Raw genomic sequence first — 72,089 nt, 5'->3', positions numbered from 1 at the left:
TCAAGGCCTCATCCAAAATATCTACTGAAATGTTACCATTCTTTTTGGTTAAATTCTGAAGCTTTCAAATACTGCAACAGTGATATTTTTTTTACCGTACATAGGGGGATTAACGGTTTTTTTGGTAGTATAATAGTATTGTGATACCCAATAATTAGAATTTTTTCCTTTGGTGCGCAACGATGAGCTTTTTTCTAAAACCCCAAATACATTCATGCAAACAATGCTAACCGCACTTTGTATACCGAATAATGAGATTCCACAAAATATAAGACCAATAGCCAGAAAATTTAAAAAATCTTTAATATTCCTTACGAGTATATTTTTTCTTTAAGGTCAACATATTGGAGGGAAAAAAATGAAATCGATAAGTACTATTATTTATTTTCTTCTACGCATGAACCTTATCTGCATCATATCAAATACCATATATTTGTACGTAGTTGTAGCATTGTAGTTCAATCTAACACAAATATTATAATAATTTAAGGTGTGAGTATTTTAGGCTCTCATACATATGAAGGAGCAATATTAGACTATAATGCGGTTGCTTCTAGATATGGCACATTGGAGAATACAATTGTGTAGCTAGACGTTTTGGAAAATATACAAAGATAAATGTGGTATTAGAATGCAAGCTTCTTATCCTCTAAACAAACCAATTTTGATATAATCACTGGGCTATTCCTATGCATGTAGAACCATTATATTTGTTATATATATGTACTCATTATGGGTATGACAATTGCCAAACATATATGTTTTATATGTCAAATATAACATATATACAAACATATGCTATGGAATCGGGCGATAGAGACTCCATCGCTCGATGGTCTTTCCATCTCCGAGTAATTATATATATATATGATATATAATTTCTCTTTCTCTCATTCTTTTTAATTATTCAAATATACTTTTATATTTAACGGGTCCCACCTTTTATAAATACCCCACCATACAAACATAAATATATTTTTTATTAATTAGGGTCCCATCAAACATAATTAAATTTATATTTTTAATCAAAATTTGCCATATTTACCATATGGGGGAAACTTATTTTCCATGCCACGTGGCATTTCAAAGAAATTTTTTCGACATGGTGCATATGAATAGGCCTTATAAACAAACCACTGACCACACGTATGTACTAAGCGTCACTATCACGCTCAAAAAGTGGCTCATAAACTTAACCAAAATTGATGAATTTTCGGCGGGTTCATAGTCGTGACTCAAAAAATACACTTTATTTATTCAAATGGATGATAACTAGGAACAACACAAGGTTTAACCAATGCCTGATTATACTTGAGAGTAGAAGCTTTGATGAAAATGTAAATCTAACATACATTGGCATTTCAAATACATCGGATGGACCAACAAATTTGAAAATTTTCTTCATCAAGAAGAATAATTCACGGGATGTGCGTCAATACATAACTATATATATCTGATAATACCAGATTATATACCGTATTGTTCACCAACCAGTGGCCTACAGGAATGTGATCAGTGAATAAAAATCTATTATGATTTGGTTTTAAATTTGTTTCCTTTGGACTAATTATTTAGAGTTTCTCTATTATTCTTTTGTTGAACTTTAGGTTGTTTTTTCTTAAGAATAACTTTGTTTGATATTTTAGGAACTACAAGTATGCATGTATTGTTTTGGTAGTTGTTTTGATAGATTTTTTCTAAGTCACGAATTCATTAGTTCCAACTTCCAGCATTATGGAATGGTTTTTCCTGTCATATTATGGAGCGATTTTGCAGATCATATGGATGTTTTATGGAGTTAGCTAGAAATGATACCACTTGAAAAATCTTTGCAGGACAATCACCATAATTCTCATGGTGCAATTCACCCTTTGTCCCGGCACTCTGTAAATGCATTGATCTTGCTCGGACCTATCACTCTTACCAAATATGCATAAACGTACATGTTCCAAATAAGTCAAATTACATACTCATAAGAGTGTCCCAATTGTTTAAGATTTGTGTAGAGCTACCAAACTAAAGATTCATTTGTCATAACTCCAAAAAACTATAGTATGCTTGATTAATACAATGGTTAATCATCGTTACAAAGTGCAAGTAAGTGCGTTTTTTTTTTTGTTTTCTCTCCGCGCCGCAAATCCTAGCTCTAAAACTTCAAGGAAAGTGAACGTTCAAGAGATACCACATATATATAGAAGATTATATGTAATACCATACTACCGTAGTTTTACAGAAACTAGTTTGTCACCCGTGCTATGCACTGGTTTGTTTTTAGTTAAATTATATACTTATTAGAATTTATCCTAATAAAAAAAAGTTTAAAATAAATTTTAATGGGATAAATTTTTTATTAACAAAAATAAAATTAACTTATCCAATAATATTAACAAAAAAAAAAGTAAATTATTAATGGGATAGATTTTTTTTTTTTTTCTAAAGTCACTGTTTTACAATGCGGAGAATTACACTTTTACCCATTGGTAATCCCAATACATAGAACGATTTCATAAACCACCCGATTCCCTGTAGGGACATTTTTTTTTTACTCAAAAATGGCAAAATTTATTAAAAGCAAATACATCACTAAGAAAGTAATGGTATTGTTCAAAGCACTTTCCTGCGGTACAACAAAATTATGGATTTGCAGTCAATTATTGTCAGATCCTATAGTGCTTAATCCATTCCCATGAACGGATTAAAAGTGCGGCTCCCGTCTTTTCTCAAAATATTGATTTTCTTTGAATTTGTGGAGCTCATGCTTTTATTTTTTATATACTTTTGTCTCTCCAACATAGGGAGAACCTATAGGTTATATCTGGGACTAACAACCCTAAAATATAATATCCTTCTTATTATTATCAAAACAAATCAACTAAGGATGTGATTTAGTTCTGCCTCTCCCTGTGTTGTTCACCAAAGAATAACCTACAAGAGGAAAATGTCTTTAATGTATGCAATTCATTCTATTCTCAACAAATGTTATACAAACCTAGCTTGAAAAGATAAGCTAAACTGAGAGTCTCAAGCCATAATTCAAAGACTTACAAAAAAAAAACATAATTTAAAAAAAAGAGAGAGAGAGGCAAATAAATAAATCAGTAGGGGGATTAGAATTATTTACGATAATATTTCACACTCCCAGAACATGTCTCTGCAAATAGCAAGAAGACGCCCGATCCCAGATTAAATGTCATAATTGAAGCATGTGCAGTAATGACCTTTAGCCTATACATCAATTTTATGGATTATATCTCAGATTAGACTACTGAGAGCACTCTGATAAATTCCAAGGACATCAAAAAGAAAATGAAACACACTGAAAGCACTAATCATGATTTTGAATTTTAACTTTATATGGTTAAGTACGAAGTTAAGTACGAAAAGTTTCTCATGCACTTGGATTCTTTATTGAAAAGTTTTGATTGGCCTTTCAAAACGATGAGTACGCGTACGGAAGAAGACCCAATTTGGTGGCTGAACAGTATGGTTTATTTCTTCCCTTCCATGAATGCAAATGCAGTTCGATACGCTTCGATTTCGTGCAGATGCTGCAGAAGCTTAGATTACTACTATGTTTCTGTTTCGATCGCTTCGATCTCGCTGGTATACCAACCATCAACGTCGTCAATATTTTAGGTGGAGATGCTGCGGAAGCCGATGATGACCCATCTCACTTTAGGCATATCTGTTAAGAATGAGGAGGAAATACATCTCCTCTCTCTGGTACACATTGGATCAACATCATCAACAATGACCCGCTTTAGGCAATTTGGATATCCATCATCTATTAATGAGGCAAGGCAGGTCTATCTGTGATTCGATCGCAATGAGTATTTATACTATATGCACATACAAAAGAGTTTAGGTCTACAATACGTTGAACTTTAGCACAAACAAACCATTCAATAAAAGAATACCCTATTAGTTTCTGAATATCTACGATGTAAGTTGTGTCACCCAAAGCTAAAAAATGGATTTTGTTGGAACGTACAGACTCTGCAACACGCAGAAATGAAAAATAAAAATAAAAATATAAAGTAATAATAATCGGCTAATATATAAAATAACAACAAATCATGGTCTATGAAGAGGAAGATTGAAAGAAACCAACTCTTTTTGCATACTCTCGATGGCCTATGTCTTTTTGCTTATGATTCACAAAAGAATAATCAAGATCCTTGCTAAATATTTTTGCAATATGATATATATATACACCAAATTTATATTAGCAACAAAATAATTCCTAACTTTGTCGATCAGAAAAGATTATAGCTCGCTTTAATGTAAATTTCAAAAATATTGTCAAATACATGCAAATTTGTGTAAACAAAAGTTCATCTTAAGTTTCAGTAGTTAAAGAACAGATTTAAAGACTAATCAAATGGAAAGATATATAGAGAAGAAACATGCCATATTATTAGGAATACTGGCACTCATAGAACCAGACGAAAAAAAATAACAATGGAGATGTTGAATATCATATCAGTAACATTATTAGGAAAGAACGAATAATTAATGTCAACGCATAACTTCAGTAAGTGTACCCGAAGAGATAGAAAGGGCGACAACAACACCTATAAAATGAAAATGCCATGAAAATGTCTTCTGAAATCATTGAACTGAACAATCCCAACCTTGGTAGGTTGAGAAGTTTTCTTCTTCTTTTTTGCGTAGATGAGTAGCCTGCATTGACAAAAAAATGTGAGATATAACAGTCATAAATGTTAAGTTACAGTTTACAGTTTTCTTACCCGTATAGGTTGTATCAATGCATTTTCTTTTATTTTTTATAACTTTTCATGGGTTTGCGTTGAATGTTGTGCTTGTTGACCGACTAAAACTTTGTCTTGTCGATATACTTGTTCGGAATCTATGGCTTGTAGGTGGATTGTTTTTTGTTTTGCTTCTTTTAGTCTACGTGCTTGCTGTCCCAAGAACCTTGCCTGTAAATTTTGGTCATAAAATTGCCGTCTAGTGTTAGTAAATTTGTGTTTTAACAGGTTTTTTTATTTTCATTAGCAATGATTTGTCAGGCTCAGATGATCAGTTAGTCTGCATAAGGTATGGAGATAGCAAAGATTTGTATTAAAGCATTAAGATAACAGAAAAAACTCAGAAAATTGATTTTGTTGTCAAGAAAAATTAAGATATAGTTATAGAAAGAAGGGGACTACTGCCTACTTTCTTTCCCGTTAAGGAAATCGACTACATGAACTTGATGACCATTACTTCAAATCCTCCCCTGGCTAATACATATACATGTTTTGGTATTTATCAGTGAAAATAAAAATAAAAAAACTGAAATATTATTTAGGTTTAAGTTCTTATCAATTTCAGACTCAGGATCTCTCAAACCAATAAAATTGATTAGTCTACCAACAACAAAATTGTTAAAAGAGAAAATGAGTGAAGAACAATCATACAAACACGATCAGTAACAAAATTAAACAAACCTTTACTTTTCTGAATGAATAATAATTAGCAAAACGCGTTTGATGCATCAAAAGACCTGCAAAACAAAACATAAAAATTGTGTTTCATATCGGAATGACAACAATATTTGATATACCTTGATATTGCTTGACTATGGACGGCTACAAAAGCTACATACATGATCGAGGATCCCTATAAACAAACAATGACAATGGATCAGATAAAACCATATAAATTTCGGGAAGAAAAAAAATCTAGAAGAAAGAAGCACCGTCGAAACAACTCGGTTAGGCTTGTTCACGAATGCTTTATATAGAGAACCACTAAACCGACAAATTCCATAAAAAAATGTTTTGGAAATATAATATCAATTAATTATACCTGAAATATATTGAGTATCTTTTCAAATGGTTTTGGAATAGAATCAATGTTTTCATTATTTTGGAGATTTTGGAGATGAGTCGTATCGTGAGAAATAATAATCAGTATATCATGCACATTTTTTAAGGTAAAAATATTCATTAATCCTTTATTTATGGAATGAAATGTTACTTAAAATATTTATCACGATTTTGAATAGTTTTAACCAAAATATATTGAAACCCATTCATATTTTCTATTGCATTTTTTGTACTGATATTTTCTCCTTCTGAACGTTTGCTTGATATTGTTTAACACGAATTTGTTTTGAAATTTTCTTCACGATTTTCTACTAATAATTTTGTATTTTGGCTATTTGGCAGGATCATCAACTAATTTTTTCGTAGAAGAAAGTATACTTCAATCTACGGGTGCGTATCCACAACTTTATATAATTTGATTTTATAATTTATTGATTGATCTAAGTATGATTGATTTTTTTACTTTTTTATTAGTGGTTTGTAATTGTAATTAAAATCAACAATCAAAAGAAGTGTAATCGGGCATTAGATATTGAACTTTTTTGTTTATTTATTTCTTGTTTAATTATTTCGTGATTGATTTAAATTTTGATTTGATTAAATTAATATCTTGATTTGATTAAATTAATTATTGCCGATTTTTAATTATGGATTATTATGATTAAATTAATTATTGCCGATTTTTCATGTTTGGTAATTTTAAATTGTTATTAGATTTAGATATTTTAGGTAATATATTTCCTTGAATATCATTGGCCAAAAAGATATATTATGGGTCAAAAAATTCTCCTCATTTTCAATGTTAGATTAAATTAGGTGTAAATATATTTTTGATGATTTTTTTACATTTATTTAGTAATTGAATAATATTTTGCGAAAATTTTCTCTTTTTGATAATAACTTCTCATAAATGTGTATTTCCGGAAAATATATTATGGGACAAAAAAAATATTTTATTAGATTTCTTTTTTGATATTATTTAAAATTACCAAAATATATAAAATGGTGGGGCCAGAATCAACCAGAAGCTCCGATTAACCACGACGCTCGAAAAAACTCTATTTTTATATAGAGAAATTCATATATACCCCACGTAACAGTAAGGATGGTCATGGGGCGGGTATGGGGCGGGGATCTTGTATCTCAGTCACTGCCCCGTTCAAAAAAAAACCACACCCTCCCCATTACCCGCTTGATCTGGGACGGGGCGGGTTTTTTACGGGTTACCCATAACATTAAGCTCAAATATGATGAGTTAATTTAATAATCAATACCTAAGTTCAACCAATAATAATAATAATAATTTAAAATTTCAAACTCATAAATTCATCGTAAAACAAGCAAAGAAAAACAAATTGGTCTATAAACGAGCATCACTCATTTTAGTTCTTAATTATTTGTTATCAAGTATCTTTCTTATAATATAATATAATTTCTTAGTTTAAATATAATATAAATAATTAATGATATCTTATACTTTTACGTTTTCTTTTATAATATAATATAATTTCTTAGTTAAATATAATATAAATAATTAATGATATCTTATACTTTTACCTTTTCTTTTATAATATAATATAATATAATATCTTAGTTTAAATATAATATAAATAATTAATAAAAATATAAAATCCTAAAATGGGAACGTACGGGGCGGAAACCTAGAATCCCATCCCCGCCCCATCCCGCTTCACTAATTTCGGGTATTATCCATACCCAACCCCAACCCCATTTGTACAGATAAAACCCTACCCAATAGGGACGGGTACCCACGGAAATGGGTTTGGGTGGGGCAAATGGCCATCCTACGTAACAGGTGCCGATGTCCGACTTATTTTTAAAAGAACACGCAATACAATCTAAAACTCATTAGATCCCACCAATGGCATCCATCCAGTCCACTGATATAAGAGTCCCGCATCAACCAAAAAACACCATGGGCAGCTTCAGGAATTCCCATAGTCTACATACATTTTGGTTCTACAGTTCTAACCTGGTAGTCACCTGATTACTGCTTATTCTAGGAACTAATCTGGTTCTGCAGTTCTGATCATGTTTGATACCAGGAATTAACAGGATGGAAAGTAATGCGAGGAAAAACAGATTTAACGAATTAAACTGTTCAAACTAATAGTCAAATGTTGCGTCTGTACTCTTAACTCTTAAGTGCCCGCCAACATAAAACACTAAGATAATGATAATAATTGTATAAAAAAAAAAATGAACAAACTAGGTTAACTCAACAACTTCACCAAGGCTCCATTCCTCATTGACATTCTGTGACATTATAATTTATCCCCACCATCGTTTAACCGAGTTTGTTCATTTTCTACCCGTAACACGAAGAAGGCAAGAACATCGATCGACATCTGAGACTAGGGAAGATCATTGCGATAATGGCAACTGCAAGATGAAACTTAGCTTATATAAAGACAACTCTCTTTATTGATGTTTAGAAAATCTCTCAAAACTAAACACAAAGCTTAATCTTGCTCATATGATCAACCACAACTTTGGTGATCATATATATATAGAACTATGAATTCCTTTTCCTAGTCCTATTACCTTATTACATATCTTTCCTTTTCTTAGAACTAGATGACTTCTAATTCCCTTAGGATTACATCAATTTCCTAATCTTGTCCTAACCAGCTTGTTAGTGACTTCTATGTTGAAGTTTAACCAACATTCTCCCCGTTAAGCTTCAACCTTACCCTTGACATATCTTGTACTCCAATCAATTGTCTCATTTCTTCAAACTTGATCCGAGCTAATGCCTTTGTCAATATATCTGCTTTCTGCTCAGTTCCTGGTATGTGTTCAACGTTGATGATCTCCTTCTCGATACATTCTCGTATGAAATGATACCTTTTGTGAATGTGTTTTGTCTTCCCATGAAACACTGGATTTTTAGTGAGTGCAATTGCAGACTTATTATCAATCTTGATGAGAACTTTTTCAGGTTCTCTTCCTTTGATTTCACCCAACAGTTCTTGAAGCCATATTGATTGTTTAGCTGCTTCTGTTGCAGCCATAAACTCAGCTTCACAGGATGAGAGGGCTACAGTGTCTTGCTTCTGTGAACACCATGTAATAGGTGCTTCACCTAGATAAAATATATGACCAGTTGTACCTTTTCCATCATCTTGGTCAATATTATGACTGCTGTCACTATACCCAACAATTCCTTTTGATCCTCCTCGACTATACTTCAATCCACAACTGATTGTTCCTCTTAGATATCTCAATATCTGCTTTATTACATCACCATGAGACTTGTGTGGACTCTGCATATAACGGCTTGCTACTCCCACAGAGAAATCCAAATCTGGTCTTGTGTGTAATAAGTATCTTAGGCATCCAACATTTCTTCTATAACTCGTTGGATCAATCTCAGCTTCTTCTTGTGCCTTTGAAACTTTAAGTCCAAACTCCATTGGTATCTTAGTTGGATTACAATTTTCAAGTCCTGCTTCTTTCAGAATTCTCCTTGCATAAGCTTCTTGGTTTTCTTCTTCTTCTTCTTCTTTTTTCTCAGTGTTTTCAATATTCTCTTCTTCTTCTTGATTATCATAGTGATTCTCTTCAGTGTTGATGGTTATGGGTCCTTCTCCTTCATCAATTACTTGACCTCATATCATGTGAAACATACCTGGATCCCTACTTGGTCCATCATTAGTTTCTTTCCAGTTCCAATGTGCTGTCTCATCAAACACCACATCTCGACTCACTATTACTCTTTTCGTTGTTGGATTGAATAATCTGTAAGCTTTGGATCCAGGCTCAATTCCTTGATTCACAAGAGTCTGAGATCGATCATCCAGTTTCTTAAGATTTGCAGAATCAACTGTTGCGTATGCTTTGCAACCAAACACTCTTAAATGATCTATGTTTGGTTTTCTCTTTCGCAAACTTTCATATGGAGTCATGTCTTTCAGAGCTTTCGTAGGTATCCTGTTTATTAGGTATGTGGAGTGTCGTACAGCTTCTCCCCATAGATAATTAGGTACATGTATAGCCTTTAAGGAACTTCTTGTCATCTCCTTTAGAGTCCTGTTTCTCCTCTCCACCACTCCGTTTTGTTGTGGTAGCCCTCGAACCATCTTGTTCTGAGACATAGTTTTTAAGGTTCTGAAACTTATGTGTCCTAACCTTGCGTGCCACTTCCATGTCTGATCTTCCAGTCTCATATTCAGACACAATGGCCTTCCAATCATGAGACTTATCTTGTAGAGTCTATTCTGTGAGCGTGAGACTCTAACTAAAAGTCTTTCACTTGGGTCATGAACTGTTAGATAATCTTGTCGCATTCTAACATTACATCCAACTTCTGTAGCTTGTCCTAAACGTAGAATGTTGCTTTGTAAGTTTGGGATGAAGTAGATGTTTGTGACAAGCTTCTGTTCTCCGGTCTTGCTCTGAAATAGAATTGATCCTTTCCATTCAATTTCTACAGAAGATCCATCCCCAAACTTCACTTGTCCTTTGATTTTCTCATTGAGTTCAGAAAAATAGTGTCTCTTACCAGTCATCTGATTGCTGGCTCCATATCTAAATACCAGATTCCTTCTTCTTCGTCCTTTGATTCGTAGTTCTTTGGTATTAGTTTCCCTTCGTCTAAGAATACAACTTCGTGCATGAAAAGAGCTGTATCTGCTTCCCTTGTTTCATTCTTGTTTGTTTCTTCCATCTTTTGTATTCTTTCAGGGCATACAGAGGAGAATTGTCCTGGTTTATCACATCTGTAACAAATAATGTTTGATCTATCCTTCTTTTCTTTCCCTTGGTTTTGATCATTCTGACTTGTTGTTCTATCTTGTGAGTTAAACCTTCCTCCCCTTCCTCGGCCTCTGTTTCCTCTACCACCTCTTCCACGACCTCTTCCTCTTGTCGCAGAGTTTTGTTGGTAAGAGTTTGTGTACAAGAGTTTTCCTTGAGTTTCTCTATTGTTTTCTTCATCAAGGATTCATATGCTTTCAATCTTCCAATTATATCTTCATAGCTAGTCTTCTTTAAATGTAAGACTTGTTCGAGAGAAGCTATGATATGAATATACTTGGATCTTGGTAAACTATTGAGAAACTTCTTTACCAGTTTATCTTCATCAATGGATTGTCCAAGTGACGCATCTTTTGAGGCTATCTCTGATAGCTTTCCTGCAAAGCTATCAATAGTATCAGTGTCTTTCATCTTCACTCTTTCAAATTCAGACATTAAGGTTTGCAGACGGGCTTCTTCAACTCGATCAGCTCCGAGATTACGTGCCTTTATTGCATCCCAAATTTTCTTTGAAGTTTCCTGTTCACCAACTTGTAGAACAAGACATTCTGGTATTGCTTGAAAGAGTAATCCAATGGCAACATTGTTTTTGTCCGGGTCCAATGTACCAGGATCAATTGTTTCCCAAATTTTGTAGATTTTCATCAGTACCTTCATTCTCATGGCCCATACTGTGTAGTTTGTGGCGTTGAGGATTGGAACTTGTATTGATGGTGGCGTGAACTGTTTTGCACCCACAATGGTGGTTTCGTTTTCCATGGCTCAGAAAACAAGCTCTGATACCAATTAATGGCAACTGCAAGATGAAACTTAGCTTATATAAAGACAACTCTCTTTATTGATGTTTAGAAAATCTCTCAAAACTAAACACAAAGCTCTAATCTTGCTCATATGATCAACCACAACTTTGGTGATCATGTATATATAGAACTATGAATTCCTTTTCCTAGTCCTATTACCTTATTACATGTCTTTCCTTTTCTTAGAACTAGATGACTTCTAATTCCCTTAGGATTACATCAATTTCCTAATCTTGTCCTAACCAGCTTGTTAATGACTTCTATGTTGAAGTTTAACCAACATGCGACGTCTCCTCCCTTGTTGCCAAATGCACATAATATGCTTATGCCATCTCCGATGAGATGTTTTTGAATTCATTTTTCAAATAATATTCAAATCTTGTCTCTCAATTTAATCACCATGATGGCTTATGAAAACATGTTTCTAACACTCATATAAATAATGAGCATGCACCTCTAAACGATCAAAACATAAAACAACATATAAAGACAGTTATATATAACCAGTCAAACGAAATTTAATATCAGAGCATTAGATTATATTAGCTATCTTGAAGAAGAGTGATATCAGATTCAGTACAGTTACTCGCAATGTAACTCAATTCATGGTACATTGATCCATGGGGTTAACCGACAGAACCCGACAATTTCTGGAACCAACTCAAGTACTTGCACTTACAAATACGACTATGATTACACAATTCAAACAACCACCACCGGATCTTAAGCTCTCGATATAATCCCATCAGATCCGCTTCATTACAACAAAATAACAGCCCAACAAGAAAAATTTAAAAAGCCGGCGCAGAACAAATCGGGAAAAAAAACCTTAAATAAATCCTCTGTATAACGCGTATTCTCTTCTTCATTTTCTTCTGCTGAACAGATCCAGCTCAGAGCTTGCTTTTGCCCTAGTTTCTACAGCTCCGGTTTTCCCCGATCTGATCAATCAAAGGGTCTTCAATACAGATCCAGAGCTGTCAATCGGAGCGGTCGAGAACCGGAATCATCGGTAAAAGATCTGATTTTTTTGAATTTTCCTGGTTTTTTTAGGCTAATTTGAGCTGTTGAAGTCATAATCAGTGATAGAAAATGAATGGGTTATCTTGAATAATATAATTAAGAAGTGGGTGGTTGTTATTTAGATCTGAAATTAATAGTAGTGAGAATCACAGTAGTGAGAAAATGTCAATTAGGAAGGCACTTGGAGCTGTAAAAGATCAAACAAGTATTGGTATAGCAAAAGTAGCAAGTAATACAGCACCAGATCTAGAAGTAGCAATTGTCAAAGCAACAAGTCATGATGATGATCCAGCTTCTGAGAAATACATAAGAGAGATTTTGCATTTAACATCTTATTCAAGGGGTTATGTAAATGCTTGCGTAGCTACTGTATCTAAAAGATTAGGTAAAACTCGGGATTGGATCGTTGCGTTGAAAGCATTAACACTTGTTCATAGACTATTAAGTGAAGGTGATCCTGTTTTTCAGCAAGAGATATTGTATGCTACCAGGAAAGGGACTAGGTTGTTGAATATGTCGGATTTTAGGGATGAGGCGCATTCGAATTCGTGGGATCATTCCGCATTTGTTCGTACTTATGCACTTTATCTTGATCAGAAGCTTGAGTTTTTAATGTATGAGAAGAAACAAGGCGGTGGTGGTGGGGGGCGTGGGGAGGATGATAGGTTTGATCGAAGAGAGGATCGGTTCAGGTCACCACCGCCGAGGTCTTATCATGACTCTGGTTATGGTGATTTTAGAGATGATTCTGGTTATGGTGGTGGGTATGGGTCTGGGTCAAGACCGCCGCAGAGATCGAGGTCTTTTGGTGATGTAAATGAAGCTAGTCAGGGCAGAGGTGATAAGAAGCCAGTCACTCCACTTAGGGAAATGAAACCAGAAAGGGTTTTAGGTAAAATGAACCAGCTCCAAAGGCTTCTCGATCGCTTTTTAGCTTGTCGTCCTACTGGTACCGCCAAGAACAATAGAATGGTGTTGGTTGCAACTTACCAGATTGTTAAGGAAAGTTTTCAGCTTTATGCTGATATATGTGAGGTATTGGCTGCATTACTTGACAAATTCTTTGATATGGAGTACGCTGAATGTGTCAAAGCATTTGAATCTTATGCTAGTGCAGCAAAGCAGATTGACGAGCTTGTTTTGTTCTATGGTTGGTGTAAGGATACAGGTGTAGCTAGGTCTTCTGAGTATCCAGAAGTTCAGAGGATTACTGATAAACTCTTGGAGACTCTAGAAGAGTTCATGAGAGATAGAGCAAAGAGACCAAAGAGCCCTGAGAAACGAGAAGAAACTCCACCGCCTCCAGAGGAGGAACCTGTCCCTGACATGAATGAGATAAAGGCACTTCCAGCTCCGGAGACTTATACTCCGCCACCACCACCACCGCCTGAACCTAAACCAGAACCACCTCAGCCTAAAAAGCAGGACACAGGGGATCTGTTGAATTTAAGTGAGAATGCTGTTTCAGCCGATGATCAATCAAATAGCTTAGCCCTAGCATTGTTCTCCGGACCAGCCACTACTAATGGAAACGGTTCCTGGGAAGCATTCCCGTCAAATGGGCAATCTGAAGTAACCTCAGCGTGGCAAAACCCAGCAGCTGAGGCTGGTAAAGCAGATTGGGAATTAGCTCTTGTTGAAACAGCTAGTGGTTTATCTAGACAGAAGGCAGCATTAGGCGGAGGGTTAGACCCGTTACTTTTAAACGGAATGTATGATCAAGGAGCAGTGAGACAGCATGTGAGCACTTCCCAACTGACTGGAGGAAGTGCTAGTAGTGTGGCATTGCCGTTGCCTGCGAGGAATGGGACTCCTGTACTGGCTTTGCCTGCTCCAGATGGCACAGTGATGCCCGTTAACCAGGACCCGTTTGCAGCATCATTAGTTGTACCTCCACCATCATACGTGCAAATGGCAGATATAGAAAAGAAACAACACCTTCTACTGCAAGAACAGCAATTGTGGCAGAATTATGCGAACAATGGAATGCAAGGTCAAGCTAGTTTGGCCAGGATGAATCCCGGTGGTGCTCCTGGTATGAATCCATATGGGATGCCGCCCGCCAACGGAATGGGACAAGGTGGATACTACTACCCTCCATACTGATTTTTTTCCCCTTGTTTTTACATGTATGAATTATTAGTTGAAGATGATGCTGAAACTCTTTTACATTTTATTTTTTTTTGGTTTTCTTATGTTATATTTTTCTAAATCCCATTGTTCTTGATCTGTGCACTTCTTGTGTGTGAAATGTGAACTTTTGTAAGGGAAGGCATCTTTTCATATAAAGAATTAGAAAAGAAGAGGATGGTGAGTGAAGGGAGGAGGGGAGGATTTGTACTTTTGTTGTTTGTAATCTTAAAAATGTTTAGTTTTTTGGAATCATAATCTTCTACTGTATTTTTTTTTTACTTCTCCTGAATCTTCTTAGTTTGTTTTTGTTTCTTCTAAAATCTCTTTTAATTGATTTTGGATCATGATGAGACTTGGACAGGTAATTGGAGACTGTACTAGTGTGAGGTACTTGGTTTTCCTCCTCTAGCAAGTGAGAGTCTCACTTGTAGAATAGAAATGCACTGCCATATCCAACTCCAAACCATCCCTTCTGATATGCAACATCAAGCTTAATTGGTTAAAGCTCTAGCAAGTACCTAAAAGCGATTCGTCCAAGTTTTCATTTTGGATTCATTGGTTTCAAATTTTGTGGGTAAGAAAAGGACGTTAAGATAGGATATTGCTCCACGTCATTGAAAATACCATTTCAATGAAAGACGAAGGGAGTAGTTTTTTTATTTGTTCTACGAAATAAGGAAGCATCGAGACTTCAACTCACGGTGGACAAGATCGCGACTGCACGCAGGGACACTGACACGATGAGGGTATTTTTGGAAGTTAAGGACAAAAAGTTCCTGTGGCACAAATGCCACAAAATCTAAGAAAGATCTATGAAATGCTTGGACCGTTTCCTATTTAGTTTAGTTCATAACAGCTATTTATTTTGGCCTATATGAAATGGTTGGACCGTTTTGCGCTTTCCCACGAAAAACCCGAAAAATAATCTATTCTTTCAACTTTCCTTTTCTCCTACCCTAAATTCTTATCAATTTTTTTTTCATCGTATGAGCTTCTAATTAGCTTAATATAGGCCCTAGTGGATACTGGTTGCTGTTAATTTTTAATTAGATATGGATTTTCACAATTATTTATGGAGGCGGAGAAAATTAAGTTCTCTGCATCGAAATCTTTCCTTTCATCCAAATCAACTTCAACACGCTTAGTCTGGCAACTATAGGGATTCTTTTCATGGTTAATCCAGGTAATCATTAACCTAGTGTTGGGACTAAACTATGTAATTCACCCTATTAGATTTGATAGGATCTGGTGGTTTGTTTTAATGGAATTTCTTATTAGTAATTAGACATTTGGCGAATTTCTTCCAATAATTTTTACATATGTTGCTCATCTGGTTGTGTTCTCTATCGCTTTTTCTAATCTAGGGTTTTTTAATCCTGTCCCGTAATCATGATTTCTTTGGGAAACAAATTTCTTATTTTTCCTTTGATTTACTTGCGCCTCAATCAATCCTTTCCCTATTTAAACTCTGTATGATGGGTTGGTCCTTACCCATAGTTTTGTATCTCATGCTCTGTAAGTTTTGTATTTCCTTCATTAATTTTGTTTTGCTGAATTTTCGTTTTAAGTTTCTCTGCATACATTCCTGTGGCTTTAAGCTGTTTTTTTTACCAGTATCATCATGTGTGCTTGGCATGGTGATGTGTCGCAACTTTCTGATCAATTGCAAAACTCTCTGATTTTAAGCAATGGAAATGACTTTGTGCTGAGTCAAATTATCCCATATCGCTTTCAAAATAATAGGCGACTATGGACTAGCACTGCTCTAGGTAGGTTTATTGCTCCTATCCCTGCTAATAGAATTTTTTTTGATATCAGACAAGCTCTTTCTTTTCTTTGGAAAGTTAGAGGTAGGATTTCTGTTAGGAGAACTAGTAGAAGTAGATTTGTTGTTTTCCTTATTAGATTTGAAAATGAGCATGAGATGAATCGTGTTTTATCGTTAGATACTAGAAGAGTTTTTGGGGACCTTTTTTGTATCAAAAAACTAAAAATCACTGATGATATTAGAAACTGGTTTCCAACAATGGAGATGTTTTTTATCACAATTCAAAACCTCTTTCCTGAGCAAGTTACTAGTGAAAACCTAAGAAGATATTTTTTTGTCAATGGTCATATTACCTCCTTTGGTTTTCCTTATCGCCGTCATAATGGTAGGGTTTCTATCAATGTCAAAGCCTTAGTTAATATTAGAGCACCAATCCGTTTTTCGGTTAATGCTGAAAATGCTCTTGGATTTTACAATGGGGTGAGCTTTGAATTCCATAATTTCCTAACATTATTCTGTGGTTACTGTGATCGGATTGGCCATAAGATTAGTGAATGTGCAAGATTTGATATTGCACAACATCAAGCAGAACTACAACAAGCTGAAATGGAAGCTCACTGGGCAGCCATGCAACATCAACAAGAAGCTGAAATTCAGAATCATGATCCCTTTTCATATGATAATATGGAGGAAGTACACCCAGCCATGGTGCAAGAAGGTATGGATTGGTCTGAGGTCTCCTTATCCTCCTCTTCAACTAGTTCTCTAGCATCATAAGTAACATTTACCGATATTCAGCGAGAGTTAGATGAAGAGATAGCAAGTCAAGAACATAAAAGCTCACATCATGTAGCTTTTCAGCAAGTGTACAACACTTTGGACTTCTTAGACCCTCCAGCTACAAATAGTGTACCATCCTCATCACAACATCAATTTCTACAGCTGAACAAGACTACTGGAACAATTGGAATACAATGGAGAAGTATTTCAATGAAGACATCAATTTGCCAACATCTAAAAGAATAAGGGTAAATGAAGTTGAAAGAAATACTGCAACAGCTGAATCTAGAGATGTTATAGTTATTGAACCAACTGTCACCTTTACGGATCCTCCACACAAATGGTTCAAAGGTCAGTCAAGCTCAGGCGCAGTACAAGGAAATGACAACTCCCACAAATCCAACTCAAAGTGAATATCCATATCTTGAAATACAGCATCAGGAAACCATTACGGCTTATATGTTTTTTTTTTGTGATATGTTACTAGCTTCATGTCTTGTATATTATTCTATCTTTAGTTTTTTGGTTTGCTTTTTTAGTAGTTTGCTTGTAATATAGCTTTAGTTCAGTCCCTTGTAATATAGTTTTCTTTTATCATATAGCTTTCTATTTTCCTACCCTGTAATATAGCATATAGCTTTTCCCTTGGTTTGTATTTTCTTCTATGTAACTTCTTTTGCTAGTCCCCTGTAATATAGCTTTCTATTTTCCTACACTGGTTAATTGAAGTTCTGATCTTTTAGTTTAACACTGGCCAGAGTTAGTTTTGTTGATATAGTTTTCCTGGTAAAGAAAGAGTTTAATTCTTTTTAATTTCTCCTGAATAAGTGATCATTCCTGTGAAGTTGGTTTTAATTCTCTAACTGTCACATGTATTATTTTAGTTTTTGAATTACTCTTTTCAGTACAGGTTTTTGTTTTCTTTAACCTTCCAGACTGGGAATCTCTTAACCCATCTCTGGTTTCTCCTAGTCTTTGAACTATTCCTTTATTTACCCTGGGGCGCTTTTCTACCAGTCCAATTTTTTTTCGAACTCGTCTTTTCTCCTAGTCTGTGTAGTCCTTCCGTCACAGGTTTTTTCAGTGTTACTACTTACACCTGTGTTCATCTCTAAGACCCCCTACTTTGCCAGTTCTTTCATTTTGTTTCTTGTGTTTTCCCAGCAATTTACAACCTGCTTTGTTGGTTTTGGTTTTATCTTCTGTCTCTATTTTTTATAGTGGCCTGGTAGTCTTTTTCTGATTCAGTTATGAAGCTTCTTTCTTGGAATGTCCAAGGAATTGGGACTCCCATAACTCAGGACCATTTCAATCATCTTAATTCTTACTATAAGCGAGACATTGTTTTTCTGGCTGAAACCAAAGCCCCATTATCTAGAATTTAGCCGTTTTTAAAAAAATACCATTTCTCTGATTGGTTTATCGTTCCGTCCGTGGGAATCGCAAAAGGGTTAGCAGTAGCTTGGCATAATAATATAGAGTTGAAGTTGATCTCATATAACTTAAATGTATGTCACTTTGATACAAAAATTGGAGAAAAGGAGGTGATTTTAACATGTGTTTATGGTGCAGTGAAATCAGAAGACAAAATAGAACAATGGTCTTATATAGCTAACATTGCACAACAGATAAACAAGCCTTGGTTACTCATTGGAGACTTAAATGTGTTTCTGGACCTAGATGAAAAACAAGGAGGAAACAAAAATAGTTCCAGCAGCAAGTCTTTCATAATTCATACCATCGACTCAATGGGACTTCAGGATTCCGGATATGAGGGATCTCCTTTTACATGGTCAAATAACATACAAGGCGACGCCAATATATGTGAAATGATTGACAGAGCCCTGACATCAGTTCAATGGACGCAAAATTTCCCCAATACCAAGGTACGTCATCTTCCTAGAGTAGGTTCAGATCACACTCCACTTTTGCTTGATTCACACCCAGAAAAACTAATATTACAAAAACCTTTTAGATGCGTTAGATCCTGGATTTCTCATCCTTCGTTCTCCTCATTAATTGCTAATTCTTGGTCTCTCCATTCCAGTAGCGCTCAGAATTATAACATCCATTCCAAACTTCAACTTCTGTCTACAGACCTATTTCATTGGAATTCAGATATATTCGGAAATATTCACAAAAATATAAAATTCTTAAACATTAGAATTGATTCCCTTCATAAATCCGGTAGTTTTGCAGCCAATCTATAAAAAATTAAAAAAATTCAAACAGAACTAGGAGAGTGGTACAAGATTAAAATTGATTATTATCACCAAATTTCTAGGGATAAATTCTTCAAGGAATATTATCAAAACACAGAATATTTCCACGTCACCGCTTCTAATAGAAAAAGAATAAATGTCATCCATTCTCTTAGAGAACCTTCAGGCCTATGGATTTCTGAAAGAGATCAAATCAATTCGTTCCTGATAAACCATTTCTCTCAGATAGGCACTTCTCATATCCCTAATTACTTGGAAGACCTCTCTAATATAATAGAGCCCTGTATTTCTGAAGAGGAAAATATTTCCCTATCCATCATACCTTCGCACCAATAAATTTGGAACACTATTTCTAATATGAATCAGTGGGGAGCTCCAGGACCGGACGGTTTTCAGCCGGGTTTCTTTAAAGCCAATTGGGATGTTTTAGGCCCAGAATTAATCCATTATGTACAAGATTTCTTTAAATCCGGAACCTTAGACCCTAGTTTAAATTACTCTTACATTACTCTTATCCCAAAAATTGCCACCCCACAAACCCCAACTGACTTTAGACCCATTATCCAGAGTAATACTATATACAAAATTATTTCTAAAATTCTTTCCAACCGTCTAAAACCAATTCTGAATAAAATAATTTCTCCGAACCAATCAACCTTTTTACCTGGTAGACAAATCACGGATAACATTATTGTTGCCCATGAGCTTATCCACACTATGAAAACTTCTAAAGCCAGAAAAGGCCACTTCGCTCTAAAATTAGATTTTTCCAAAGCCTTTGATAGAGTGGAATGGAATTTTATTAATTTTGACCTTACAACGCTAGGCTTTAGCAATCACTTGGTTAATCTCATTATGCAATGTATCTATACAACTTTTTTCTCCATCCTTCTAAATGGCTCTCCGGGTCCAACTTTCAAAACTTCTAGAGGGCTAAGACAGGGCGACCCTCTCTCTTGATACCTCTTCCTAATCTGCATGGAAATCCTCTCTAGACTTCTAGAAAAGGCGGTTTCTGATAAGAAAATTTCTGGTCTAAAGATAAACAAAAGTGCTCCCAACATTTCCCACCTTTTCTTCGCCGGTGATTGCTTCCTTTTCACAAAAGACGACTTAGGCGAAGCAAAAAAATCTTCTAGACATCTTATCCAGTTTTGGTGAAATTACGGGTCAAATGATAAATCTTTAAAAATCCGGAATATATTTCAGCCATAGAATTCATCCGAAATATGGGAAAATTATTGCGAAAATTCTAAAAGTCCCTCTGATGACAAAAAATGATAAATACTTAGGAACACCGCTCTTTTTTGATAAAAAAAAGAAAGGAGAATTTTGAACCCCTTCTACCAAAGTACTATCATACTCTACAAGGTTGGAAATCGAAATTACTCTCTCAAGCTGGAAGAACGGTGCTGATAAAATCGGTTCTAGAAGGCTACCCTACCTACCAGATACAGATCCTTGACCTTCCTAAGGAAACCCTAGACAAAATGGATAAAATCCAAAGAGACTTTTGGTGGAATAAAGATAAGAACAAAAAAAGAGGAGGTTATTTTAAGGCTTGGGCCAGCATTTGCAAACTAATATCACAAGGAGGACTTGGAATTAAAAACCCACATCAATTCAATATTTCCCTCCTAACGAAGCTGGCTAGCATATTTATCTCAGAGCACGATCAACTTTGGGCTAGATTATTGAAAGCCAAATATTTTCCTAATAACCACCCATTAGAAGGTTCTAGAAAAACAAATTTATCCTGGATTTGGACAAGCATACAAAAAGGGTTAAGCCTCATAAAAGGAAACTTCGTTTGGTAAGTCAAAAATGGAGCTTCGGTCAGAATTTGGGAAGATAAATAGATTCCTACTGAAAATACTATTCAAAAACCAACTGATTCTACGCATCCTATTCCACAAAGGGTGAGTGAACTGATTACACAAGAAGAAGGTTGGGATCAAGATAAACTAGAGATTATCTTCATGAATGATGTAAAAGAAAAAATTCTATCCATCTCTCCAAATAATCAAGAACAAGATAAGGTTAGATGGCAACACCACTCCTCAGGAATTTTCTCTGCAAAAAATGTCTATAATTTCCTTATTAACCAAGACCAAGAAAACAACAACTCAGTGGAAGTTCCTTGGAAAAAGATTTGTAAAATTAAAGTGACTCCAAGGATAAAATTATTCATTCGGAAATTAGCTCAAAAAGCTCTCCCAACAAATGCAAGACTTGCAGCACATAACAAAGATTTCATTACGGATTGCCCAATGTGTAACGCTCAGGTACAAGAAACAGAGCAACACCTACTAAGATCTTTCCCTTTTACTAGAGCTATTTGGTTTGGGATTTCTCTAGATGTGGTCAACTCAAGATATGATACAGATTCGATCGCAACATGGATTAAAGAGTGGATTACGAGACCAGATCTTGAGAAACTCTCTGATAAAATTGCAACAATCACTTGGTTTATATGGAAATATAGATGCTCAGTAGTTTTTGATAAAATTAAACCAAACACAAATTCTCTTATAGAGCAAATAAGAAAATTCTTACAACAATACCCTCTAGAGAATATTGAGAAGAACAAAAAAGTTCAACAAGGTAAGATTATGTATAAAGAAAAATGGTCAAGATTAACATCGGAATAGATTCTATTCATAGATGTGGCTTTTAAAAAGGAGAATTCAACCATGGGATATGCTTTCATCCTATATTAGGTGGAAAACGAAACTTTTATGCAAATTGCAGTGGGATCAGATAGGGCTTCTTCAGCATTCCATGCGGAATCAAAAGATTTATTAAAAGACGCCTCTTGGCTGAGTGATAATATTTTATCTAGTGTTACTTTAGTTACAGATTGCAAATGCTAGTTGAAACCATCAATAAGGAATGTAAAATACCAGATTGGAGTGCAGAAAACACCATAAAGGAGACTCAAACAATTATGCAAAAACTCCCTCAAGAATGAGAGCTTGTGATTCCCATATGACTTTAATGTAGTCCATATTTTTTTTTGATGCTACATTTTGTGCATCGGTTTCAAAGCAAACTTGTTGCAGTTTGAGTTTCTCTGCGCATCGTATAGCTCGCAACAAACTTTCCACCTCTGCATGCTCCGCGTCTAAATGTCCACTATCATAGATGCAGCATCCCCGTTCAAAGGCATCTGTAAAATTTCGAAGAATTAGTCCAATGCCAGTATGAGTTTCAGACAGAACTTTTTTAAAGGAAGCATCACAACAAATAGAGTATGAGGGTGCAACAGGTGGTATCCAAATATAAGATGCATGGTTAGTTATGTTATTTCTACTACCAAACCAGTGTTTCTCTTAATCATGCTTCTTCCTGTCATGTTGTTAAGATATTGTATACTGCGTATAACTTCTATCGGATTGGGTTTCTTTCCATCAAAGAAATTTCTGTAACGTTCCTTCCAAATCTCCCAGCATGCATTCGCCATTTTAACTATCCAGTAACTATCTAACTTCGAGAAGTTGCTTGTGAACCAGCTTCTGATCCACTGAGATACACTATGGTTTACATCTTCCATACTTATTCTTGCACCTGGAATTGAGGTCCATACAGCCTGGGAAAATGCGCCTTCCCAAACAATATGTTTGGTAGTCTCTATACGTTGTTGGCACATACTGCAGGTATCACCACTATAATGCTTCACTCTTGTCATGCGTTCACTTGAAGGAATAATATCTTGTACACACTTCCATAGGAAAGTCTTGATCCTGCGAAGCATATTTAAACTCCAAAGCTTTTTCCAAAAGGATGCCATTTCAGCATCATAGGCAGTAACTGTATTGGTCTTTAGTTCAACCAATTTCCTATAAGCAGACTTTACCTTGAATTTACCATTGCGGGTGAGTGTCCAGATTAATATATCTGTAGAATTTGTAGGAATCTTCATACGAATGATTTTCTGAACATCTGCAGTAGAGAATAACTGGTGTAGGACTGTAACCTTCCACATGCTTGTCTCTTTATCAATAAGATCACTGGCAGTACTGTAGTTGACTGCAAGATCAAATTTTGCTATTGTGATTGGTGGTTTTTATGCTCCTGTTATCCAGTTATCCTTCCAAGTTAAAATCTTATGTCCATCTCCAAGAAACCAGAAAATGTATTTGTGCATGAATGGTACTTCACCTTGAATACTCTGCCAGGCCCATGTTGTGTTCTTTTTCTTCTTTGAGTGTAGGATTGAGGTATCTGGGAAATTCTTTTCCTTTAAAGCTTTGGCCCATATTTGATGAGAATTACGAAATATTCTCCAAACAGATTTTTCCAGGAAAGCTTTGTTAAAACATTTCAGAATCACGAAACCCTAAGCCTCCATTATCTTTGTGGGTGTTAATTTTATCCCAAGAAATAAAATAAACCCTTTTTCCATCTTTCTTTTTCCACCAAAATCTTCTTTGAACTCCATCCATTTCCTTTAATGTATTCTTTGGAATTATAAGAATACCCATTTGATGAGAAGGCATGGCATTGAGTACATGTTTCACCATCACTGATCTACCTGATTGAGTTAGGAACTTGCCATTCCATTTTAACAGTCTTGTCTTCATTCCTTCCACAAGGGATGAGAAGGATGAAGTTTTTCTTCTGTTTAGAAACAATGGGATTCCTAAGTATTTTTCTTCAAGAGACATTTTCTTCATCTTCAATCTTTTTTAGTAAAATCCTGCAGTGCCTTGAGTGCAAATGTTTTGAGAAGAAGACAACTGATTTTTGGAAATTTATCTGTTGCCTAGAAGCTAACCCAAATTCCTTCATAATTTGTAGAAGATTATCAGCATTGTGTATATCAGCCTTCACAAAAAGCAAACATTCGTTTGCAAATAAAAGATGTGAAACTGGTGGTGCGTTTCTTGCGATTTTGATACCCTGGATCTTTTTTTCACTTTCAGCCTTAGCTAGCCTTCTAGTGAACATCTCCATTGTTAGTAACAACAGATAGGGTGACAATGGGTCACCCTGTCTTATTCCTATGCTTGGTTTAAAAGCCTTACATGATGAACCATTAAGCAATATATGTATCTCCGTTGTACTGACACACTCTTGTATTAAGTTGCAAAAGTGATTTGCAAACCCAAAAGCTTCCATAATTTCACGCAAAAAAGACCACTCTACACGATCAAACGCCTTTGAAATGTCCAATTTTAATGCCATGTAACCCTTCTTTGTTTTCTTTCTTCTCGTGCATTGAATGATTTCATGCGCAAGAGTAATGTTGTCTCCAATTTGCCTCACAGGTACATAGGCTTCCTGCATGGGTGAAATCATATTCTCCATCAATGGTTTTAGTCTTAAAGCTATTATTTCGGTGATGAGTTTGTATGTTGTGTTACATAAGGTTATTGGCCTATAATCTCCAGATGCATACTTTTTAAAGATGTGAGTATTTCTTCTTCTTGTGGTATGCTGATCAGAGTTGTATTCTCCACATCAGTGATACACTTTGGAAGGATGCTGAAAAGTTCTTCATTGCTTTATGTATTGGTTGTGCTCATAATATTTGTGAAGTATGATGTAAGATGCTCCTCAAGATTCTCCCTACCTGAACACCAGCTGCCATTGGGTTTGAGGAGGGATTCAATACGATTACTTGATTTCCTTTTATTTGTTTGCTGATGGAAGTATTTCGTGTTTTGATCAATCTCATGGAACATCGTGTCTCTTGATTGTTGTATGTAGAACTCTTCTTCACGAGCATGCCATTCATTTATTTCTATTTCTATCTCCTTTATCTTAGAGGTAGTATCTTCACTGGTTGGTGATTGCTGCAAAAAAGTTAGTTCATCTTGGAGACATTTAATTCTATCATATATATTACCAAAATTTCTTTGTTCAATTTAGACAAGTCTCTCCTAGTTGTATCTAACTTCTTATCAAGCCTAAAAGCAGCGGAACCATGTACAATATTAGACCAAGAACTTTTTATTTGGTCTTTACAAGATGTCTCTCTAAGCCAACATTCAAAGAATTTCCAATTTCTAGTTTTAACAATCTCATTAGGGTACAAGTCTAAAAAGATTGGACAGTGATCAGATCCCAGAATTGGTAAATGTTTTAAAACAGTGTTAAGAAAAGATATTAACTATTCTGGATTCATTAGTGCTCTATCTATCCTAGATTTTATTCTACTTGTTCCATTTTTTCCACTAGTCCAAGTGTATGGACTCCCATGATACCCTAGATCAATTAATCCAGTTTCCTGAATTATCTGAACAATCTTAGAGGTTTTGGAAGAAGATCCAGAGCTACTAGCTCTTTCATCAGCATGCATGGTCATGTTTAAATCTCCTAGAAGGATCCAGAGAGCATCAATGTTATAAGTATCACAAACAATTTTGATAAAGTTCCATTGAACTTTCTTTTCTTGTGGGTATGGGGAGCCATAAACACATGATAAAAGCCAATGAGGCTTAGCAGAATCAGTTCTAACAAGAAAATGAAACATATTTTTATCTTGATACACTATTTGAAGTTGGAAGCCATCTTACCACAAGAGACAAATACCTCTAGATCTACCTATGGAAGGTACCTATGAGATATTAGGAAACCCTAATGGTCTGACATATTGAAGAATTTTATTAGAATCAACTTTGGTTTCTTGTAAGAATATGATATCAGGATTGAGGCTTTTGTTAATGTCAGACAAATAGTTCCTAGTATTTTTTGATGCATACCCATTACAGTTCCAAGATATAATACGCATGTTGTGAGAAAAAGAGATGAGAAAATTTAAAGCAGTTGATGAAGTAGAAAAAGTAAAAATTAAAGTAAGAGATACGTAAAGGGTTTCTTGTTGAAAAAGTTTTAGGTTTACCTGCATGGTCTGATCCTGACTGTTGTTTGTGGTTTCAGCAGTGGTATGTCTTGGTTCATTTGCTCCCATCATCGAGTTATTATGGTTGTCCATATCAGTAGCATTGTTGTTCTCAGTAGCATTTGGTTGTAGGACATGGATATTATGTAGGTTCATAGACGGGGCACCATTGAGTTCAGAGTTATGCATTCTCTTTGTTTGTCGCAGTTCTCACTATGAAGTACTACACGATATATAGAATACTAATTAAACACTAAAACTAACTAGAGAACGTGTCGAAGAGAATGAAAACTTGTTATTAGTTTTTTGTTTTCATTTCTCATGCTCCCTCCCACTGCGGAGATAAGGGTTCAAACCTCGTAATTGCTAGTATTCACTCAAATTTAAGAAGTTTCGAAGTAATCTAGATTCCAGTAGTATAGCCTTGGATATCAAATGAATAATAATTCTTAATTTAGTTTATTAGAGTACAAAATGAAAACGATCAACGAGATATATATATATATAGGCTGATATGCATGACTTGTTAAACACAATTGCAAGATGTGCTTGTCTATTACTACTAGGATAAACAAGGAACACATCATTACCTTGTTGGAATGTCTATCCTTAAACTAAATATAAAATCAGAGAATTGAAAGTTCTTGATGGGTAAAATGGTGGGCCAACATAAAACGTAATGCTTACATAACAGTTTCACTTGGACTGCCATTTTAAGAACGTTTCCTCGTTAAAAATTTTCCTGTAAAATCTAATGAGACAAAACCCGGAGGAAACAAAAAGAGTACAACAGAAAAGTTTAGAACATTCTTGGATACATATATGTTGCTTCATTAAAACCTTGTAAAGGAAAACTTAGTGGGACAAAACCTTAGCGAAGGAAAAAAAATACATTGCATTATCGTCCATAACAAAACTCACCCTAAATGAAACCTCCGTTAATTTTTTATTGTTTGAACATCTGGCGCATTTCGATACCATAAACCAGTTTCCGGAATACCATCGTCGGTAACAATTTGGTGAATAGATCGGCATAATTCTCTCATGATTATTGTATCTTCTTGATATCAGTCTCGTTGTTTTTCTGGAGATGGTGGGAATAAAATAATATCGATGGAATATGCTTCGTCTTGTCACCCTTAATATAGACTTCTTTAATTTGTGCTATACATGCTGAGTTGTCTTCACAAATTATCATTGGCGAACTGGTAATGGAGGTTATACCGAAAGAACTTAGGATATGCTCAATCAATGACCGGAACCACACCCATTCTCTACTTGCTTCGTGAAGAGTAATTATTTCTAAATGATTTGAAGAAGTAGACGGTATGATTTGCTTACAAGAACGCTATGAAATTGCAATATCAGTGCTAGTGAAAACGCACCCTGCCTGAGAGATTCCTCTATGCGGGTCTGGCAGATATCCAGTATCCATATATCCTTTTATCTGTGAACGAGCTAAAAAATCTTTCGAGTAAAACAAACCCATATCAGTAGTGCACGAAGGTAAAGAAAAATATTTTTGACCCTGTCCAATATCGTTTCGTTGGCGCAGAACTATACCTGACTAGCAAATTTACTGCAAAGGAATTGTCAGGCCTAGTATATTGAGCTACATATTACAAATTCTCAATCGCACTTCTGGATCAAGGAGTGTTTCATCCTCCTCTTTAGGATGAAATAGATCTCTTTTAGGGTCAATAAATCTAACGACCATTGGTGTGCTAAGCAAATATGCTTTGTCCATCTTAAAATGCTTCAGGATTTTCTCTGTGTAAGTGGATTTGTGGACAAGAATTCTGCTCTCATATTCAAGTTGTAGGCCAAGACAATATTTGTTTTACCGAGATATTTCATCTCGAACTCCTTCTTTAAGGATCCAATTTCTTTGGAGAGTTTATCAGGAGTTCCAATAAAGTTGATGTCATCTACATATACATATATTATTACAATTCTAGATTGTGTATTTTTAATGAATACACAAGGGAAAATGGGATTGTTCACATATCCCTCTTTTATTAAGTATTCACTGAGGCGATTATACCACATATGCTCAGATTGTTTTAATCCATTAAAAATATCTATTTAATTTAAGTAAATACATATGACGTGGTTTCTCTTCAAGTAACCTGAATCCTTCAAGAAATTTTATATAAAAGTCAGTATCTATCTTGCCATATAGATATGCAATAACCACATCCATTAGGGGCATGTTAAACCTTTCAGAGACTGCCAGATTTATTAAATATCAAAAGATAATTGCATTCATAACAGGGGAATATGTCTCTTCATAGTCAATCCCAGGTTTCTGCAGGAAACCTTTTGCCACTAGTCGTGCTTTATAGCGAACAACTTCATTTATCTCATTACGCTTTCTCACAAAAACCCATTTGTAGTTTACATGATTCACATTTTCTGGTGTTTGTATTGGGGGCCAGAAAATTGGCGAGAGACTCCATTCAAATTTGATTGCCACTTTCCATTTTGGCCAATCGTATCTTTGTCGACAGTCTTCTATAGAATTTAGTTCAATACCATCATTATCTGTGGCAATTTCAATGGCCACTGAGAATTAAAATATATTGTTGAAAATTACTATATTACGATCCCACACTTCTCTGTCGCATGCGTAATTTATGAAAATTTCTTCATTCACATGTACCCGTGTCTCAGCCGAGACCTTATCCTTTTCAGGAGGTTCACCAAAGAAAGTGGATCGTTCTTTGATATTATCTTCAAGAGTACTATATGTAGCCTCTTCAGAAGCACTAATCCACACTTTAGGCGTGGCTTTGATGACTCGTTTACTGCTGTGATCCCAACTTGTCCTGCCAGTATATCAATCTGAGATGGAGCATTTCTAGCAGCCACATACGATTTTGTAATTTGACCAGTATCACTAAATGTATCAGGCATTTGATTTGTAATATTTCGCAGATGTATAATCTTTTGCACCTCAATTTCAGATTAATTTATGAAAGGGTCAAGATGAGACAAAATTGGTGTGTAATAACATATTTCACGCCATTCTTCTAACGGCTTACCTTCTCCCCCTAACGGCGAGAAAAGTATCTCATCAAATTGACAATCTGCAAATCTAACCGTAAAGACATCACCAGTTAAAGGTTTTAAACACCTTATAATAGACGGTGAATCAAAACCAACATAAATACCAAAACAATGTTGTGGACCTAATTTAATTCATTGTGGCAGTGCAATAGAATATAAATAGCACAACCGAAAACAAATAAATGCGAAATATCGATCTGGTTGTTGCCACATAACAAGTTGTAAAGGGTAATACTGATGGCTAGCAGTTGGTTGAAGCCAGAATAAAGACGATGCACGAAAACTGGTCATTTAGTCCTCATAAGCATTGGTCGAGCAATTAAATGAAAATGTTTTATAAAAGACTCAACTGCATGTGCTACACGCATGATGCTCGACATTAATACCAAAGCCTTAGATGTAAATTCACTAGCGGTATCAAGTCGAATGGACTTAATAGGAAAGTCCGAAAAATGGGCACGCAACCGAATAATCTGGGCAAGCGGTTTGGCAAACACAAAATTACGTGTTGGTAATAAGCAGACATCATACCAGTAGCAGATGCGTTTATCAATACTGTAAAGCATAAAATGGCCCAAAATGTGGGCGAACAGGCCCACAAATGTCAACATGTATCCTCTGCAGGAATGTTGGTAGTTCAACTCTAACTTTTTTTCATAACCAGTTTTCCCGAAGAACAAGCAACACAATTCATATCCTTGCTTAACAGAAGCTTCTGGTTCTGTAATGGATGCCCATGGGCATTTTGTATTATTATACTCATCATGGTAGATCTTGGGTATACAAGTTGGTCATGCCAAAGTTTTAATAAATAGGGGTCATTAATCTATTGGCATTTCTATAGATAACTTGCTTTGTTGTTGGTGCTGCTGAGTAGCCTATAGGTTTCCAATGCCATATTAAACCTCTTCATATCTAGTGTTACTGATAGTGTTATTCATAAAATCAGAGTCAGAGTATTCAAGGTCTCCCTTTTTTTTTTTGGTTCATACTGCACAGTCCACAGGTGAAGTTCTTCGGTTGATACTCATTTACAGACTTGAGCCAGAAGAAGATCTAATTCATGAGTTGATAAGAAAAGCTTGTTGCTCAGGATTTTGTCTTTTGAACCCTGGTCCTCCTAGTGAGCTTAAGGGGGCTAAAGACATCCGTGTTTGTTTCTAGGTCCGCATCAATGAATCTGATAGGGATTTGACGGATCTGAAAAGAAGAGATTGTCTTTGCCTATACAGGTTGATGCTCACTAGAATGGTCTTCATTTGACGGCACATTCCATTCAAAAGTAGTTCTTTCAGAATCCAAGGACGTCCATGTTAGAATCAAAACCTTGTTGATTACAACCCTCACGAGAATATTCACGTATATTTTTATTTTTTAAATATCTATTTTGTATTTGATCTTGATTTATTTTTTTGTATGGAAAAAAAGTTTATTTTGATTATGAAAAGAAAAATTGAATTAGTTGGAGATAATATAAAAAGGTTAAACTTTCTAAGAATAATCCTTACTTGGTCTTAACCGATAACAAAATATATATAGTCGGTGAAAAGACAAAAAATCCAAATATAAAAGCATTTTAAGAGCATCCATAATCACAAATGAAATAAGTTATCTTAAAATGTTACGTATGTTATTCCAAAAATTGTCTCATCTATGGTTGGTGTTTTAAACTCCTTCTCACATATCTTCTCATGTATGAGCATAATTTTAATCGATGCACAATAATTTAAACACCTTCTCTATGGGTATGTTTAACGTAGAAGAACAACCTCAACGTTCAGATTTTTCTACAATCCCAAAGTTACATCCATGCTCTCGTCACTCCAGCTCGAGTCAATCCTGGCTATGCACATGCATATATATCCCCCTTTATCCAGATGTGAGAAAAGACTTCTGGCATGATTTTCCAACAATAATCTTCAACATCAATAATGCAACCTCATGGGTATTAGTAGGATATTTCAATGAAGTTAGGGACCAAGCTGAGAAAAAAAAGGATGAAGGCAAGGACAAACACAATAATTCACTACAATATGGAAAAATGGGTTTCCTAGATCTAGTATTTTCAGGCTTTCCACTCACATGGACAAATAATCAGCAGGGGAAAGATAACATAATAGAGCTACTAGATAGAGTTATCGCCATTCGGTATCGAGGTTCTACCAATCTGCATGCATGCGTTACCCATCTTCCAAGAATAACCTCTAACCACAATCCAATTCTACTACAAACTAAATCAATTGACTGCAAGGAACTAAAAATTACAAATTTGAACACATGTGACTCACTCATTCGCATCTCAAACAGGTGGTTGGTGCTGCTTGGACTTAACAACATGATGTGAAGCCTTCTTTAGATCTCCAACTAAAGCTCATCACCACTGATCAAATTCTAATGGATTGAAATAAAGAAATTTTTGGACACCTTCCAAACAAGATCAGGAAATTTATGCTCAGATTAAAGTAGCACAATATCAATGTGCCACCCAAAAAGGCAACGAATTGGAATACTGTCTTCTCTAAGAAAAACAACTTAGAAGCCACCACCCAAATATCTTTCAATGTCATGCAACATATTGTCACCAAAGATCCAGAATTCAATCGAAACAATCGAGGATTGCGTTACCACATTTTTCCACACAAAAGCAACCATCCATCGAAGATGTAACAACATGCAACTACATGACCAGTAAAAAAATTAGGTCAGTGATAAGAATGAAGTTACTCACATCATCCTTGATCATTGTACTGACCAATACATAGCTCCAAACACATTAATAGATGAAACTCTATTTGCGGAAATCATACTAAGATTAACTTCCATACAATGTGACTCGCTCACCAAGGAAGTAACCCTGATGGAAATCAAGCAATCTCCTTCTCTCCATTCGTTCGGGAACTGCTCCCAGTCCAAATGAATATACTAGTAAGTTTTTCAAACTTTTCTGGGATAACACCCATACTCAATTAATATCCATGGTCCGTAGTTTTTTTTCAATTTTATAAATGTTCACACCCTCATGAACCATACAAATATTATTATAATTCCAAAGGTTGATCACCCGTCAAAATCATCACAATTTAGACCATTCAGCATGTGTGATGTTACCTATAAAATTATAGTTAAAATTCTGGTAAATCGCATCAGACCATTCCTCCCATTTTTGATAAACCCATACAAAAATGCATTTTTACCCTAAAGATCAATACACAAAAATGTAGTAATTGATGGAGAATTATTCCACCACATCAAATCTTTAAACTGTACTAAGAACCCAAAAATCACATTTAAGTCAGATTTTCTGAAAGCCTAATATAGTTTAGAATGAGGCTTCATCAAAACAACATTTACCAAATTAAGATTCCCAGCCATCTTTGTGGACTACATTATGCTCTGTATCACTTCTGTCACATACATAATCAACATGCATGAATGGTACGTCACATGGTTATATCACGCCAACTAGAGGTATTAGGTAGAGAGACCCACTATCATCCTATATATACGTAAGTTCTTTATGGAAATCAGGTGGAATTATTTCAAGGTCGGTCGATCAGGTCGAGGTATGTGCGGAAATTCTGTTAACAATTTTGGGAAACTTGGAAACACAAAACCTAATAGAAGGACTACGTGTATCTCAGAAGGAACCTCCTATTTTACATCTGATATATTGATGACTTCCTCGTCACTTACAAGGCTTCAGATAACAATCATCTAAAATATGTACTCCAAGCTTATAGTACTTCAACGGAACAGGTAATGAATACAACAAAATAGGCAATTATCCATCATCCAAGATTGGCTCAGTAAGTACTTGAAAATGTACATCAACTATTCAAAATTCCAACCACCTCGACTCCACAAATATATATCTAGGATTACAATTCAATCAAGAGGGAATCTCTCGTCATATCTTCACACCAGTTCTCCAGTGAATGGCACGAACGGCAAAAAGGGTGGATGAAAAAATACCTTACGTCTGCATGAAGGTTAATGGTCATTAAATCTTCATTAACACCTACCGCCAACCACCTTATGCAAACTCAGCTTCTCCCAACCACCGTGCACAAAGAGATGAACCATATTAGCAATATTTTTTCCTGGGGGTGTGATTCCTCAGTTAAAAAACTGTATATGTTGGGATGAGACGAACTATCTAAATCAAAGTCATAAGGACGGTTAGACATTATAAAAAGCAGTGAGCATAACAAAGCTTTTCTTATGAAAAGAATTCAAAATTCATGATCAACCTGATTTCATCTGTGGAAGCCTATTTAACGAGAAATACCTCAAGCATCACCTTATCTTTCAAGGAAGTAATCCCATACCATCCTCATCCATCCCTTAATAGAAGAAAATGGCTTCCCTCATACCTTCCCTCCAGCAACACACATTTCATTTCATTGGAGATGTATTAACAAACCCTCTACATGAAAATTGGATTCCGCAGTTTGAAACTCTAAATCATACTCAATGCTACCCACTCCAAACAGTAGCTGATCTCATCGACCCAAGTTATCATTCCTGGATCCAAACTAGGAATTACTCTTTAAGACAATAATATATTACTTAACTCTAAAATAGTAATTTATTATATTATCGATAATATAATATCTATTTAAGATAATAAATTCTCTTGGTCCCAAACCTATTATTTTATAGAAGTTGAAAAGATGAGGGTACCCAAATGCACCACAATATTTTAATTATCCACCTATATAAGTCCTTTACCGAATGTGATCGTCTATGGACTGAGTCGAGACAATACAACAAATTCGGTTCACACTCCATGTGATCGTCTATGGATACGAGATCGAGACAATACAATAACAAGATCACTTGTGTGATTGACTATGGATACAAGATCGAGACGATACGACAACAAAGTGTGCACTTGATAATAAGTATGGTATTAAATCAAAACTCTATATGATCAATATCAAGTGTTATGTAATTAACGTACGTGTGTAATTTACTTAATTATAATAACAATTATAATACGGAAAACAAAGTAAATGACACAACAAGATTTTGTTAACGAGGAAACCGAAAATGCATAAAAGTCCTGGGACCCTGTCCAGTTTTGAATACTCTTAGAATTAAGTCGATATACAAAATCTAACACCAACTCCATTTAGTTGAGAGAAAGCAGACTACCCCTAGCTAGCTACTTAGTTTCGTCAGTATTCCTGCGCGTTCAACTTCTAGAGTCACGCACGTGAATAACAACTCTTTTAGATCGTATTTCAAACAACAAAGGAGGAATATATATGTTTGGTAACCACTCTAATTAATCTTGATAGAAGATATTAATGAGTCGTTGACAAAGGATCTTATGTTTAATCCAATAAACTCCTTTGTCTGGTTAGATAAATCTATCTTTTGATTACCGAAATAATCAAATCATAGATTCGAAATCAATCAATATAGATCTCAAAGAGAAAATATAAAGTGATGCCGATCTCACGCAACTAATCAATCAAATCTATCAAAGATAAACAGATTCTAGTTGGATCCCAACAGATCAAGGTTTGTGCACACAATTCACAAGATATGAAAACTAATAAGAAAAACTTCGTCGTCTTCAAATCTTCGTTTGTCTTCAATAACCTGCACAACACCACTTGTAACCTCTTGTGATCAATCATGCACTGAACGGATTTTGTTAACAAGGATTAGCACAAGATGTCTTTGAATCCGACAATGGTTCTAAAGATCCTGTCAACAATTTGAGTTAGTTTGAGTGAATCTTTTATCAGAAAAGAAGATTCTCAAGAGTAAACAAACTAGGTGCAATCAAAGTTTCAACAACCGTTAGTCAATCAAATCAATAATTGAAAAGTACAATAACAATGCAATTATCTAGTTTCCCACCAACGGTACTCGTAGAGCTTCTTGATCCCACAAAGTATTTAAACGAGCAGTCGTAAGAGATTTCACCTAATTAGGATACTTTCCTCTCCAGATAGACGGCTCCACCAGAAACAACAAGAATGAAGTTTTCCTGGTGTTAGTACCTAATATTTACTTCAGGTAAGACAAATGCACCATTCAGGTGTTTTCTTTTAGGTTCGAAAATCAAAATCGAACAAGACAAGCCTAAATCACGACATCAGCCGTTCCGTCCTGCTTCGGTCACGATGGAGAGGAAGATGGGTTGATCTTAGGGGAGGGAAGCAGAAAAGTTTGAGAAATTGGGAATGGTATTGAATTGTGTGTGTTGGGTATTAAAAACTATGAAGAATATAGAGCTTTGAGATATGAAAGCTTGTTCTATTTTCTGAATAGGTTGATCCACCTATTTATAGTAGTTTAAGATACACAATGCCAATCTCGTTAGTAGTGGAAGTCGTGAGTTATGGAGGGATGAAGATGATGATTTAGTGAAAGATAATTGAGGGAAGTTTCTGGAAACCTCTTTATGTTATGCCCACTATCTCTCCAACTGTTGTAACTTCCACACTACTTTGACTTTTCACCTGGGGTGTTGCCACGCCGCATGTTGCCGTAGACTACAAGACCAATACCCCATGAAGAATCCCTCCCGTGATGTGTTTTGATATTTCTTAAGTTTTCTTGATGAATCGTAGATATCATCTTATTTAGGCTAAATCGTAGTCATTGGTATGCCATATGCTTATGGATTAATCGTTCCTTGTTGTGGCATAAGATATCATGGCTGAAAATAGTGCACAAAGTTGTCATAACCTTTCCTTTGCCACGATGGCCGAGAATGACGCATGGCATGGTTCCATGGCCCTGGCCTAAGCTCCCAAGGCCAAGAATGTCGCACGACTACGTGCCATGGCCTTGGCCTAAGCTTCCATGGCCGAGGATGACGTACGTCTACGTGCTATGGCCTTGGCCTAAGCTTCCAAGGCCGAGAATGTCGCACGGCTACGTTCCATAGCCGGGAATGGACCCTGGCTAGGTGCTACGGCCTTGGCCTAAGATTCCAAGGCCGAAAATGACCCATGGCTACGTGTCGTGGTCGGAAATGGCGCCCGAATACGTTCTATGACCTTGGCCTAAGATGCCAAGGCCAAAAATGTCGCACGAATACCTACCATGGCCGGGAATGGAGCCCGGCTAGGTGCTATGGCCTTGGCCTAAGATTCCAAGGCCGAAACTGACGCATGGCTACATGCCATGGCCGGGAATGGCGCTCGTCTACGTTCTATGGCCTTGGCCTAAGTTTCCAAGGCCGAAAATGATGCATGGCTACGTGCCATGGCCGGGAATGGCACCCTCCTACGTGATATGGCCTTGTCCTAAGCTTCCAAGGCCGAAAATTACGCATGGTTACGTCCCATGGCCGATAATGGCGCCCGGCTAGGTGCTACGGCATTGGCATAAGCTTCCAAGGCCGAAAATGAAGCATGGATACGTGCCATGGCTGGGAATGGCGCCCGGCTACGTGCTATGGCTTTGTCCTAAGATTTCAAGGCCGAAAATGATGCACGGCTACGTGGCATGGCCGGGAATGGCTCCCGTCTACGTGCTATGGCCTTGGCCTAAGCTGCCAAAGCAGAAAATGACGCATGGCTTTGTGACATGGTCGGGAATGGCGCCCGGCTACGTGATATGGCCTTGTCCTAAGCTTCCAAGGAAGAAAATGATGCATGGCTACATGCCATGGCCGGGAATGGAGCCCGTCTAGGTGCTACGACTTTGGCCTAAGCTTCCAAGACCGAAAATGATGCATGGCCACGTGCCATGGCCGGGAATGACGCCCCGCTATGTGCCATGGACTTGGCCTAAGCTTCCAAGGTCGTGAATAGCGCGTGGCATGGTGCCATGGCTTATGCTATGGCGCAATGGTGGACATGCCACAGGCCATTTTTTGCCAGATTGTGCTTGGCTATGGATTTGACCGACTGCTTTGGGATGATTCTAATTAAGCCTATTCATCCATTCTTGTCTTAGCTGAAACATTATGAGCTATAATAGCTGTATTTTGGGCTTGGATATGTGTCTATCCAAGATGTTGTGGGGTATGCAATATATATATATATATATATATATATATATATATATATACATATATTATGGGCTTGACTATGCTTAGCCAATGTACCGCAATTATTATGCCATCAATCATGATTTTTATTATCATATGGCTATGATCTAAGACTTGAATATATGACAATATGCCAAGCCTAGCTTTAAAGTTTTAATGATATTCCAACATAAACTTGAATACGAGTGCCGCTATAATATGTTCAAGGAACTCAGCCGTGGGAGTTTGCGACTTGAGACAATATTGATATGACTATGTATTAAATATTATGTCCTAAGTAGCGTATTAATTCAAGAATGGTGTGATAAATGCATAATTCAGATTATTTTTAATGTCCATTCGATACTTGCTTTAGTTATTATTCTTGCATGTTTTCGTATTATTACTCTTGTTTTCTCTTATTTGACTCTATTAGGTGAATCATCCAAAAAAGAGCTAAAAAGTGCTGAAAAGAGCTAAGAAGAGAAGTATTCCAAGTATCCAAGTGCCCAAGTCCAAGAGAAGTGGAAGAAGTGCGACGAAATGCTAAGAAGTGAAAAGACGAGGGTACCCAAATACACCACAATCTTTTTATTTGATCACAACCTATTCAATCTCTACCGTGTATAAACCTCTTGGAGCAACAATCACTCAAGGAATATTTCAACACAGTGTCCACTTGAAATAGGGTTAGTCCGGACTGGCCTAACACGTGAATAAATATATCAGACAAGTGGATAAATCCAATACACTTTGTGTGATCGTCTGTGGATATGAAATCGAGACAATACAACAACAAAGTGTTCACTTGATAACCGGAACCTTATAACATAAATATCAAGTGCCTAGTTAACGTACAAGTGTAATTACTTTAATTATAATATAAAAACAATTATAATGCAGAAATAAAGTAAAGCACAGACCAGAGTTTTGTTAACGAGGAAAACTACAATCTTGTAGAAAAACCCCGGGACCTAGTCCAGATTTGAATACTCAATGAATTAAGACGCTACAAAAACTTAACCTGCAACTTCGTGTAGACACTACTAAGTAAACTTAAATCCTAGTTACTCAGCTTCAGCAGTATTCTTGTTTTAACAATATCTAGCAGAACCGAAGTTCTCTATAGATATTTGTTTTGATAATATCTAGCAGAACCGAAGTTCTCAATAGATATTTGATATTAGATATCCTAGAAGAACAAGCGTTCTATTTAGGACTTAAATCTAATCTATCTTCTTAATGGTTCAATCTGTCAAGACATCCTTTGGTTCATATTCCAAACAGTAAAGGATAAACTGTTTGGTAACAAAACTCACTTTTTAATCACAATACCGAAATATATGATATAAGCGTAGTTAAGGATCTTCAATTTTTAAGACTTGTTACTAGATCCGAAGTTCCTCTATTACAAGATCAAACAAGACAATGATTACCGAAATAATCAGTCTTGATTACAAGGTTTATGATAGAATCAAAAACTACTTGTTGATCTTAAAAAGGGTTATGTTTATTAAAAATAAACAACCTCTTTGATCCCCGAAAATCAAGTTACAGAAAGTTACACAAAAAAATCAAAACACAAGAACAAAAGTCTTCAAATCTTCAAAGTATTCAATCTTCGATTTAATCTTCAAAGTAACAACCTGAAAAAAAAAACTTGATTCCTTATTAATTTGTTGCACAGAACGGAGTCTATTAACAATGGAATATCAATGAATCTATCTTGCGTATCTAGAAAGACTTAGATCCGTAGAAACGTTGATATTTGATCTAGTTTGAGTGAGCCTTATATCAGAAGAGAAGGTTCTCAAGAATAAACAAACTAGGTGTAATAAAAGATTCAACAACCGTTAGTCAAAAAAATCAATAATCGCAAACTGAAATAACAATGTAATCTTCTAGTTTCCCACCAACGGTACTAATAGAGCTTCTCAATCCTAAAGAAGACTTTAAACTGAGCGTCCGTAAGAGATTTTTCCTGATTCAGTTACTCTCCTCTCTGGATAGGCGGCTACACCAGTAACAACACAACCGAGGAAGTTTGCTGTCACGAAGGATTAGTTTGCTAGAGATGCAAACTTAGGTATTTATAGATCAAAGAAGTTTGGAAACCTATTCGGAATTTCCAAAACCGAAAATATTCTCAAGATATGCAACAAATAGCAAAATTCGGTTTTCATAATTTCTGTAAATAAGATGCTCAAATCTTAATGTTGAAATTATTCACGTATCCACATTAACCAAATATATTTTCGGTATCTCTAATATTTCTAGAATAATAGAAAATACGAAAATGTATTTTTGGATAAATTTTTGTGTTAAAAACACAAAACGTGCTCAGATTTTTTCGAGATTTCTTGAGGCCGATTGCACATGTTCATAGGATCGGTTCCCCTTTGTTGCACATGTGCATAGGATCGGTTCCCCATTATTTATGGTATAAACTTGTATTCGGTTGCACATGTTCATAGGATCGGTTCCCCCAATACTAAAAACTTGTTGTACATGTTCATACCATCTCAAGTGATTACTTAAGATCGGTTTCACTAATAAAAGTCATACCAATACATAAGTCAGGTCTTTGTGAATAGTTTTACCAAGAACACAAACAAGTCATGAACGGTTATACTAATCACACATATTGGTTGTTCATAAGATATGCAATGAATAACAATACCAATAACGCCTGGCGATTTCCTTTTTGATTCACAAAACAAGTTCATGAATTTACTTCCTTAGAACATATGTATACATAGTCTTAATAGCATCCAAAAGATTATGTCGATGTCATATCTACGAAGTTCTAAAGATAAACATTATACTTCATGATTCAATAAATTCCTTAGCACTTTGATCATAATAGTATAACTTTGCATGTTATGTTTTCAATCTAAAAGATTTGAAAGACACAAGATAGATATGGAACAAGTCAAGTCATAGTTACTAACCTCAAGATGGAGGATGATGTCTTTGTTATCTTCAATCCGTATTCAGATCTTTGTGAGTAACTGGAGCACAATACTTCTATCATTTCTAGTTTAACCTATCGAATTTGACTGTAGTTTACATATTAACGACTCAATTTTTGGAACTAAATATGACAACCAATCTTGACATACCAACGCTTGCTGGGTTCAACCGAGCAGTGCTCTAACAATATCCCCCTTTGTCAATTTAGTGACAAAACTCTATTACATATGGAGATAAACGAATTACAAAAAAATAACTCATACTAATCTTCATACGCTAAATTCACATTTCAACAGCACAAAAACCTGGTGATACTCAAACCATAAATGCCGATGTTGACATTATAATAACAAAGCTATACTACTCCCTCTAAAGGTAAGATAGGTAGATTTTCAATCCACACGTCTTTGTTATACCACGTAATATGATATGTTACCCCCACTTACTTTGTGCTTTCACTCTTTCGTTTAGATAAGCGTTCAAGCACCAATGTTCTTTTCCTTAGCGATACCAATTAATATAAAATCAATGCAAGTATAACTTGTTTACTCCATATATTTCTCCCCCCTTTTGTCACAAAATGACAAAGAAACGAAAAAATAAGGACAACACGAAAAGAATCTTACAAATCTCATAATAGACTTGCAACCTGTAGAGTTAAGCACGAGGGTTCTATACACCATGTTCTGATAACCAATATCAAAAACCGAAACTGCAAGTAGTTTTATTTTGATATGTTACCAAGGAAACAATTGTCCGAAACAATTTTTCCACTTTAGTTTATCAAACCAAAAAACGACTAAGCATCTTAGTTCCTTTGCTAAACCGATTGTACAAAGACAATCGCTTATTCGATAAGACCAAAATAAAGATAACTCTATTTTTCTCATCAGGTTCTAATTATCCATAAACTTGGACCTTTCAATTTTAAACAAGACAAGTACTAGGTTAGTTAACTAGCATTTCTTGTTAAGGAATTCGATTAGACTTTAATAACCGAAACCTCACTTCGATAAGTCTAACTAAGATCAGAATTAACTTAGTTTCTCTTATCCGGAATCGAATTGGACTAAACAACTCATCCCGTAATCCTTTTATTTCGTTAAGCCATAAATAATTCATACAAACCAAATACATCAACTTGCATAATTATTCACCTCAACCGTAAGCAATTGAAACAACATAGACATTAAAGTACCGCAATTGCACCGAAATTTTGTAAGCCTAAACAATTGATACCATACAATAAATAAAGATAAAAATAGTTTTTTTTAACCGGAACCAATTGAATCAGACATAAATATCCATTCACAAATAATGGAATAAACATCAATTGTACCGAAAATTTGTTAAGCAAAAGCAAAATATATGCAATAAAATCATGCTTTTCTTAAACAGGAAAATGATCATCTAACAAATTTGCTACCTCAAATTTCGCATCCTCTTTTCCTGATTGTTTTTCTCATCCTTTCGCAAAGACATAAGAACATCAAAATCAACCTTTACCAGAGAAAGGTTGAAATGGTTTTAACTATTATGTGCCAATAGTAATAAGCTAATACAAAGACTCATATATATACTATATACACAACTTATGAGAAATAAATTGATAATAGTATAATCGTGACTCACATATGGGATTAATTGCCATCATCCTTTTATGATTATTTGATTCATCAACCCAAAAAGTTAGATATGAAATCCGCTAAATCAAAAGTCACAAAATCATAAAAAGGTAACCGATTATGAGACCTATCTCATATAACGATGACAACACAGATATACCTATATCATTTGATCAAGAACATTTAACACAATATTCTGAAAGTCATGAGTATTGAAACTTATCATTCGAGTGTCATCATTGTGACTATCTTTTGATACCTTCCTGGTTGTCTTTATAGAATACTTTGGACTCCATTTAGAAATGGGTTTTACAGGAGCAACTTTGTTCTTCCGATTCTTTCTTCTTGAAATCCAAGATGAATCTCTTGAGGAAACATTAGGGTAACTAAAATGTTGAAAACTCTGAGAGTTAGCCTTTCTCCAATTTGGAACATCAGATCTGGTGTTTACAAAGTTATCTCTCCTTTTATTGTTTGAGAGATTCTGAGAAAACTTTGTAGAACCCTGATAAGCAAACTTTGAACTATCATTACAATAATTCTTTTGCTCATTTTTAGGACAATAATATCCTGATTTATCCCGAGAAGCATTAATGAGTTCAGTCAATTTTGCGGAAACACGTGCATCTATGGATTTTTCATTTCTTTTACGGAATCTGCATCCTCTTTCCAAGTGCCGTTTATTTCTACAATAAGAGCAATGCTTAGTAACATATGAACCATGAGGTTTTAGTGTTACCTTTTTGTGGATTTTCTTTCACTGGAGTTTGACGGATTTTAGGTTTTCCATTTTTTGCTGAAGATGAAGGTGCTACAGATTTTTCTTTTATGGAAGAGAAATCTTTTGTGGCAACTTTTGAAGCAATTTCTTCAGCAGAGTCTTTAGGTTTTACAAACTTTGTTTCCTGTTTAGTATTCAAAGTTTGTTTACCTTTGTAGCCCAATCCTCGCGTGTCACGAGGAACTCTAGTTGACTTCAACATTAAGTCAAGTTGTTTTGTGCTACTATCGAACTTTTTCAAGTCCGTTTTTAGACTCATCTTCTCTTTCTCCAACATTTTTATTTTTTCGAGAACATTATCTTGATCAACCTTAAATTTATCAATTTGAACTTTATAATCTAAAAAAAAAATTAGATTCGGTAGAATTACTTACCTTAGTGTTCTTTAGGTTCTCCACCTATGTATATAGTTTCCTTTCTCGATCATGACCTTCTTCGATTTGCTCTCTGTAACTTCTCATGGCTCCAAGATAATATCGCTAATTGCTGATAATTTTTATATCTTCATACAGATCATCTAGTTCCTTTTTCAATCTTTCATTCTTTTCACGAAGATCACAGTCGAGTGCCTTTGGCTCTGGAGCTTCTCGATCATCACCTTTTTGTTTTCTATATTCTTCCAAGACTTCGAGATAAGTCTGACCATTGATTAATTTCTTAAATGTCCAATGTCCTTATATATAATATCAAGTTCTCTTTTAAGATTTTCATTCTCTTTGCAGAGTTTATCAAATTCAAGTGCTTTTGACTCTGAAGTTACTTCAATATCCTTTCCAGATGTGTATTCAACAGTTTCATGGAAAGCCTTGTTCTCTTGATCCTTGGAACAACAAGAGCTATTATTTTGTTCTCTATTCTCTAGACATTTCTGTAATTTTTGGGAAGGAAAAGATGTATCTTTTGAAGAACTTATTTTCTTTTGTCTTAATAACTTTATTAATTGTCGTGCAGTCGTATCAACACTACAATTCTCAGTTTTTGTATCCGAAGAACAAGTTTTAGTTACAGCTTTAAGGATAATATCTTCTTCATTCTTTGCTGGTATTTTTCAAAGTTGTTGTAATAAAACGTTCGTTGAGACTTGTGAAGGTTCGATTTTTAAACTTAATATAACTAAAAATATAGCAAACTCAAATATAAAAAATGTTGTGAAAGTTATTGAGGAATCGGGGATAAGGATTTCACTATTTAACAATTCCAAAGTGATACTAATTATAACTATACAAATTCACACGTTTAATTCGATTCTTAAGTATTGCATAGGTAGATTTTTAGAAACAACAAATGTTAATCCAAAGCATGAGACATCAAAACCCTAGGCTAAGCATATTCCATCAATAGAAAATACAATTGTTTAACAAAAATCATAAAATCTATTTTCAATCTAGGAAAATAATCATAAATAAAAATTGCATAAATTAAATAATTAAGAATTACCACTTTTCATTGGAGAAATAGCTTCCTCCGTCGCCCCGAAGGATGGGTTTAGCTCATCATGGGGTAAACTTTCTCAAAATATTGATTCATGCTCAAAATTTGTTTACAAAGATGAAATAGAGAGAAAATGTTGAAAAACGGGTATTTGCAACGCTTATAAATTGTTGCAAAACGCTGTTACAATATACGATATGAGAAAAGTGATGTAGTCACTGTTGATATATCGCTGCAAATATTGTTGCAAAACCGAGAATAAACCACGGTTTTTAACGACAAGCTTTGGCAGCTTAATTTTCTTCGTTCTTTCTTCTCAACAGCAGCAGCAGAAAGATTACTTCAACTTGATTTTTCTTCACTCTACAACTCTATGTTCTGGCCCAAACTCTCTATAACCCCCTCTCTGGCCTCCAACTACTCATATATATACCCACATGACCAAATCTCTTAAGTTTAATTCTCATAACTTCTCGCAATTAAGAAAATAACTCGGAATATTTTCATGAGTCTGCAGCGAGGACTGTTTCCCTGTTTATCTCTAACATGCGCAAACTATCAGCTGGGACCGTACAAACATGCTTAGAAGGAGTCAAACACTCTAACAACACACGCCAGCCAGAGAAAATAACGTGAGATCCTGTGAATATATCCTGCTCCCCTGTTTGATTGAAACACCGAGGAAACTTCCTTCTTTCTTCAAACCAACCGGGTTAACAGCCCTGATTTGTCTTAAAAGGCCCATACAAGTCCAAATCCATGAAAGAATCCCCACAAAGTCTTTCCAAACTCGATTCAGCAATTACGCAGGTGACAAAATATTTCTCCCGCCAAAACTGGAAATTTAATGGTAGGGATGACCCCCCCCCCCCTAACAGAGATAGGGGTGTGAACAGCAGATGGCTCCCTGAGTGCAAAAAGTAATGAATGTGCCCCTTAGTAATTGAGGTGCCCCTTATCCGAAACTGGAGTCCGAATAACACGTGTCCTCCGGGTGCTTAAGACAACTTTTGAGCCGATTTTTCCAAAAATGTGTTTATTCCCCAAAAATACCTACACGCACATAAAACACCATAATAAGTACAAAAATGAGCACTAACAATGCAGAAAGTTGAGGACAACTTAGACACTCAGTGGTTGGGTCGTCGACCAGTACTTTCGGGTGTTCATATCCATTAATAACTAAAACCCAAGTGTTAAAGTCACGAGATTGAAGAAAATATTCCATTGCCATTTTCCACCATAGATAGTTTGAGCCATCAAAACCTGGCGGTACGTTAACTGATCAACCATTTGATTCAAAACATATAGGTTGGATCACGCCAAACACAGATTGTTAGATCTTTTCGTGTTTTCCCACTCTGATACCAATTGAAAAGACGAGGGTTCCCAAATACACCACAATCTTTTTATTTGATCACAACCTATTCAATCTCTACCGTGTATAAACCTCTTGGAGCAACAATCACTCAAGGAAAATTTCAACACAGTGTCCACTTGAAATAGGGTTAGTCCGGACTGGCCTAACACGTGAATAATTATATCAGGCAAGTGGAGAAATCTAATACACTTTGTATGATCGTCTATGGATATGCAATCGAGACAATACAACAACAAAGTGTTCACTTGATAACCGAAACCTTATAAGATAAATATCAAGTGCCTAGTTAACGTACAAGTGTAATTACTTTAATTATAATATAAAACAATTATAATGCGGAAATAAAATAAAGCACAGACCAGAATTTTGTTAACGAGGAAAACTACAATCTTGTAGAAAAACCCCGGGACCTAGTCCAGATTTGAATACTCAATGAATTAAGACGCTACAAAAAATAAACCTGCAACTTCGTGTAGACACTACTAAGTAAACTTAAATGCTAGTTACTCAGCTTCAGCAGTATTCTTGTTTTGACAATATCTAGCAGAACCGAAGTTCTCAATAGATATTTGATATTAGATATCCTAGCAGAACATGCGTTCTCTTTAGGACTTAAATCTAATCTATCTTCTTAATGGTTCAATCTTTCAAGACAGGATTCCTTTGGATCGTATTCCAAACAGTAAAGGATAAATTGTTTGGTAACAAAACTCACTTTTTAATCACAATATCGAAATATATGATATAAGCGTAGTTAAGTATCTTCAATTTTTAAGACCTGTTACCAGATCCGAAGTTCCTCTATTAAAAAATCAAACAAGACAATGATTACCGAAATATCAGTTTTGATTAAAAGGTTTATGATAGAATCACAAACTACTTGTTGATCTTAAAAAGGGTTATGTTTATTAAAAATAAACAACCTCTTTGATCCCCGAAAATCAAGTCACAGAAAGTTACACCAAAAAATAAAAACACAAGAACAGAAGTCTTCAAATCTTCAAAGTCTTCAATCTTCGATTTAATCTTCAAAGTAACAACCTGCAAAAGCAAACTTGATTCCTTATTGATTTGTCGCACAGAACGGAGTCTGTTTACAATGGAAAATCAATGAATCTAGCTTGCGGATCTAGAAAGAATTAGATCCGTAGAAATGTTGATCTTTGATCTAGTTTGAATGAGCCTTATATCAGAAGAGAAGGTTCTCAAGAATAAACAAACTAGGTGCAATCAAAGATTCAACAACCGTTAGTCAAACAAATCAATAATCGAAAACTTAAATAACAATGCAATCTTCTAGTTTCCCACCAACGGTACTAATAGAGCTTCTCAATCCCAAAGAAGACTTTAAACTGAGCGGCCGTAAGAGATTTTGCCTGATTAGGTTACTCTCCTCTCCGAATAGGCGGCTACACCAGTAACAACACCACCGAGGAAGTTTACTGTCACGAAGGATTAGTTTGCTAGAGATGCAAACTTAGATATTTATAGATCAAGGAAGTTTGGACACCTATTCGGAATTTCCAAAACCGAAAATATTCTCAAGAAATGCAACAAATAGCAAAATTCGGTTTTCATAATTTCTGTAAATAAGATGCTCAAATCTTAATGTTGACATTATTCACGTATCCACATTAACCAAATATATTTTCGGTATCTCTAATATTTCTAGAATAATAGAAAATTCCAGAATCTATTTTTGGATAAATTTTTGTGTTAAAAACACAAAACGTGCTCACATTGGGTTGAGATTTCTTGAGGCCAATTACACATGTTCATAGGATCGGTTCCCCATTGTTGCACATGTGCATAGGATTGGTTCCCCCTTATTTATGGTATAAACTTGTATTCGGTTGCACATGTTCATAGGATCGGTTCTCCCAATACTATTTTTTTTTTGTATATGTTCATACCATCTCAGGTGATTACTTAAAATCGGTTTCACTAATAAAAGTCATACCAATACATAAGTCAGGTCTTTGTGAATAGTTTTACCAAGAACGCAAGCAAGTCATAAATGGTAATACTAATCACACATATTGGTTGTTCACAAGATATGCAATGAATAATAATACCAATAATGCCTGGCGATTTCCTTTTCGATTTACAAACCAAGTTCATGAGTTTACTTCCTTAGAACACATGTAAAACATTGTTCCCTAGGATGAAATACTCACCTTTACCCATTTACATAGTCATAATAGCATCCAAAAGATTATGTCGATGTCATATCTACGAAGTTCTAAAGATAAACATTATACTTCGTAATTCAATAAATTCCTTAGCACTTTGATCATATTAGTATAACTTTGCATGTTATGTTTTCAATATAAAAGATTTGAAAGACACAAGAGAGATATGGAACAAGTCAAGTCATAGTTACTAACCTCAAGCTGGAGGATGATGTCTTTGTTGTCTTCAATCCATCTTCAGATCTTTGTGAGTAACTGGAGCACAATACTTCTATCATTTGTAGTCTAACCTATCGAAGTTGACTGTAGTTTACATAATACCGACTTGAGTTTTGGAACTAAATATGACAACCAATCTTGACATACCAACGCTTGGTGGGTTCAACCGAGCAGTGCTCTAACAAGAAGAGAAGTATTCCAAAAAGGAGCTACAAAGTGCTGAAGAGAGCAAAACGCTCAAAATCAAGAGACGGGCGAAATACCGAGATTACCTCATCCAAATTCAGGATTTCTTATCACCGTCTTGAAGATAATTGAAAGAGGAAAAGAATACAAAAAGAATGAGGTCATTCCGATTTTGGACAAAGAATTTGTGGCCAAAACAAGCTTTTTATCCAATACCGAAGTTAGGAAAGTATGCAAACGGGTATGTAAACGGATCTTCAGTATGCAAACGGGTATGCATACTATATTTTCCTCTATTTAACTGGAATTTAAGTATGCAAATGTATATGCATACTTGTGAAGGCCAAAATTCACAGTTAAGGTCTTTCCTTCGTAATTTAGGGTCGGGTTCCTTAACCGCCGGAGATACTTGAAGGCCAAACAATGTAAACCTATAAAAATGTATTAGGTCATGGAAAATTATATCATCGATCATCTCATATCACAAGTTCTATGTCAAAACCTAGGGTTTTCCCTTACTTAGAGGTAGCTTGTGATCGGTTACACCTTGCTTCCCAAAGGTAGCTTGTGATCGGTTACAACTAACTTCCCAATTCATATTGTGACTGGTTATACCTTGGATCCCAAAGTAACTTGTGACTAGTTACAACTTGTATTCCAATATAGCTTGTGATCGGTTACACCTTGATTTCCAATGTAGATCATGATCAATTACAACTAGCTATATTATATAGGCTAGGACCTGTTATACCATAAATCTCAACAAGTTAAGATAAGTTCTACCTTGTCATCTTATATTGGTCATTCAAAAGATATTCAATAAAGAACCTAATCAATCATAAGTTCCTTTCGATTATGAAACAAGTTCATATATGTACTTCCTGAAAACGCAAGGGTACAAAAACCACATCCAACTTTTTCGTCCGGAAATCTGTATGGAATAAACTCTAATATAATTCCGAGAGTATCAACTTAATGAAACTCAATAAAAAAAGATATCAAAGAGATTTATCTCTTTCTCAACACAATCAGTAAATAAAACAGATATGAATCCCTGAACCTGATTGGTATGAGAATAACTCGGATGGAACCAAAGACCAATGTCCGAGTATCAATCAAGTTTTATCCAACAAACAAGGTCGGATTTATCAACTGTAATTGATCAACGCACAACCTGTGATATTTCAATTGTATAAAGAAAATATAATACGGAAAAGAAATGACACAGACACTAGAAATTTTGTTAACGAGGAAACCGCAAATGCAGAAAAACCCCGGGACCTAGTCCAGAATTGAACACCATACTGTATTAAGTCGCTACAAATTGTAGCCTAATACAAGTTAGCTTCGGAATGGAATATAGTTGATCCCTAACCCAGTATCACACTGGATAAGGTACAGTCGCGTTCCCCACGCCTCTTGAATCTCACAAGACCCTGCGCACTTGATTCCCCTAGCTGACGTCCTTTACATCCTAAAAGTTTCTACGACCCAAAATTGAAGACTTCTAGACAAATCTGTCTCCCACAGATAACTCTATTCCTTTTTGGTTTTCGTCTTTTAGATAAAGATCAAGCTGAACAGGAAACACAATTATTAAATCCGGTCTTATGTCTCCCGAGGAGCAGCCTAGAGTATTAGTCACCTCACAATAACCTAACTGATTAACATAAGAAGTTATTGCGGAATCACAAGAGTCTGTGACGAAAAACTATTGTGATTAATTTTTATATCTTACCTATCGGAGATAAATCTCGAGATAATCTTGGAGAAGATTAAAATCAATATGATAGTTTAATAAGATCAGGATACACAACTACAGGGAAAATAGTTGGACGTGGTTTCACGAATCCCAAGCGAAGTCTTTAAGTCGTTAAACCTATTAACAATTTTCAGAAGAACTGGAAACCTAGATTAAGAGATAATCGACTCTAGTTTACAACTAGGACACACGAAAGTGTCGGGATTAGGTTTCCCAGCTGCTAGAGCTTCTCATTATATAGTCTTTCAAATTAGGGTTGCTTACAGTCAAAGCTAAGATATCTTATTAACAAAGCAATCAATATTCACCGTTAGATGAATACCTGACTTAAAATTCAAGTTAAGTTTGCTTAGAAAATAAGAAATCAATCTCCACCGTTAGATGGTTTAGCTTGATACACACAAATGAAATATACTTATATTCAAATATGGATGAACCGTACCTAAACATGTATAACGAGTCGGCTCAGTAACAGTTAACCAAAGTTAGCCATATGAACACTTTTAGCTTAGATACTTCATCTAACGCTTCTAGACTCAAACTGATAATCAACCAATTACGATAGATGATCAAATCTATCTAAATGTGTTTTAGGAGAGTTTTTCAAATGTTCACTATCTCATAGAAATATATGTGAAGCATTTGAAACAGATTCATATTGGGTTGTATGTGTTCAAAGTACATATACTAGACCCAATTCATGAACATAATGCCACGGTTTGCAAACCGAGTTCGCATACCTTAAAGAAATAAGAATCCAGGGTTCATGAGTATAGACAACTTAGTTTTCATACGGAGTATGTGAACAAGTTGTCATAACTGCCAATTTAGAACCTAACCACTGAGTTCGCAAACTGAGTTCGCGAACCACCATTCCGGACCTTTCCTAGTTTTGTCGTTCGCAAACACTGTTCACAAACCACAGTTCCGGACCCATACATATAAAACTCGTTCACAAACAATAGTTCTGGACCCAACTAGTATTTCACAGTTCGCATACTGGGTACGCATATTGTGCCATATCCAGACATTGGTAGTAGTTCTAAAACTCTCGATAATCGATTTGAGACATCCTTAGAAGAACGACAATGGTAATATATACATACCACTAGCGTCAAGTAATTTTCAAATGATTATTTGATTAATACGAAACATCCCGAGTTAACATCAAAGGATTGTCTCACACGGATCATGTAAGATGTTCAAGGTAATTTTCACATGATACAATTGACTTTAATATTTAGTTTCCAACAAATGAATTGTCCATAACAAAAGTTGTCAAGTAGATGATAAAGCATTCTAAGCTTTAACGAGAATTATATTAACGAGATAAACTCGACTCATAATTTCAATGTGTATATAATAGAAAGTCTATATAGATATACGACTTAGTATCATTAGTACATAGAATTGAATAGAATTCTGAGTGATAGATAAGTTTTAGTCTCCACATACCTTTTGTTGTCGAAATTCCTCCAAAGTCTTCAGTAGATCTTCTTCTTCAAATGGTGAACACTGTGAAGTCTAATTCTCAACTACACACTTTTATCCTAATCCAAGACACAGGTATAAGTAGACTAAAAATCAAGATATAGTTTTGATCAACACAATTTGATAAACAAGCTTGAGATAGCAACGCTTGCGAGTTCAACTGAGCAGTGCTCTCACACTTCCTTTAAACAAATGTTATAAAACAGTGTTTCCTAGGGTGAAATCATTCCTATATAATGCACACATAATCAAACAACTATATACAATAGATTTTGTCGATGTCGTCTTTACGAAGTTTAATAGATAGGCGTTATACTTCGTGATTCAATAAATTCCTTGACAATTTGGTCATAATGTCATGACCAAGTATAACCACTAGAGTATTATATATATATATATATATATTTTCATGTTATGTTTTCAATATAATAATCCGACTTGAAAGATACGGTAGGAATAAAAACAAGATCAAGTCAATATTACTAACCTCAAGAGGAAGGATGATGTCGTCGTTGTAGTCATTACTTCTTCACATTCTTCAGGTCTTCGGAGTAATACTTGTACATATCAACATTCCTAGACATTTTAGTCTAACCTAAACGAAGTTTACTCTAGTAATTAATCAAGCGACTCTAAATGAGTTTTTATACTAAAATATGACAACCAAACTTGACATACCAACACTTGGTGGGTTCAACCGAGCTATGCTCTAACAATCTCCTCTTTTGTCAATTTTAGTGACAAAACTCTTAATACATATGGAGCTAAACGTATTACAAAACAATTCATTCTTCATACGCTTGATTCCAAGTTTCAACAACACAATAACCTACATATATTCACTAAATAAATGTCGATGTTGACATTTGAATAACAAAAGCTTTTACTCCCCCTAAAGACAAGCTTGGTAAATATTCAACCAGAACATCTTTGTTATTCCCCTTTTGTAGTAGAAATACTACACAACATTATGATATGTTTCTCCCTCTTAGTCTATGCTTTACTCTTTCGTTAGATATAACGTTTAAGCACAATTGTCCTTTCCTAGTGATTAAAAATCACTTGTTTACTCCATATATTTCTCCCTTTTTTTGTCACAAAATGACAAAGGTTCTAGCAAATAAAGGACAAACCGAAAGGATCTTACAAATCTATAAGACTTCAACAACCTATAAGACTTAAGCACGAAGGTTTCGCATACCACTTTAGATAACCAATATTAAAACCGAAACTACAAAAGTAATTTAGTTTCAATATGTTATAAAGGAAACAATTGCCTGAAGCAATTTTCCCTATAGTCCAACAAATCGACTAAGATACTTAATTCTTTTTTCGAACTGGTTGCGTATGTACAATCGCTTGTTTCGACAAGACAAAACAATAAATCAGAATAAACTGTGTTTCTCTCATCAGGCTCTAATTATTCAGAAAATAACTTAGACCTTTTCCTTTAGACAAGACAAGCACTAGGTTAGCTAACTAGTTTTTCTTGTCAAGGAATTCGATTATACTTATTGAATAACCGAATCCTCAAATTGATAAGTATAACTAAGATCAATATTAACTTAGTTTCTCTTATCCAGAATCATATGGACTAAAAAAATGATCCCGTAACTTTTGTTAAGTCAGAAACAATAGATACAAATCAAAAAAAAATTAACTTGTGATTGTTTTTCTCAACCGGAAGCAATTGAAAAAAATATAATCATTGTAAGTATCGCAATTGCACCGAATTTTGTTAAGCAAAAACATTTGATACCAAACAATAAAGAAGATACCAAATCATAAGCCAAATAAATTGACACAGTTTTTCTTAACCGGAAAAAATAGAATCATAAAAGTCAATTCACACAACATACTGGACATATCAATTGTACCCGAAATTTTGTTAAGAAAAAGCAAAAATATATAATCTTTTCTTAAACAGGAAAAAAGATTAACTAACAATAAAATTGTTACCTCAATTTCTGCAGCCACTTCTCCTCATAAAGATATATCGTTTAAGCACCAGTATAAATAAGAACTCTCCCCCAGTGTGTTGTCATCCTCTCGAAACAACAAAAAAACAACCTTTACCAGAGAAAGGTTGAATCGGTTTTAACTAATGCCAATAGAAAAAGTTGGAACCCGAAACACATATGTTATGCTAAACACAACTTATGTAAACATAAATTGACTATCAACATATTGTGACTTTTCACATACGAGTTTCAATCGGAACACCTTATGATCCTTTGATGAAGACTACCAACATGGGCTAGAATTTAATCCCACTAAATCAAAAAGACACAAAAACCATAAGGGTTACACCATATGATATTGAATATTTAGGTTAATAAAAACCGAAACTAAACATCTCATAAATCCGAAAATACATAGAAAAAATATAAGCGCTCATACATAGGCTATGCAGTCGGAACTATCAATAATGAAACAAGATTATAAATTAATAATTTTATTCATTCATAATAAATATTGATTGTTTTATTCAAATAGACCTTATACAAAATATCGAAATAAATCAACAAATTGATGTCTATTTTTTCTGGATCAAGTGTCTCAGCATATGACTTAATCCTTAGAGGTTCTCTGATTGTTCACTAAGGTTTCTTCAGTGTTCAAGTTCTTGAGTATCCTCTTTTCTTTCAGCTGATTGAGTCGCCTCTTCAAAAGATTCAAATCCACAATCATCTTGAAACGTTTTGAGTCGATCCATTCCTCATTCTTTACAGAAGCTTCTAATTGTTCAGCACAATTTCAAAGTTACGCATTAGCATAAACATGAGCGCAATAGATAACTGATTCCTCTTATGTTCTCTTGAAAATATCAGTTAATCTCAGAAGGAATATAAGTTTCAAGCTTCTGTAATTAAGAATCAATATCAATAGTATTTTCAACCATCTTGAACCGCAATCTTATTGTGGAGTAAAGAATCGGTTTTTTCAAGATGTTTAATATATATATCAGATAAAACTTGATTTCCAAGTTTCGAACCACTTAAAAAGGTATTTTATTTGATATTAAAAACCGGTGTGAACATACTCAAGTTCAGAAATAAAATCAAGGAAGTTTTTCCGAAATTATTTTCATTAAGAGAGTCTGAAGATATCTTGTACAAATTTATCATGAACATTCTTAGTATGTACCGAAAGTATTACTCCAAAAAGCGAAAGATTCCATTTTTTGAAAATACCTATGATGTTCATGATGCAGATAGATCAAGTATGGATTTTACAAACCTCATATGTTCCCCTGTGCTCTTTGATAACTTCTCCATTTATTCAAGTCGAGCACAATTTAAGGAAGTTCCAATCAAGAAATTTAGTTGTTGAATTGATATCTCAACAACTCAAGATTTCACATGGAAAACGATCTATCAGAGTAATCGATAGCTCTTACAAGATATACTTGATGTTTTCAGACATCTTCTTTTCTAGAACAATCCCAAGAATAGGTTTCACAAATCTGTGAATCACAACTTGAAAAATCTGATTTAACAGATAGATCTATTCGAGTAGGAATACGATTGAAAGTGTGATTTGAAACCCTTTGAGTCATGAGTTGAGTAGTACTCTTAGATCGACCCTGTTTTTTCTTGGCATAAAACAACATCTTTTGATGAGATTGTTTCTTTGATGCTGAATTGGACAATCGATTAATAACAAAACTAAATGGTCTGAAATCATTAGTTTGCGTGCATTTAAGTTGATCTTTATCTCTTTCATAGAAATAATCCTTGTCAGTGTAAGAAGCAATTTTTATTGACCAGATATTAGTCAAAGGACTATATTTTGGAACGCATCTCTTTTAATTCTTGCAGATGGTTAGACTGTTTGAATCAAGATGTTGTTTATTAGTTAATAGATTCTGAAAAATAGAATCACATATCCTTACCTTAACTAATAAATCTTTTCTGACTTTAAAACGATTGTTAGAACTTTCATATTCAGTTTCAAGAGGAAATAAGACTGTATTCTCATCTTGAGATTGACTATATGTGAATATCATCATGTCAGGAAGTTTATGAATTTCAAGAGTTTGTTGAAGCACGGTTTTTTTATGGGACCTGGTTTTTATCAAAGAATATTTGATAATACTTTTGATAGATGGATAATATGTATTATCTTTTAGATTATATTTTTCAGCAAGCTTTATGAAAAATTTAATCTCATCACTGTCATCTGAATCTGACTCGTGAATTACAGGTGTTTGTTCTCTTATTAACTCATTATGGTTAATATTCCCTGAATTGTCGATGTGTTTCCTAGGGTGAAATCATTCCTATATAATGCACACATAATCAAACAACTATATACAATAGATTATGTCGATGTCGTCTTTACAAAGTTTAAAAGATAGGCGTTATACTTCGTAATTCAATAAATTCCTTGACACTTTGATCATAATGTCATGACCAAGTCTAACTACTAGAGTATTATATATATATATATACATCTTCGCATGTTATGTTTTCAATATAATCCGACTTGAAAGATACGTTAGGAATGGAAACAAGATAAAGTCAATATTACTAACCTCAAGAGGAAGAATGATGTTGTCGTTGTAGACGTTACTTTTTCACATTCTTTAGGTCTTCGGAGTAATACTTGTACGTCTCAACATTTCTAGACTTTCTAGTCTAACCTAAACGAAGTTGACTCTAGCATTTAATCAAGCGACTCTAGAAGAGTTTTGATACTAAAATATGACAACCAAACTTGACATACCAAGGCTTAGTGGGTTCAACCGAGCTATGCTCTAACATAAGTTATATTGTAGATAATATTTTGGAGAAATTTCTTTGTGGTAATTTTTTACAAAAACAATAGGCTTGTTATCCTTTTTTTTTTTTGGTTCACGTTTAATATGGAGTAAGCGATTATTTTTTCATTCTTTTTAGGTTACTTTTCTTGTTGATGAATCTTTTAAAAACATAATTTTTTTTAAACTGGAGTAAGCGATTATTTGACTGATATGAGATACAAAAATCAGTGCGAAGCTTATATTTCTTCTTTCCCTTTTCATTGTTATTTCCTCAGTGAACGACATTTTTTTTACTTCATATCTCAGTGAGATTACGATCCCTTAATGTATTTTTTGAAAATGATAGAGTGTTAAAAGAATTATTTAAGATTATTATGAACCGATTGTGTCTTATGTATTGCAGCGTGTGTTGTACATCGATATCGATATACACCATGGAGATGGAGTAGAAGAGGCTTTCTACATAACTTACCGGTAGATGACGGTCTCATTCCACAAGTACGGACGAGGAAAAGACCTTCTTCCCCGGAACATGGGTAATGATGATGTGGGCGCGGAGGGAGAAAAATATTACTCTCTCAACATTCCTCTAAATGATGGTATCGATGATACAAGCTTCTTGGATTTGTTTCGTCCAATAACTGATAAAGTCATCCGAGTATTTTAAAAAAAAAAATTGTGCTTCAAGCTGGTGCAGACTCTTTATATGGAGACAAGCTCGTAAAATTTAATTTATTTATCAAAGGCCATGTTGAGTGCTTGAAGCATCTAATGACCTTCAATATTCCTTTAATGATGTTGGGTGGAGATGGATATACTAAGATTTTGGAAAACATAATCATATCGACCTACAGAAACAGTGGATCTTGAAATTAACATACAAGTTCATATTCTAGCTATTCAAAAATAAAACAGAAGGATCGAGATTTCTGAAAATGAATAATCAGATCGAGCTACAAAAAAAATAGATCTTGAAATTAACATACAATCCATAAAAAATCTTACATGTTAATCGTTGTTGGCCGCCGCCGCCACCCTGGCTGCAGCTGCTTCCCAAGCTCTATCTTGAGAAACATGCCACTTGTTATGTTCATTTAACGTCGTTAAAGATTTCAAACCTGTATTACCAATTCAATATTCCTTTAATGAAAAAAACTAATCGAACAAAAATACAGATAATTCATTTTTAAAAATGATGGGAGATTACTATCTAAACTTTGTATCTACATTTATTTTTATTTTACTCTGTATAAGATCCACCCAGTAGACAGTGATATTCAAATAATAGGAAATCAAATCTTGGTATCACCGATTGAGAAAAACAAAAAAAGAAGAAGTTAGTTTTATTTAGTTTTAATAAAGAACACACTTTCAATAATAATACATCAGAGAAAATGCTTAGCTAAGAAGCTACCAACAACACTAACTTCAAAAAAAAAAGTAACAAATAAAAAAAATAAAATGCATTTTGAAGTTCTTGTAATAGTTTAATGCAAAGAGACTGGTAAAAAAAAAGTTTCACCATTTTGGATTGTTTTGCACAAATATCGTAGCGTCTTGGAACCTTCAAAATCCGAAGCAATCAAATCAAAACTTAGTAGGTTATACATATAGAGAGAAAATAAGAGAGTTTTAATTATCCAGAATAAATGAAAAATATACATTGTGAAGAAAAAAAAAACAGGTATACTAAAATGATTTCTCTGTTAATCAGGGTAAAATCTTGCATTAGCTTTAAATACAAATAGGTAATATATATATATATATATATATATTTTCATTACCTTACTCCATAACATAGCCTAAACAAAAATCCTTACACGGCTTGTGAGAAATGGATTATAAACAAAATACAATTCGTTAAATATCTAAAAAATTTACCTACCTGGGTAAAAGATTCGTTAGAAAAACAAAAACATAAAAAAGAACCTGTTAATAGAGAATTCAACCAAATACAGTCATGAATGAAGAAACACAAATTTCCTATTACAGTGAAAGTAATGTCCATTTGCAAGAAGTAACGAAATAATAGTTGTGTCATACTTAAAATAAAGTTAAAATTATATTTAAACATATAAACCCCTGACTCAATCAATAATGTATGTCACTCCATTTTATTCATTATAAAAACCCAACGAAAAATCTTTACCGGATATTAATGGATTTGAATCTCTGCCGGGATAAGTGGATTGAGATTTCTATAGATTTTTAAAGATAAGTGTATTTTGATCATAACACAATCATTGAGGACAAAAAAAAGTTACATATATATATATATATATATATATATTCTATCAAATGAATTTCAGACCTTACTCTAGCAAGTAAGCAATTAAACTACCTTTTTCGACGCTCAATTTAACTTTTGGCATAAGAACTTGAGATGAAGTAACAACACTTGAATCCCTCAAATACAAAGTTACTCACCTTTATAACAACTATTGACTTGTATAAAACTTCTAATTGTTATAATCTTCCTGATTTGATGCATACGAGTGGCAGATGTTCTCATAACATTTCGATGAAAGAGATGTATCTTGGATATTTATGGCAGATTTTCTCATTTTATACTCGAAGAATCTTCATGTTTGCACCCAACAAATACGTTTTCCTGAAGAAAGAGAGCAAACACAATATCTAATTTGAGAGTAATAATCACGTAAAGAGCCCATTTATTTGGACGTTTCACCATGCATGAGTTTCTAATGATTTTTGCATCACCCGTTTCTTTTGAAAAAGACTCTTCATTCCAAAATTAAAATGGTGAGCGATATTTCAGCTCAAAATTTGTATAATTCTTTATTTTTCTTCTCCTAACATCATCGAGTTTCCCAAAACAAAGAACTTTCCTAATTTTTCATGCCCAACGCGTCTTTATTTCTCATGTTAGTCAAACCGTTCAAATTCTAAAGGGATGCATTTCTTTTTGAAAAGTAAAGAGATGTATTCAGCTGAATGAGTTTTGAATTCATTATATGGTTTTTCAATCCTCTCACTAAATTAATTCAATCCCTTGTTTTGAATCATCCATATGATATCATATTTTTATAGTGTTTGTATGGGTGCTGCCAATGGTTCCAAAACCATGAAGGAGGCTTTGACGCGCACCAAATGTCTCCATATGACTATGGTAATTTCATTACACTTTCTTATTTTTTGTTGTTTATAAAGTATAACTTATTTAAAATAATACTCGATAATATAATATTCTCGTTAACATAATAAAATTTCCTAGTCCCGACTCGGACCTTAGCGTTAAAATAATAACTTCGATAAATTATTTCACAACATCTTATATATTATTTCATCTTTTCTCCTAAGTTTTTTATTCCCGCTCAAGATTTTTAGTCTCGCTATATAATCTCTCTTTCTTTTTGAGGATTATAGAAAAACCGAGTTCTGAAAGGATAAGAACGAAAATGATCAAATGAAGTAGTAGAATATTTGTCCATGTATTCACACAAAAATAAATATACATGGGGGAAGAAGCTTTGAATAAGCCTGGGGATATGAAAATTAATAGCGAAGATGAAGGTTGACGAGGGAGAAGGATCTACATCACAAGTTCATTAGAAGAACAAAACATATAAGAGGGTGAAAAAAGAAAATGAAAAGAAGGTGACTAAAAGGGAAGCTAAAAAACTGACGAGTGTTAGCTTATCAGAGAGTCAATTTTTCACTCTCACGGATATTCTCATCCTATTATTAACCTGTGATGTATATCCCTCTCCCATGTGAACCTTCAATCTTCCTTGTTGGGTTTTGTTTCCACCAGACGCCATGTCTATATCTTTCTGTTTGAACATAGCCTTAGACACTCTACTATTTCTTCTAACATTTTTTTTTCTCAACTCAAAATTTCTGAAACCCTTGATAGAAAAAGAGAGATAGCGTGAATATCTTAAGTGGGGATGCAAAAGGTTTGGGGATAAGTTGAAATAATATACTCCATCCGTTTCAAAAAGACTCTCTGTTTTGACTTTGTCAAAATATCAAGGAGACCATAGTATTTTATTTAACTACCCTTAATCATTTACCTATTTTATTTTAATAAAAATAATAGTAAAAAAAACTACCTAAAATTGTTAGGAGGATAGTAACTAGGAATAAAATAGGAAACTTAAAAGATACCAAATTTATGGAGTATAAACTCTGTAAGGCCAAGCACTATGGTGCCCCTTTTCCCTACCCTATCCCTCATATGTAGGGAAAAACCTAAAAATCCATCCACTATGATCTCCCATATCTCTATATAAATAGGGATATCCCTTTGTAGATGGGGAAAAACGATTTGCTGGTTCTTACGAAATCGAGGAGATGACCGTGCGGAGGAGACTCCTTGAACCGGGCAAATTCTCAACCTCACACAGATGCACTGCAAGAAAGGAGTGCTTTAAGTTCAAGAGATCAATATGTAGGACTCCGGCCTAAACCAAGACAATGGCCGTTCCAGAGTCAATTCGGTCACAGGAGAGGACGGGTTGATCTGTATGAGGGAAGCTGAGAAATGCGTGAGATCAATGGTGATCGAGATTGTAGGTGTGTTGTGTATTCTGCATAAGAAAGTTCTGAATGATTGAATTTTACTCAGTTGAGAGTGATTTCTCAAACGATGAGTTTGTGTAGACGAAGGATTGTCTGTGTGAACTTGTCGAGAAATTCTTGTCCGTCTCAATCAGGATTTAGAGGCCTTTTTATATTGCTGAATTGAGAACACTATGATCCCATGAAGTGTGACAGTTGCTGAAGTCAAAGAATGGGGAAGTGGAAAATCATGTTGAACCCAGTTGCTCATCGTGTGGAGACTTGGTTAACTTTCCACCCACTACTTCGCTAACTCCTCCAACTGATTGCACGACTTGCTCACATTCTCATCTTGTGTATGAATACACGTGTCGTAGACCTCCAGACCAAAACCATAGTTAATATCCCCCCATGTGACACGATTGATGTCTCGTGAATGTGCAGTCTGCAAGGCAGACAAGTGTTTAGTTAGTCAGTTGCTGACTTTATGGGGTGATGAGTCCTTGTATTGCCGAGTTAAACATAATTTGCAAATATCCTGAGACTCATGAATTGAACATGTCTGTTGAGACGAAGATATAATTATGTTGATTTTTAAGGTGAGCAAAGATTGCTCGTATGAGCAAATGTTGCTCGTTTGATAAACTGTTGAACATTAATAGTCAGTATTCATAGGCCGAGCAAGTGTTCCTCATATGAGCAAATATTTCTCATTTGATGACTTATTAAATATTGATATTCGAACCAATATTCATGGACTGACAAAATGTTGCTCGTCTGAGCAAATATTGCTCATTTGATGAATTATTGAATATTGATAGTTGAACCAATATTCATGGACTGAGCAAATGTTGCTCGCATGAGTTATTAAATATTGACAGTTGAGCTAATATCCATGGTTTGAACAAATATTGATGTTGCTCGTTCAATGAATTATTGATATCGTCGAATACTGATAGTTTAACCAATATTCTTTTAGTTGAGCAAATATTGCTTGTCTGAGCAAATATTGCTTATTTGAGCGAATGTCAAATTAAAATGCTGATCTGAGCTGAGCATAATTATTAAAGTGTTGATCACGGGATCAACGTAGAATTATTAGTGTTTGAATCTGCTCAAAATTATGTTTTTGCAGAGCTCTGGATTCAAAACCCTAATTTTGATCAATTGCCAAATTGATGATAAATTGATGATTTATTGAAAATCATTCATCAAATAAAGTAGGGACCGGATACAGGGGATGATGAACCGACCATATAGTGCCCAGATGCTCAAGTAAGCAAAATACCAAAATCTCTTGAAGATCAGTTGGTGAAAGGATGATTAAATGCTGGTTTAATCATTTTTCAAATAGTGCTCGTGTGAGCGTTGGGTAGTAGAACCTGATTATGAAAAGATGAGGGACCAACCAAGGGATCATGAAACCGACCCTTGGTGGTCATGGGACCAGCTGATGGTCGTTTGAACAAACTCCCAGCTGTCTGAGAAGAGTTTGGACCAGCATGGGCAATTGAGCAAATTAGGTCAAAATTATTAAAACACGTGGGACCGGCTATTTGCAAGCCTCAGGGCCGGCCTTGATAAGTCAAGTAGACATGCCCACGTCACCATAATGTCCGTGTCTCATTCCTGAGAGTTTCGATATTTTCCGGTGTGCGTTTGAGCAACATTTTCAGAAAATATGAAGAAATCAGGGATTTTGCTGAAACCATGAAACTTCATGAGATGAAGGAATAAAGTTATAAAATAACAAAGGAATCATGAGGTGTGGGACCGGCTAGGCCAAGGCATGGCCGACCGGCCAAGGAGACAGTCCCAAGGCACTTTTTCCTAATTTATAATATTTTCATGATTTTAGGGAAATATCATAAAATCAAGAAGTTTGTTGAAACCAAGGAATTTGTTGAAATCAAGGAGTTTCCATGAGATGGGGGAACATAAAAAATAATAATGATAAAATAAAGAGGCGTGTGAGACCGCCTAGGGAGTGACCGGCCGGCTGTGGCCCGGTCCCACGGGTTTCCCTAATTTTCTATTATTTTTCATGAATTTGAGTGAAATTTCATGAATCCAAGGAGTTTGCTGAAACTAGAGAATTTCCTTGAAGTGAAGGAGTTTCCATGGGATGAGGAAACAAATAATATTAAAATAATAAGACATGGGAGTGTGGGACCGACCACGGCTAGGGCATGGCCGTCCAAGATCCCGGGTTCCGTGCGTTTTCTCCCTAATTTATAATATTTCATGAATTGAGGGAAATATCATGAAATTAGGGAATTTTCATGTGATGAGGGAAATAATAAAATAATAAGGAGTCATGAGGTGTGGGACCGGCCACGGCTAGGGCATGGCCGGACGACTAGTGGACCTGGTCCCGTGACACCTTTCCTAAATTTTATTATTTCTTTGGTACGAGGAAACACCATGAGACTGAGGAGTTTCCTTGAGACGAAGGAGATTCGCTCAAATGAAGGGATTTTCATGAGATCAAGGAAAATAATAAAAATATGATAAAATATAAAATTGGACGTGGGACTGGCCACGACATGACCGACCGGCCGGTGGGCCCAGTCCCCAACGCCTTGATTAATATTTTATTATTTATTATTTCTTCCTACTTTGTATAGGTTTATCGTTCCTTCATGTTTTGGAATGCTCGCTTGCGCATTCAGGTGCTCGTTCGTGCATTATTGCTGAGTACACTAACACCATTTTGGTCGCGGCTTACTCGATAGCTGCTCAGATGCTCGTACGTTGAATGTTTATCACTAACCCGTGGAATTCTGCTGGGAAGAACCAAGAAGTGAAATGACGAAATATTACTAAGAATCGTATAATATTCAGTTAACGATTATTGATAATTAACTGATGGCTCTATACTAGCAGGCATGCTGTCTAGGAGCATTAACTATCTGAGAATTGAGAAACGTGAGCTTGTTGAAACGTCATATTTCCTTTATACAGTCAGGGAAAACCTTGTTGTATCCTGAAGACGTTGTCGCTCTATACTAGCAGGCATGTTGTCTAGGAGCCGTCCAATATTTCGATTATATATATAAATAATTACTGATATTGCTCGGTATTTATGAGATGTGTTGTTGCCTCAGCTGAGAGACTACACATCTACATATACTCTGAGAGACAGCCTTCTCAGTCAGAGATTTCATGCTTCAAAGAGAGACATGAGCCTTAATACTCCTATGATTGCCGGATCAGGAGCATGTATAATTATGGTTTTACGATTTTAACCCTTGTCGAAAATCCACCATCTACATTAATTCCCCTGCTTAGTGAGGGACAGTCATGTTCCCCAGTCAGCACTGAATGGTGATTTTCCAGTTATAGACAAAATAAGTAATTGAACTTAGTCGTAAGATAAGATAAGACGTTACTGGATTTTTGACTGAATGAGAAAACCATAGTTTGAATGAAAACCCCAGTGGTATAATAAAGCGTCATCCAACGAGCACAAATTGGTATAGAACCGCTGACTTGATGGTGGAACCTTGGTCGGTTTAAGATTCACGGGCCGGGCCCGAAAAGGAAATCCTTATGGAATTAGGTTTTGGAAATAAATTGACATAAAAGGGAATTAATCCTTTTTTTTATCTCTCTTTCTCATAACCAGCCTCCACCTTCATCATCTCTTCATCTCCTTCACGTCAGGGGAGAAATATTTTGTACGCCGGAGCCGCCGTTACCACCCACCGGCGGCCAACCCCGGCGCCTGCCGACCAGGTTCGCCATTTTTTTGTGTGCTGATTTAATGAGTTGCTCATAACTTGATCATGTTAAAATTTTGTATATGAGCATGTATGAGTGTGAGTTTTGTAGAAAACCCTTATTTTTATTAAACGTATGTTCGTTCGATCGTTAGTTCAAGAGACTAGCAATAATCCCTAACTTGAGAGAGATTTTTTCTTTTGAAATAAACTTGTGTCCAGTGATAAAATTTTGTTTATGAGCTTTCATGAAAACCAAAACTTTATCTTAAAAAATGTGAACTTTTCACAAAATTGAAATAAACCTTCGTTTTCAAAGAAAGAATGCTCGTACGAAGGAAAAGATTATTATTTCCTCTCTTTTTTTTTGTAAAACCGTGACCTGGTCACGATTTGTTTTTTACGTGGTCATGATTGTTCACATGATGAAAATATGATTTTGAGCAATTGTTAAAGTAAACAATTATTTATGATGAAATATTGTTTTCATGTAAATTTTCATAACCTGGTCATGATTGTTCACATGATGAAAATTTATGGTCACGATTTTATGAAAATCTGAGTTTTGCTCGCTTTTGCAGGTTCGAAGAAACGAGCAAGTTTTGAAGTGCTAACTCTTGCATTTCCATCACTATTGTTAGTGGAATTGTAAAAAGGTAAGAGTTAAGGACTACCATTTTTTAGATGTTGGCACGAGAAACTTTCCAATTACTTCATTCCGTTGATGTTTGTATCTTGCATGGATGGTAGACTGAAGTAAAATACCGTGTACATGTTACAACCACTTCGCAAGGATGTCTGATCCTCAAGAAAATGGTGCCTCCAGGGACGATGTACGCATAAATGATGACGCATCCAGGGATGATACATGCATGGATGAGACTTCCATTGGTGAAGAAGAAGAATAAACTCCTGGGATCAAGAATGTTCCAAACGTGGATGATGCATTTTTTGAGGTTCAGCAGGAGACCGAAAAACTTCTTAAGTCCCCAGCATATCATCTTATGATAAATCCCAGGAGTTTTACTCAAAAGAAATTTGTGACTCCCAAGACATTAATTCTATTTTGCCTTGAACGAGGAATTGTTCTTGCATCAATCATAGAGCTTAAACTTTCTCGACGACCTTTGGAGAAATTTTCTGGATGGGCGAGGCACATGCTGGGCTTTCCTCATGTCAGAGCTATGTTGAACCAGGCACAAGTAACAAGGTCCATTCAAGCATATGGAGATTTGTTTATTTTTCATGATGAGCGAGGCATAGTGGCTCTTCTTGCTCGTTGGTGCATTCCAACCCATACCTTCATATGCAGATGGGGAGAGTTTACTGTTACCTTAGAGGATGTGGCGGCTTTGTTGCATCTCCCAATCACAGGTAATCTTCCTGAAGGTCTTTCAACTGAAGAGACATCAATTTCTAACATCTTGACATCGGAAATGAAGCGGATCAACAAGGCATCTGGCACATATTGTTATGCTTACCGGTTAACGCGTTGGTGACCAAGAGATGAGGTTCTTGACTGTCCTGTTGACGGTACGTTGTCTATTGCTGCTTTTTTATGCTTATGGATGTCCAGAGATGTGTTTGAAGACAGTGGAACTTTGTTGAAGCCGTTTGTGATTCCCTTTGCCATCAAGATGGCTCAAGGTGAGCAACTTCCGGTGGGTAGTCTATTCTTGGGTTCTTTGTACTCTAATTTAAATTCCTTGATTATAGACTCCAGTGTATCAAATGGCTCCATGAATATTGAATTTTATGCCAATACGATGTTTCTCTAAGCTTTGTTGTGGGAACATTTTAATAATTATGTTCCTATTCCACGTACTATCTTGCCAGGGCCAAATACTGATGCTCGTCATGTCTTCTCTGAGAAAATAATGCTAGGATTATGCGCTGATCTATAAAGCAAACCCTGGTTCAAGACATGTCTCATTGATGTTTTAGATGATGAATCTGAGTTCAATTTTCTCCATGGGTGTCAATTACTTCTTGTATTTCCCAGCCGGCAACCTTCAATACTGGAGAAAGTAGAGTTTTGTCATCTGGTGCGGGCCTGAGTGACGGCGAGAGATCTTTCATGCTGAGTTGCACTCCTGGTCACTTGATATCAGCAATACATGGATATCTTTCAGTGAAGGAGTATAACATTGACAGGGAAGCTCGGAAAATGGGTATGGATCAATGTGTTCCGACTTTTCGAAGGAGAAAGCCATTGGTTGAGCAACTTAGGACCCATTTGGACCGCACACATGTGGAAGAAAGCGCTTGATGGTTTCCTTGATCCGATAGGATTACTAATGTAACTCCAGGTTATGTAGACTTCTGGGATCAGCAGCTTGAACGTCTACATAATTTTTCAACGACTGGTTAACCTCCGGTGAAAAATGCTCCTTCTGCTGAGATGCTTTCCACTCGACCAAGATTGAAGTATCTTTCTGGTGATAAACGAAAGACATCCACTGGATGTTCACAGGTATGAACCCTTTTCATAATCTTCATAAAATTATGATAATTATATTTTGATAATTGTATCAAAATTTTCCACAGGACGGTCGTAATGTAAGACCTCGAATCCATGTAGACTTCTCAGAAACCGAAGCAATTATTCATGGAGGAGAGGGCAGGAGCAAGAATTATAAGCTGTTACCTAACGCCATAAAATCCCCAATTGCTTCTTTGGTGAGTCATCAATATTCCTTTGTTGTGACTTTTTCCTCCGTGTAATTAGGATCGTGAAACCAATATTTGGTATTCTGTTGTAGAACTTTGCGCCATTAAGTATTGACGGTCTTCGACTCTCTGCTGCTGGGCATACGATTTATGACTCAAGTGTTGAAAGAGAGGCTGAAGTAAGTATTTCTTCGCATAACAAATTACGATACTTCATAGATAAAATATTGATTATTGAAAAATATCCAGGAGGATGTCTCCGTGGAAGTGGAGAGCACTGGTGATGTTTATTTGGAGGATAGCAACAAGGAAAACCCCTAGAACTCGAAACCAAATGAAAGTAATGGTGTTGTTGACGTTGATACAAGCAATTCTCTTTCTTTGAACACTCCAGAGCCCACCCAAGTAAGTATTTATCTTGTGTTTTATCCATGGAAGCATAAACTTATTGATTTATGAATGTGTGAACAAGAATACATGTGCATATACGAAAACTTTGCCGAAATACGTCACCAGAAAATTCAGAACCCAGTCTTTCGGGGAAAACGCCATAAAATCTTCATTTAAAGTCAGATTTTCAAAGTCTGCATGTGTATCTTCAAGTCCGGAAAATTTCCAAGCTTTTAAAGGAAGATTTTTAAGTTTTGAGCACGTTTAGAGGTCGAAATAAGCGAAACAATAAACTTCCAGGAGACTTTGAGAACTTTTTCAGACTGCATGTTGTCCAGTGTTTTGACCACATCTCCTTGATCGTTCATGTTTTGACCACATCTCCTTGATAGTTCATCTGATCGTTATGAAATTGTGATATGTTGTAGAGGACGTCCATACGAAGAGAATGGTATATAACTTATCCTTATATTCCTTGTAGATTTCCCCCAGTTCGTCGTCTTGTACAGGGCAGAGTAAAATCTCTTCAGACGAGTTGTCGTAAAACGTGTTTTTATGAATTTCACGCTATTTGCTCGCATATTGAGTGCATATGATGAACCTTGATGATGTTGGACTGATTGTATGCTGTATTTTATGATCCTATTTGGTTTCCGTGACTCGATTGCTCTAATCTCATGTAATCTTCGTATTAGGCACCAAATACCGAAGTTGAGGATACTGAAATCAATAATATAAGGCGAACAACCCTGGAGTTATTGATGAAGAGACAATCATCCCTGCACTTCAAGTCCATGAGAGGGTTGTTAGTGAAGTTATGGAAACCTCGATTATTGTTACTCCAGTAGTAGAAGAAACCGAGCCACAAGTAGAGGAGGCTGAAGAAACTGTTGCCATGACCGTAGAAGTTGCTCCAGTAATTGAGAATCGCATAGTGGTGCATGAATATCCAAGTGCATGAGTTTCTTTTGATCCTCCATTTGATGCATCACTCCCATATCATGAACCGGTTGGTGGATTCAGCGTTCCTATGGGATATGCAGGCTTGTACAAGAAGATATGGAGGAAGTTTGGTCACATCATCGTTACTAGAGATCCTAGACGTTCTTATGCTTTAACAATGCAAGTAAGTGTCATCTTACGTGTTGTAAGTGATATATGCGTCAGGGCTAGAAATACTGTGACTCCAGATGTACTCTTTGATTGGGAGTTCAATTTGGAGAATTCTGAAAGACTTGGCTTCAACGTGAAGTGGCTTCGTAAGAAAATAAATGCTATTAAGGATTCATGTGAGAATAACATACCCTTTCCCAATAATATTGTGATGGATAAGGAGGAAAAGATTGCTAAGATGTCCGAGGCGCTGAACCTGGAGAAGGCGGCTTTGCAAATCTTGAAGGATGCAGAGGAGCAAAAGTCTTTCTTTGCTGACTTCCTTTGATTTCTTTCATAATCTCTTGAACTTCTGAACTCCTGAACTTCTGAGAGATGTGAGGTTTTATTTTGTTTAATATTGATTGGTTTTGAATTGGCAAATGATTGAGGATTTTCTTTTGGATTTGATAGAGATTTTATTTAAGTAAAATGAACTGAATTTTGATAAATTGATGAATTCAAATACTGAATGCAAGTATTGCAAACGTTTTGGAGAAATGGAAATACAATGAAAGAAAATCCTAAATGCCAAATCCCATGCGTCATGAATGCTCAAACGCCTAGTACTTCAGACGTCCAATAACTTCAGGTGTCAAATACCTTAAGCCAATTTTCATGGATTACTGGTAGGATCCCACCATCTGTGTTGATCAACCTGTAGTACCCCCGGATCATGGACTTAGCAAACACAAATGGCCCTTCCCAATTGGAATTTCTTGCGGAGTGGAGGTTGCACTGGGTTGCTTTGAGAACTAGATCACCTTCACAAAATTTGTTAGGTTTAGTTGTCCGCGCCTTGAATATCTTTTGCTGTTTGGAACTCCTCGTGTGGCGGGATTCCAAGGATGTGGCACATATGGACACTCATGCAAAGGGGAGTATCCAGAGTACTGTCTGTCATGCTTATCCATATCTTCAGCAATGAACCTCTTGATAGAATGATCGATTTGATGGGGCTCTGTGCTCAACCATTTGGTATAATATTGTTGAGGTGAAGATATCCACTCGTAGATTTTTTTGATTGCTAAGTTGTTAGTGGGAAGAAGTCCCCGAACCATAGCAACATAATTAAACATTGGTAGTATAGGCGCATGAAGGGGAATTAGACTTGTCTGAGTTCGGAACCTTTCGATGAAAGAGTGTGCACTTTCTCCAGGTTTCTGTGCTAATTCCACCAAAGATTTAACTTTTCCAGGTGTTCGAATGATGGAATATCTTCTACTTCTTCTGAGTCAGATATTTTTTCAATTGAAGTCATTAGAGCCACTTTTCCAGCATGAACCCAAGGTTTTCCAAGAATCATGTCATATCCTAGATCTTCCCGGATTATGTAAAACTTGGCTTCAGTACAAACCGAGTTTTCTCTTACCTTAACAGTGATGTAGCCGTACGCATCTCTGAGTGTCCCTTCATGATCCCTGATTGACATGGGAGCATGAGTAGGTTCTTGTCGAGTGATGCCAGCAGCTCTGATATTTTTCAAAGGAATGATGTTGATGGCAGTACCAACATCAACGAATGCTCTTTTGAATTCATTTCCCTTGATATACACTGTGGTGAGCAGTCCCCAGTTATACATTTCTTTGTCAGTGGATGGAGGCTCAGGAGATACTTCTGGAATCAGTAAACGTTTTCCGGATACTATATGGTTCAAATCCATGAACATGTCTCCCTTTTGCGCTTTCGAAAGATAGAGCAATTCACAGACATGCTCGATCAATGACTGAACTGCTTCTTTAACTAGTTGTTCAGAGATGAAGAAAGTCCTGACTGGGAGAGGGTCTCTGTGCACTCCTTCAGTCCCCAAGTTGAGCTCTCCTGATTCAACTTTTTCCCTGAATGTGCGTTTCAAAACTCTGCAATCACTTGTGGGATGATTGACGAACCTATGAAAGCGACATTAACGAGGACTTTCCATGTCTTCTTCAGTTGGTTCTTTCTTGACATACGACAACTTGATTGCACCATCTTGGATCCAAGCATCCAGGAGATCGATCACTTCTTCAATGGAAAGAGGAAAGTCAGGTGTGTCTTGATCAGGAGCCCATGTGTGCTGGTCAGGGACTTGTGCATCTTTCTTATCCTTTCTTTGTACCTTTGAAGGAGCGGAGGTATGCTTGCGCGGTGGTTTGGATTTCCGTTTTCTCCCTTCTACGATAGTGTTTGTGGAAGGCTGGAGATTGTACTGCTTGTTGATCAGACGTCTGCTACCTCGAACTTCCCGTGGTTCCTCGGCCTTTGTAACTTTTGTTCTTTCCAGTAAAGAAGGTGCAGTAGTTGCCGATCTCTTCGCCGCTTCATGAAGCTCTGAGAAAGTGTGGAAACGAAAATTTTCCAATAAAGCTCTATAGACCGGGATCATGCTGTTGATACACAATTCTACCAGTTGTTGCTCCGTGACGTTTGGATCATGACAGTCCAGGGCCTGAACTATGAATCTCTTCACGTAGTCATTGGGATGTTCATTGTTCTTCTGAAACATTCTTCCAAGATCAGAGAGAGTAACTTGCTCTGACACAAATAAGTATTTTCTGTAGAAAGCGTTAATCATTTCTCTCCAATTGCTGATAGTTCCTGGTGTGATGTTGTTGTACCAGGTGTACGCTCTGCCTTTCAAGGATTTTGAAAATTCTTTGAGGCGAACAACATGGTTATGTTCATGTTCACCCAAGGCTTCCAGGAACCGAGAAACATGTTCCCGAGCATTGCCTGTTCCGTCATACAAAGTTAAGGTTGGAGAGGTATAACCTTTTGGAAGAGGAATCCTTTGTGTAGCAACAGGGTACGGAGGTTGGTGACGATGGACATGTGATGTCTTGTCTTTTCCATGGTTCTCCAAGAGGCGTTCCAAATCTTCCCGAGTAATGAAATTTGATGATTCTTTCGCTGACGGATCTTTTGCAGCTTTGCGGACTTCGCTGTCATCCGCTGTATGAATTGGAACTACTTCTGGATCAGCATCTGAGGATGTTTCCTTTTCTTTTCCTTTTCCTTGAGTCTTCTCTGCCATCTTGTCAGTGAGAGTCTTGAGATTATTGAATAAATCCTTCTGTGTTGCAGCCATGTCAGTTTGATTCTTTGCAAGAGTCTCTTGCACCTTGATGAGATCAGCCATGGTAGGTGTTGGATTCCCCCTGACTTCTTCAGGGTGTCGGCCGAACAAGGTATGACCTTCCATGTTAGCGTGAGGAGGAATAACGTTACCACCGTCAGTGTTAGAGGCCGGAATGGTTTCCAAGATATCCTCATTGTTATTATTGCTAGTGCTAGCGTCGTTTGTGTTGGAACCTGTAACTAACCCAGACCTAAGACCAACCATCTTTGTGAGAATGTGAGTTTGCAACCGAGAGATTAATCTCCCACAGTGGCCGCCAATCTGTGGATGGGGAAAAACGATTTGCTGGTTTTTACGAAATTGAGGAGATGACCGTGTGGAGGAGACTCCTTGAACCGAGAAAATTCTCAACCTCACACAGATGCACTGCAAGAAGGGAGTTCTTTAAGTTCGATAGATCAATCTATAGGACTCCGGCCTAAACCATGGCCGTTCCAGATTCAATTCGGTCAC

General features: G+C 35.7%; 3 protein-coding genes across 3 annotated transcripts; 2 read left to right on the top strand and 1 right to left on the bottom strand.

Annotated features, from left to right (window-relative positions):
- Positions 1-11,922: 11,922 nt before the first annotated feature.
- Positions 11,923-14,818, top strand: LOC113355833 (probable clathrin assembly protein At4g32285). Its single transcript, XM_026598785.1, has one exon. The coding sequence runs from the start codon at positions 12,599-12,601 to the stop codon at positions 14,540-14,542; it is 1,944 nt and encodes a 647-aa protein (XP_026454570.1). The 5' UTR covers positions 11,923-12,598; the 3' UTR covers positions 14,543-14,818.
- Positions 14,819-22,463: 7,645 nt separating this feature from the next.
- LOC113359283 lies at positions 22,464-23,324 on the bottom strand. Its single transcript, XM_026602946.1, has 2 exons — positions 22,656-23,324; positions 22,464-22,508 (listed from the first exon to the last, which is right to left on the bottom strand). The coding sequence occupies exons 1-2, from the start codon at positions 23,322-23,324 to the stop codon at positions 22,464-22,466; spliced, it is 714 nt and encodes a 237-aa protein (XP_026458731.1).
- Positions 23,325-66,583: 43,259 nt separating this feature from the next.
- On the top strand, positions 66,584-67,376 carry LOC113361133. The gene is made up of 4 exons (XM_026604483.1): positions 66,584-66,779; positions 66,854-66,985; positions 67,069-67,155; positions 67,226-67,376. The coding sequence occupies exons 1-4, from the start codon at positions 66,708-66,710 to the stop codon at positions 67,295-67,297; spliced, it is 363 nt and encodes a 120-aa protein (XP_026460268.1). The 5' UTR covers positions 66,584-66,707; the 3' UTR covers positions 67,298-67,376.
- Positions 67,377-72,089: the final 4,713 nt, after the last annotated feature.

This window comes from Papaver somniferum, chromosome 3 (assembly GCF_003573695.1).
Source record: "Papaver somniferum cultivar HN1 chromosome 3, ASM357369v1, whole genome shotgun sequence".
Taxonomy (NCBI): domain Eukaryota; kingdom Viridiplantae; phylum Streptophyta; class Magnoliopsida; order Ranunculales; family Papaveraceae; genus Papaver; species Papaver somniferum.
This window is presented reverse-complemented; position numbering and strand designations above follow the sequence as displayed.

Excerpts from the sequence above, each read along its gene's own strand:
- LOC113355833 (XM_026598785.1), top strand. The coding sequence starts at position 12,599 with ATGTCAATTAGGAAGGCACTTGGAGCTGTAAAAGATCAAACAAGTATT.
- LOC113361133 (XM_026604483.1), top strand. The coding sequence starts at position 66,708 with ATGCTTTCCACTCGACCAAGATTGAAGTATCTTTCTGGTGATAAACGA. Across the intron at positions 66,780-66,853 it reads CATCCACTGGATGTTCACAG|GACGGTCGTAATGTAAGACC; the intron begins GTATGAACCCTT and ends AATTTTCCACAG. Across the intron at positions 66,986-67,068 it reads AATCCCCAATTGCTTCTTTG|AACTTTGCGCCATTAAGTAT; the intron begins GTGAGTCATCAA and ends ATTCTGTTGTAG.
- LOC113359283 (XM_026602946.1), bottom strand. The coding sequence starts at position 23,324 with ATGTGGAAGGTTACAGTCCTACACCAGTTATTCTCTACTGCAGATGTT. Across the intron at positions 22,509-22,655 it reads TTAAGAGAAACACTGGTTTG|ATGCCTTTGAACGGGGATGC; the intron begins GTAGTAGAAATA and ends GAAATTTTACAG.